Source organism: Mustela putorius, unplaced genomic scaffold (assembly GCF_011764305.1).
Source record: "Mustela putorius furo isolate JIRA1106 unplaced genomic scaffold, ASM1176430v1.1 tig00537227_pilon_pilon_pilon, whole genome shotgun sequence".
NCBI classification, from domain to species: Eukaryota; Metazoa; Chordata; class Mammalia; order Carnivora; family Mustelidae; genus Mustela; species Mustela putorius.
This window is the reverse complement of record NW_025422368.1, coordinates 7,776,300-7,831,260: the sequence shown is the minus strand read 5'-3', so window position 1 is coordinate 7,831,260 and position 54,961 is coordinate 7,776,300. Positions and strand designations below refer to the sequence as shown.

At 53.2% G+C, this 54,961-nt stretch overlaps 2 protein-coding genes across 4 annotated transcripts; both read right to left on the bottom strand.

Annotated features, from left to right (window-relative positions):
• Positions 1–5,950: 5,950 nt before the first annotated feature.
• Positions 5,951–21,806, bottom strand: ENDOU (endonuclease, poly(U) specific). The gene is made up of 10 exons (XM_004765601.3): positions 20,828–21,806; positions 15,765–15,887; positions 13,408–13,479; positions 12,819–12,953; positions 12,197–12,368; positions 11,602–11,801; positions 9,304–9,417; positions 8,586–8,692; positions 7,695–7,837; positions 5,951–7,070 (listed from the first exon to the last, which is right to left on the bottom strand). Exons 1-10 carry the CDS (start codon positions 20,880–20,882, stop codon positions 6,950–6,952), a joined length of 1,242 nt encoding a protein of 413 aa, XP_004765658.1. The 5' UTR covers positions 20,883–21,806; the 3' UTR covers positions 5,951–6,949.
• Positions 21,807–32,148: 10,342 nt separating this feature from the next.
• On the bottom strand, positions 32,149–53,692 carry RAPGEF3 (Rap guanine nucleotide exchange factor 3). 3 transcript variants are annotated; one of them, XM_045072860.1, is made up of 28 exons: positions 53,348–53,692; positions 52,661–53,008; positions 46,897–46,950; positions 46,705–46,811; positions 46,429–46,550; positions 46,105–46,273; positions 45,470–45,554; positions 45,075–45,135; positions 44,890–44,966; positions 44,566–44,712; positions 43,939–44,051; positions 43,574–43,662; positions 43,196–43,274; positions 42,837–42,987; positions 42,669–42,751; positions 41,806–41,845; positions 39,248–39,329; positions 38,801–38,947; positions 36,764–36,861; positions 36,192–36,317; positions 35,917–36,098; positions 35,570–35,660; positions 35,429–35,479; positions 34,443–34,530; positions 34,034–34,098; positions 33,585–33,639; positions 33,382–33,453; positions 32,149–32,571 (listed from the first exon to the last, which is right to left on the bottom strand). In XM_045072860.1, exons 2-28 carry the CDS (start codon positions 52,751–52,753, stop codon positions 32,453–32,455), a joined length of 2,646 nt encoding a protein of 881 aa, XP_044928795.1. In that variant the 5' UTR covers positions 52,754–53,008; positions 53,348–53,692; the 3' UTR covers positions 32,149–32,452. The 3 variants fall into 3 exon arrangements, with proteins under 3 accessions (XP_044928795.1, XP_004765662.1, XP_044928796.1); XM_004765605.3 differs by having other exon boundaries at positions 52,661–52,873; XM_045072861.1 differs by lacking the exons at positions 46,897–46,950; positions 52,661–53,008; positions 53,348–53,692 and having other exon boundaries at positions 46,105–46,250; positions 46,705–46,807.
• Between the last annotated feature and the right edge of the window lie 1,269 nt (positions 53,693–54,961).

Below are 54,961 nucleotides of genomic sequence, written 5' to 3'. Positions count from 1 at the left end.
AGGGAGTCTGCTTGGGATTCTCTCTCCCTCTGCCTTTACCCTCCTGCATGCTTTCCTTCTCTCTCTCTCTCCAAGATAAATAAATAAATCTTTTTTTAAAAATACTGATGTCTAGGTTTTGTCCCTAAAGATTCTGATTTCATTAGTGCAGCCTAGGCATCATCAGTTTTAAAACACAAAGATACAACTGTGCCTTTGAAGCTGGGAATCACTAATCCAGCTAATGGTCAATGAAAAAACACCCGGGGTCCTCTCTTACTAGGGCATATTATTAGCTCATCTTTCCAACTATAAAATTATTCGGTGTCTTTGTATTTTAACATCATAGTAGTCAAATCATTAAGTATATGAGGCATTGAAATGCCTTTTTTGGCTTTGTGTTGGAAAACTGAATTTTCAGAGTTATTTTGTGTTTTAAAATTAATAATAATTTTAAAACAGATATTTATGGATGTTCTTAACAAAAGCAACTGTATTTTTTTAAAGATTTTATTTATTTATTTGAGGGAGAATGAGTGAGAGAGCACATGAGAGAGGAGAAGGTCAGAGGGAAAAGCAGACTCCCCAGGGAGCTGGGAGGCCAATGTGGGACTCGATCGTGGAAGTCCGGGATCATGACCTGAGCTGAAGGCAGTTGCTCAACCAACTGAGCTACCCAGGTGCCTGAAACTGTATTTTTTTTTTTTTTTATGAATTCTGTCAGAGTCAGCTGAGATGAGAGAGAAGGGGGCAGCCGGCTGCTCTGGTAAGACCTCATAGATGCTTGGGTGAATCCTCCCTTCTGTTTCCCTCTTAAGTCACAAAGTTTCTTAGTGAGTTAGTTTCTTAGTGAATTCAGAATCAAAGTGAAAGGACTTAGTTGAATGGTCTTTATGGCAATTGTTACTTAATTCTGAGACTTTCGTTGTTCTAAAAAAAAAAAAAAAAAAAAAAAAAAAAAAAAACAAAAACTATGCTTCAATGATAGCCTTCACTCTTGTGAGTTAAGACACAGGCCGTTCTTTTCTGGATTACAGACCTTCCCACTTCTGTTGACACATCTTCAAATAGTTCTCACCAAGATTGATAAATTGTGCCTTTCTTTCATGTCTCCTTTATTAATTTCTTCTCTTAGTGTGAATAAACTCCAGTCATCTCATTTGCATTTGTTGTTAGTATTTCTACAGTCACTGTTCAAAATATAGTGGAAATATATATGCACGATATCACCACAAGAGTAAAATGCTGCAATTAATGATTCTGAATGATGTTAATTTTGCGTTAATGTCCCAAACAATTATTGAGATTTTTCAAGCAGCTAAATAAGGGAACATTCTGGCAGTTAATATGAATCTTAAGAAAGGGAATATGAGCTAAGTAGCTTTATTTAGCAAGAACATTTATGTACCTTGGGACTTCCTGTTACAAACTGTGTGAAGTTTGATTGCATGTAAGATAAACCCCAGTAAAAGAGTGGCTTCAACGTGAAAGAATAATATTTCTCTTTCAAGTAAAAGAAGACTGATTATAAGCAGTCCAGGGTTGGTATGATCATTCCAGGGTCAGACCCAGGCCCCTTCTACCTTGCTGTTCCCACCATCTTCAGCACCCGGCTTCCCTGGTGGCTGGATGCTCGAGCTCCCACCAATCTTGTCTTCAATCCAGGCAGCAGGAGGGGGCAGAATAGGATGTAAGTTGTCTGTAATGTACCCCCTGGCCTTTAAGAACTCCCTTTTGCCTGCCACTGGCCAGGACTTAGACACATGGCCACTCCTGGGTGCAGGGGAGGTTTTTACTCTTGGAAGTCATGGTGCTCATCCGAAAACTAAGAATTCAATGATTAAGGGAAAACAAGAGGAGAGCAGGTATTGAAGGGAAACCAGTCACTTCGACCACAGGCCTTCGTAAGTATTCTTTGGAAGTTTCCTTCTGTTCTTATGTTTACTGAGTTTTTATTATGAATGGGTGTTGGACTTTTGTCAAATGCTTTTTCTTCATTTATTTATATGATTGTGCAATTTCTTGTTTTTAGTCTGTTGATGTGCTAGATTACATTAATTGATTTTTGCATAGCAAGCCAGCTTTGCAGACCTAGCATAAGTCCCACTTGGCTGGGGTACGTGATTCTTTTTATACCTTTTTGGATGCTATTTACCAAAATTTTGTTGAGGATTTTTACATCTATATTCATGAGATCTATTGGTCTGTAGTTTTCTTTTCTTGTAATGCCTTTGTCTAGTTTCAGTATTAGCATAATGCTGACCTAATAAAATTAGTTACAAAGCATTCCCTCTTTTTCTATCCTCTGAAAGAGATTGTAGAAAATTGGTTAAATTTCTTCCTAACTATTTGGTAGAATTTACCAGGGAACCCATCTGGGACTGGTGTTTTCTCTTTTAGAAGGTTATTATATTACTTATTTTTTTAATAGATATAGGCCTAACCAGGTCATCTATTTCCTCTTGTGTCCTTCAAGGAATTCATTCATTTAGGTTACCAAGTTTATGAGCATAGAGTTGTTCACAGTATTCTTTTATTATCCCGTTAACTGTCATAGAGTCTGCAGTGCTGTTCTTCTTTCATTTTGATATAATTTGTGTCCTCTCCCGTTTTCTTAGCTAGCTTGACTAGAGGCATATCAACTTTATTTATCTTTTCAAAGAACTAGTTTTTACTTTCCTTGATTTTCTCTATTGATTTCCTATTTTCAACTTCATTCATTTCTGCTCTAATTCTTATTATTTCTTTTCTTCTACTTAGGTTTTATTTTTCTCTGCTTTTTCTAGTTTCCTAAGGTAGAAACTTAGATGATTGATTTTAGATTCTTCTTCTTTTCTAATATATGAATTCAGTGCTATAAATTTTCCTCTAAACAATGTATATCACAAATTTTGATAAGTTATATTTTAATTTTCATTTAGTTCAAAATGTATTAAAATTTGTCTTGAGGTTTTTTTCCTTGACTCATGTTATTTAGAAGTGTGTTGTTTAATGTCCATGTATTTTATGGTTTTCCAATTATCTTTTGTTACTGATGTCTAGTTTAACTCCATTGTGAGCTGAGAGCAGACATTATAGGGTTCTATTCTTTGGAATTTGTTAAGGGATATTTTGTGGCCCAGAATGTAGTCTATCTTGGTGAATGATCCATATGACTTTGAGAAAAATGTGCAATCTATCTTATTCGATGAAATAGTCTACAGATGTCAATTATATTCAGTTGATTGATGATGTGGCTGAGTTTAACTGTATCCTTACTGATTTTCTGCCTACCAGATCTATTTATGAGAAAAGGATATTGGCATCTCCAACTATGATAGTGGATTCATCTATTTCTTCTTTCTGTTTTATCAGTTTTTGCCTCATGTAGTTTCATGCTGTGTTGTTAGATGCATACACATTAAGAATTGTTACATCTTTTTGGACAGTTGACCCATTTAACTTTATGTAATGCCCTTATTCTTCCCTGATAATTTTCCTTACTTTGAAGTCTGGTCTGTCTGAAATTGAAACTATACCTGCTTTCTTTTGATTAGTGTGTTTTGATTAGATGGTGTGTTTTTCTCTGTCCACTTACTTTTCATCTTTGGGTGTCTTTATATTTAAAGTGTGTTTCTTGTAGACAACATATAGTTGGTTCTTGGTTTTGATCCACTATTACAATCTCTTTTTCATTTTTTGCATTTAGACCACAGACATTCAAAGTAACTATTGAGATAGTTGAATTAATATCTGCCATACTCATTACTGTTTTCTATTTGTTGCCCTAGGTCTTTGTTCCTATTTTTGTCTTCCATTCTTTTTCTGGCTTTTCTGTTTTTAATTGAGGATTTCATATGATTCCCTTTTTTTCTCCTTTCTTAGCAAATCCATTATACTTTTTACTTTTTTTAGCCATCGCCCTAGAGTTTGCAATATACATTTACAACATCAGTCCATGTCCACTTTCAAATAACACTCTACCACATCAAGGGTAATGTGAGTGCCTTATAATAACAAAATAATCCTAATTCCTCTCTCATCCCTTGTACCTGCTATTCATTTCACTTATACATGAGAATAAATATATATGTATATGTCCATAATAAATATTAGTATACAACTCTGTGCTTAGCACAGAGCCTGATGCAGGGTTCAATCTCATGACCCCAAGATCATGACCTGAGCTGAAATCAAGAGTTGGACACTCAACTAACTGAGCCACCCAGGGGCCCTCTTTTAACACTTTAAATATTTCATGCCATTCTCTTCTTGCTTGAATGGTTTATGAGGAGAGGTCAGATGTATTTCTTTTCTTTGCTCCTCTGTAGGTAAGATTCTCTCCACCCCCAACTCTGGTTTCTTTCACAATTATTCTTTATCTTTGATTTTCAGTAATTTGAAAATGATACATCAAAATATAGTGGGGTTTTTTGACATTTATTCTGCTTGGTGTTTTCCGAGCTTCCTGGCTCTCTGGTTTGATGTCTGACATTAATTTGGGGAAATTCTCAGTCATCATCGTTTCAAATATTTCTTCTGTTCCTTTCTCCCTTTCTTCTCCTTCTGGCATTCTCATTATGTGTATATTATACCTTTTGTAGTTGTCCCACAGTCTTTGGCTATTCTGTTTCATTGTTTTTGTGGTCTTTATTCTCTTTGATTTTTGTTTTTTGAGGATTCTAATGAGATATCCTTAAGCTCAGAGATTCTCTCCTCAAATGTGTCCAGTCTACTAATAAGCCCATCGAAGTATTCTTCATTTCTGTTACAGTGTTTTCATCCCTAGCATTTCTTTTTGGTTCTTCTTAGAATTTCCATCTCTCTGCTTATATTGCCCATCAGTTCTTACATGCTATCTACTTTACTCATTATAGCCCTTAACATATTGATAATAGTTGCTTTAATTTCCTATCTGAAAATTACAACATCCCTGCCATGTCTGTTTCTGATGTTTGCTCTAGCTCTTGAAATTATCTTACTTTACCTTTTGATATGCTTTGTAATTTTTTCTCGATTGCCAGGCATGGTAAATCGGCCTTTGGTAATGTTGGGGGTGGGGGGCGGAAGCATTCTACAGTCCTGTGATTGGGTCACAGTGTTTTAGTGAGCCTATACCTCTGGATTGGGAACTTCACAAGCATTTCTCAGGTTTGCGCCCCCTTTGTGTGGAAGAGGATGGCTAACGTGGGTGGAGTTGGGTTTTTCCCTTCCCCTGGTAAGTTAAACTCTGGTAATATTCTAGCAAGTCAGCCAACAGCTAACAAGTCTCCCCCAAGGGCAGGCTTTGTTAACAAGGACAGAGCGCTCTTGCTATTTCAAAATGGTTCCTCTTCTCCTCCCTGTGCCAGAAGCCCAGGAGGGTTTTTCTCTGGTACACACTAGGGGAACCTGGCGGAGCTCCCAGAGGTAAATCTCACAATCCTGTGGCATTCCCCTAACCCTGGCTTGCCTGGAGTTTTGAACTCAGAGTAGTCTGCACTGCCTCTCCTTCAGACAATTCATCTATTCCCTTTCACATTTTCCTATCCTGGCACTGGTTTCTGCAATGCCTTTCTGCAGGAGAGTCTCTGCTCCAGTAAGCTTATCTTTCCAAGCTTATTCCAATCTATATTTGCCTGACTTTCTAATCTTGAGGGCCCTGGTTTGCTGGAGTCATCTCTTCTACAGATCCAAGAAGAGTTGTTGATTTTTCAGTCTGTTCAGTTTTTCACTTGTTGTTAGGATGGAATAGTGACTTCCAAGCTCCTAATATGTGGAACCAGAAGTCATAAGTGCTTTCCCTCCTTCTACTCTTCACGTTACAAATCAGCCAGGAGGCTTCTCTTCCTCTCTTGGCTAGAGAGACTTGATGAGTCAGTCCTCTTGGATTTGAGATACCACATTCTCCACACCATCCTGAAGAGCCACAGAACCCAGCAACATCACTCCGGGGAAAAGAAAGGGAGGGGGACAGACAGTTGAGGGGGGTCATATACAAAGAGGAGACTGATTTCAACTTTCCTTAATGACTTTAATTGGAGACTCAAACCCTGTAAACCATAGTTCAAGCCTAGTTCTGTGGGACAGTGTCTGGTTCTCCGTAAGGCCACAGGAGGAGAAATGCATAATTGAGGTTGGAACAGGGAGCTCCCCTCTCCCTGATCTTTAAATCTGGAGTAATTCCAGCAAATTATGGCTACTGGATTAGCCTTAAAATAATTTTTAATGTCACCAAGCTCCAAGTTTCTTTCTTCCTCCTATTTGGGGAACTCTTTTACAAACTATGTGGGATCGAAATATACCTCTGTAGCCACACTAGCATCTACGAGTAGAAAGCTTCTTGATGCAGTTGTTGAGCTAGCCTGGAGAAGTTCACTCCCTCCCAAGCTCACTCACTGCATCAACCCACTCTCCTCTCCATCAAGCATCAGAGTTCTCCCAGACCCTGTCCTGAGATGCTATAACCCAAGAAAAGACCAACTACCCACTGCTTGATTTCCATGGTCAGAGTTCTTTGAGGCCCCAACATAGGGCTGAATTGCAGTTTGCAAAGCTGTGTATGATAACAGCCATTATAGTGACCTTGAATTCTTATCTGCTGTTCTTTTTAAGAACAATTGAGAACACCTTCACAGTAATGATATCAGGTTTGCCCTCTCACCAACTCCAAAAAGAAGAAAGGGGGCAAACCCCTTCCCTTTACAGTCAAAAGAAACATGAGGCCTAGAGAGGTCAAGGAATTGTCTATGGTTTTACCTCCCATCAGGGCCAAGGGCCACAGGGGGCTCCCATCTTCTCTGTCTGGACTCCCTTTCCAAAATGCTGGAGCACAAAGATTTTACTGTTCCTCTCCATTTTTCTTATTTGTACTTTTCTCTGTTAACCATAAGGGCATTTCTAGACTTGGGAATCCCTCTCAGTCTCCTCTAGCCTCCTGCAGCCCAGAGCAGATAGCCCCTGCATCCTGCAGAAACTCTCCCTGCTCTCATGCCCCATAGGGCTCCAAGCTCTATCGAGTAGAAGATACCACATAGGCCGTGGCGATGTATTTCTTGCCATTTCCATAGGTGGACTTGTCCCAGGGATAGGTCTGGATGGCCAAGGGATAGCCACCCAGGCTTAACTGGCATCTGTGGAGGAAAGATGGCCAAGTCATAGGGGCCCATCACGTCTCCCCATGCCCATCCCCTCACTAGGGAGATCAAGCCCAACCCATGCAGAGAACTGCCCCAGCTTTCTTCAGCCATTACCTCCCACTCCCCATGCACAGGCACCCCTTCAGAAGGACTCCTTTTTCCCAGAGCAGTAATCTAAAATCTCAGATTCTAGAGCTGAACCCCCAGAAATTAAATGTCTGCTTAGGGTTTCAGACATAGTAGGACCCAAAGTCCTCAAACGTTAGAAGAGATGAAGCCCAGTGGTTTCAAGCTATACTCTCTGGGGCTCCGGAGTTCCCTCTAGCAGCCTTGGGGACCGAAGAGAGAGGCCTGGAGCACCAGGGAAAGTGCATCTCTAACTGTTTGACCTATGATGGTTCTGCATAAGATTTCAGGTGGTGGTTCTGCCACTGAGGTGAAGGTTGGCAACCACCAGCCTTATCTAACAACCTCATTTCCCAAGTGAGAAAACTTGAGGTGCCAAAGGGTGGTCTGTCCAAGCCACAGAGTTGCAGAATCCAGCTCTCCTGATTGTCCTGTCTGAGGACAGCCTGTGGCTCCAGCCTGCTCCCCAGGCCTGGCTGGCCCAGTACTTACACTTTGCCTGGCCTCGCAATGAAGCACAGGGAGTAGAGCGCAAACTCAAATTCAGGGCTGCTGCCGATGAAAGCTGAGCCCACCTCCTTGTAGTAGCCGTCCCAGTTGAACTGCATGGCTAACACGTCAGGGTAAGACTCCCACTGCAGAGAGTAATAAAGGAGGCCTGGTGAATGCCATGAGTGGAGTCTGCCAGACAGGTGGTACATGGCAGCAGCCCCCAGGAGGGGCCTGCATGAGTTTTCTGGGGAGGCTGGATTCTTTACATCGACCAAGGAAACGGTCTGCCCAGCTAAAGGGTCTGAGCCCTACTTGGACCCACTGTCTGGAGCTGCCAGCATGAGTCTCCCGAAGAGGCCAGAGCCTGCTTTCCTGTGACTGACACCAGGATAGCGGGGACCATAATGCTTCCTTTGTAGCTATGACATGTGGAGGAGAAAGACAATTTATTGTCCCCCAATTATTTCCTGGCACAGGGCAGCAAAGGTTTCTTTTCTCTAAAATGTAAGGAGTTGAACTCGGGCTCGCCAGGCTGAAATTTCCAGCCAAGGCCACATTCTAAAGAAGTTCAGGTAGGAGGTCATTACATACCTTTGCGACTTGTTCCCCTCTGAAGATCTTCCCGGCCCCCAGCCTCCCATCCAGGGATAGTGCTCTCTGCCTCCTGCCTCTCCGGGTCTGGAGGCTTCACTGTTTGGAAGGGAATCTCAGGGTCCTCGCTGCCTAAACCCACTGGCCACCAGATCGGGAAGTCATCTTCACCATCCCTGCTAGGCAGCCAACGAGAGGCAGGGCGAGAGGCCTGTCTGGCTGCTGGGAGTGCAGAGTGAGGGCAGAAAGTCTGGGTACTAATAAGCTTCTCCAGCCCACGGGTCAGCACCCAGTACTCACCGGGCCGTCGTAGATGTGACTGTAATAGTCAACCAGGCCCTCCTTCTCCTGCATATAGAAGCGGATCCAGTTATGGAAGCCAGTGACCTTGCCTTTTTTGATTTCACCTATAAGGAAGAGTTCAAGGTGGGTGATCTGGGCCTCCCCTCTGACTTCTTGCACCCCTTCCCTGCCAAGGCTGTCCCCCTTCTTGAGACTTTGGCTCATAGAATGCACACCTGCTTAGCCCCTTGCCCACACTCCCCAGCATGCCACACATCCCTAACTCTCACCCAGGAAAGCCCTCCCCGCCCCCTTTCAGCTCAAGCCCTTGGGAGAATTCCTCCTGGTTAGCCTGGGTGACCAATCTCCTCTCAGCCATTTCTCCAGTAGCAAGCCAAACTTGGTGTGGGACAGTGGGGAGAAAGACCATGGGCCTCTTGGAAAGCAGAGGACCATTCAGAAGTAGCCAGCCCTGCCCCCAAACCCAGCTCCCTTCCTACATGTGACCTTTGGGAGCCCTAGTGTCTGGTCTCCTTCCCCCTTTAGATACTCCACGGGAGACTATCCCTCAAAAACAGCTCCTCAGACCCCTTCTTCTTGACTTGGGGGTGGACAGGCCCGTCCCTGCTAATAGGCTTGGCTGCAAGTTCTTCAGTGCCTGATGCCGCCCTCCTCCTGAGGGAAGCAGTCTCCCTTCGTTCCTCCAACTCTTTCTTTCCAGCCATAATGATCCCACCTGAGAAAACGTGTTCAAAGCCACTCGAGTCCTCCTCTTCATTGCCTCTTGAATAGAGCCCAAACCACATGTTCTTCAAGTCATCGACAAACTCTTGTTCGGAGCCGTAGCGGTCTGCGGGGAGGAACACAGAGGACCTAAGAGAGGGGAAGGCGGGACTAGATCCTGGGAAGCAGGGAAGAGCCACCTGCTCCAGCACATTAAGAGACACAGAGGTTCAACCAACAAAGATAGTTCTCCATTCTGTAACTACCCACAGTGCACCTGTTCTGCAGGCTGAGGAGTCAGCAGGAAATAGCAAGGACAAGATCCCTGCTTTCACAGTTTCATTCCAGCGGAAAAGACAAATAATATACAATATGATTGCGGTTAAGTGCTATGAAGAAAATAAAGCAGAGTGTCCCATGACGGCTGGAGATGGGGTTGGGATGGGGTTGGGCTCTTCTAGAAAGGAAGATCAGAAAGACCTCTCTGAGAAGGTAGCACTAATCAGAGACCTGCAGGATAAGGAGTCAGCCACACAAAACCTGGGGGAAGTGGTCTTCCATGTGGAAGGGACAACAGGAGCAAGGCTCTAAGTCAACCTGGGCTCCGTATTCAATGATCTAAGGGAAAGGCAGGGTGGCTGGAGCACAGTGAGTGTAGTGGGGAGGGGTCGGACAGGAGGTCAGAGAAGTAGGCAGCCACCAGGCCTCACAAGCTATGGCCAGAGAGTTGGGCATCAGTCAAAAAGTAACAATACAAAAATATTTCAATTTACTGTCTACATTCTATGGACCTCAACTGTTTTTAAGTGCTTTCAGTCCTCACATTGAATCTTCACATAGGGTTGATACCAATTATGCCCAGTTTAGAAACAAGGCAGTTGGGCCCCAATGGGAAGGTCGGGGCTGGAGCTCTAATTTAGGGAGCCATCAAATACCAACTGCTGCTCAGAAATGTGTGTGGAGGATACCAAAGAGACACAGACATATGCTAGCCTTTCTAGGACTTAAAACACAGTCAGAAAATGAGACAAAATGTATACACAATAACAGAGAATGGGTTCGCAGCCTGAATGGTTCATACCACTTCCCCAGTGCTAGGCTCTCCGCCCAGTGCTTCACGCGCACTAATCCACAAAGATCCCATTTCACAGATCAGGCTCTGACGGGTAAGGTCATTTGCCCAGGATTACACCACTAACAAGTGGCCCCCTCGGGCCCAAAGCTATTTTGGGCTACCCACCCCCCCAACCCTTGACCTCTGATGACACGCTGCGGAGATGCCAAAAGGCAGCGGGGAGCTGAGGCAGGTGCAGACCCAGCCTTGTGGGATGTGAGCTGCAACTTGAAGGACAATCTGGGTTTGGACAGGGAGAGACGTGATGGAACAGCCCGGCCTCAGTATGGGATCCCTGGGTCCCAGACCGGGCTCTGCTCACGACTTCGCAGGGCTCAGACAAGTCATCAGCCTGTTGTGGGGCGCCCCCACCTCCCCGCTTCTCTCTGGAAAGCTGGAGGGCTCCCCCGACTGCCAAGACTCTCGCTCGTGTTTGAGGCAGAGGACCGCCAGGGGGCGGTGCGGGATCGCGCCCTCTTCACCCGGGTGCTCGGGCGTCACCCTCTTCACCTCAAAGCAGCCGGTGACTCACACGTAAAGGAAGGCGGGCGATGGAAGGCAGCCGCTGTGGGTAGAGGGGAGACCCGGACAGAGCTGCCCATGAGGCCCAGCCCGGCTGCCTGGAGTTCAGGAGAGGAATCTGCAGGACGCGAACCGACACAGCCCCCTGCCAAGAACTCCTGCGGCTCAAACCTTTTTTGGTCTGATTCAAATGCGTCCCTATCTGGGGACTAGGCTAGCCGCGCGCTAGCCAGAACCCCTCCCGGTAGAAGCTTTTGGTGATTTTCTGTTGCTGTTTCCCCAGCAAAAATGTGGGACAAGCCAACAGGCCTTCCTGGACCTGGAGCAGGAGGAAGGAGAATCAGGGACCCGACGACGACGTGCCTGTGGGATCAGCTGAGTTGGGGGAGGTGCAGGGATGACCCCCGGGCTTGCAGAGAGCCTGAGACTGGAACAGTGAGTGCGTGGCAGGTATCCACAGGCCTCTCACAGTAAATCAGAGCAGAGGTGACTTGCGAGCCAGACAGAGATTGCTTCCACTGCTTAGGTCCAGGGTCCCTCCTAGCCCTCCCAGAGGCCTGCTGGCCACTACACAACCCTGCCCCTCTCGCTTCACCTCCCCACCATGGAGGCCCAGGGCGGCCAGGCTCTCCTGTCCTGAGCACTGCCTTGTGGGGCTTGGGGTCGCTCACTCACTCTGGTGACTGAGGAAGCCATAGAGTTCTTTCATGACCGCCGTCCTCATGACCTCTCTGAGGAAGGCGTCCTGCTCAGCCAGCTGCTGGGCACTGAAGTGCTCCCCACGGCCCGTGGCCCGCTGGTAGTTGTTGAGGAGGTTAATGAAGGCCGAGTAGGTGGGCTTGGAGAACAGCTTCTCGTTGACGTAGGTGAAGAGCCTGCGGGAGGTGGAGGGAGGTGCAAGGGAGGCCTGAACATGGGGCAGGACCACCCCCACCCGGCCCCTGCAGGGGCAGCCAGACAGGTCAGGGCAGGCATGCAAAGGTGGAGGTCAGGAGCAGAGTCAGGACCTCAGCTCCTCTGAAGGGTGTGCATGAGGCAGCTCTTTTCTCCCACTCCAGCTCTTGGAAGCTCAGCTCTCTTCTCGGCCCAGTCAGTCACAGAAACCCTCCCAACTGGATACCCACAGCCCCTCAAGATGGTGTTCTTTGTCCCTGGAGACCTATTTCCTTCTCTCCCTTCCATCCCGCCTGAGGAGAAAAGAGCTGAGGCAGGCAAAGAAGCGAAGCCAGGGGTGGGGGGACACTGTGCAGGGAGAGTGAAGGGGACTCACGGCTCTGGGCAGCGGTCCACTTGGTCTCTGGTCTCTGAGGGCGAAATGCGGTTTTGGCTGTTGAGAATGATGTCTGCCTTCTGGGCTTTGTTGACATCCGCCCTGTAGATCTTCTCAGAGATGCTCTGTAGCTCCTCCTTGGTTATAGCATCACTGCTGTAGGAGAAGCCCTCTAGGAGGAGTGGGGAGGGGGTTCTCAGCCCAAGGAAGGCCGGGGGAGGGAGCCCCCCTCCCCTGGGTGCCTTCCAGAAGCAGACAGCCAGAGAAGGAGGCTGCAGTCCATCACCCTAGTGGTTGGGTGAAGGCAGGGACCTCAGGCCCAAAGGCTCCTTAAAATAGGCACATGGCATTGCCTGCAAAATGCCCACACTGCTCCCACCTCCGGGAAGTTCTCCAATGTGGATACGCCCCAGAATCACCTGGAGGGCTTGTTAAAACAGTTTTGGGGGCCCTGCCCCCAGAGTGTCCAATCAGTGGGTCCGGGGGGAATTCCTAGAGTCTCCCCTTCTAATCTATGCCCAGAGGATACTGATACGCTGCTCCAGCGAGCGCACCTGCAGAACTATCGCTCTGGAGAGTTCCTCCATCTCTGGGGCTGTGCTAAAGGGAGCAGGAGACTGACCGTGGCCACAAAGGCTCTCGAAATCCGTGCAGCAGTTCCCAAACTCTGGGCAGCGGGCATCGCAGTGGCATGGTTGGTGCCGGTCGAAGGCCTCGTGGCAGCGGTCCCGGCAGGAGCTGGGTGCCGAGTACAGGTCTGAGAGCACAGGGAGAGGTGTGTGGGGGGCAGACCCCTAGAGGTCGCTCTGGGCCAGCCCGCCGGGTCCCCCCTTCCCCTCCCTCTCCAGCCTCGCCCTCCGCGCTCCTATTGAAGATCTCCAGGGAAGGAAAACAAACAGGCTGAATTGGTACACACCCTCCACGGTCCGGAAGCCCTTGCCTTGTGGAGAGGCCAAACTCTACTTTCTGGCCTGTTGTTTTTATAATCTTCCCACCCTAAAAATAAAATCTCTTCCACTTCCCTCCATAGGCCTCAGGCTCCCTTTCCTGCCTACACCCCAGGCTGCAGAAGCCAGCCCTCATACTGGGTTTGGGGTCCCTCTAGCTCAGGACTGTGCCTGCTGCCGCTGGGATGGCTGCCTCCTCCTTGTCACCTCTCGTGTCCCTCCGCCTTTAGCCTGCAGGCCCCCCCTTTAGAAAGGCAGACTCACGGCCAGCTGGGGCCTCCACCGGCTCTTCCTCCAGCTCCAGGATTGGCTCTGGCTCTTCGGGGCCCTCTTCTCCTGTAGGTGAGAGAAGTAGAGTCACCAGCCACCCCCAAGGGCTCCCTTCCCCTTATGTCCGATTCCCAGTTCCCCCAGCCTCCAGGACAAGCCGTGCAATGGAAGAAAATATGAAACAGGGGCTGAGGCACAATGAACAAGGAGACAAACTAAAAACGGAAGACAGTTTGATTAATATGGAAATAAATGCAGTGCTTTTAAAGTGCCCTAAATAAATAAATAAAAACGGAATACAGAAGGGGACAGATGACTGGAAACTATTCTAAAAAGTGAAAAATATTTCCCCAGGTGACAACGCTCCTTGCCACTTCAGCATTCTGGCGCTCAGTGTGTTCATCTGTACAGAGAGAAGGGGAGGCAGGAAGGGGTGCCCTCTGGATTGAACACCCTGATTCGGGTATGGCTTTTCTTCAAGATCTGTTGATAGAGGACAGGCTTGCTCCTCTCCAGATGACAAGGCCTTGCTTAGGAACATCCCTTACTATAATAACTCCCAGTCACAGTCAAGGGTGAACTCCACCCAGGCCCTCTGGGACTAAGAACTCTAAGAACTGTTTCCTGAGATACCAACTTCCCTTCTTTCTTTACAACACTTGGCAATGGCCACAGAGAAGGGGGTGGGGGAGGTGAGTTCAGAAAAGGACGTTAGTATTGCGGCCTTGTTCCCTTGGCCTGCAGGCTGGGTGGAGTGGGGGTGGGGAGGAAGAGGAAGGATACTCCTGGGGACTCTGAGCTCCTCTCCCGTACATGGTGGGAGTAATTTCCCCCAGAGAAGCAACACAGTTACAAAGTGATTGGGAATCCATTAGTGAGCTTGCTGGATGGTGTTGTGTTATCAGAAGCACAGGCCAGACTATGTGTTCAGCCAACACCCTGTGTTCTGATCACTTCCTTGGTGACAGGCTGTGTTCTAAGTCCTGACCATCCACCGGTTCTTAACTCCGCCAAAGTTATGCTGAACAGACTTTCAAGGGCTGATTTAGGGTCTCAAGCGTCATCCATATTTTTTCTTTGGGAAAAGGATTCTGAGGTGCAAATCAGAGTCTTGGAGATGGACTGGCTCCCAAGCTAAGTCTTGTCTGTGCTGCGAAATGCCAGCCCGATGGTCCAAGCTGAACAGGCTCTCCTGTGTCTGCTGAATAGGGCACAAGGCGAGGGGAAAGGGACAGGCTCTGATTCTGACACCGAGCTCTGGACCTGTGTTTCCGTCCCTGGGCTTGATCAACAGAACTCCTGCTGGTATAGATGGTGTTTTCATGTAAATGGAATGAGGGTTCCTTCTGGTTCAAGCAGCTCAGTGGGCACATGGCTGGGTCAGCAGATATCTCCTTTGGGAAAATTAGAAAAAGGTACTCCTTTCTCTCAGTAGACACATCTCTTCACCAAGCTAGGCATATGGGTTAGCACCAATGGACTCAATTTTGGTCAACTTAGCTTCTCAGCCAGGTACCCTTGTGCAGTGTACAACCTGCACAACCGTATGCCGTGGTCTTGCTAGCCATTACCTACCATGGCTCTAGCGATCATGTTTTCCAAACTGAGAGTCGGGGCACCTGGTTTGACAGTGAACTTAATGAGGCTTCATGTCCTAAAGCAGAAGACCATTTATCTGGCGGTCTAAAACACTGGAAGCATCCAAACAAGAGGATTATTCAAAATAATTTTTCAAATGACCTTTAAATTATGTTAGAGTAACAGAGAAACAATTGGCCTCTGAGAGTAGTGCGTGTCCCATTTAATCACTGGACAGGGAATGACAGATTGAAGGTGTTCCAGCCACTCGGTCCACTCATTACCAGGAGAGTGGTGTGTGTGAATCACAACAGTCACAGTGACACCACGCAGGCTCCCTGGGGGCATAGAGGTTGGAGAGTTCGACTCCCTTTTTACACTTTGGTGATGTAAAGTGTTGTATTACAGTTGGTCATAAGATACATGCTATGTTAATGTTTGTTACTATTCTGCTGCATTTGGAATTACTTGAACTTCCAAAATAGTATTGCTTATCCTGATAGTTCAGATAGATATTCCAGATAAATAATATCTATTAAGTTGCAGTTTTAGACTGGGGACAGCCTAGAATAGCTAGGACAAGCAGTTGACAAATCCTGACTTTTGCACTGCTCGTCAGTGTCCTCATTTGGGCTCCTGGAGCCCTGTCATCCATCACGGAACCCAGTTCTGCACTGCCAGACACCTGAGCCAGCACCCCTGCAGGCAGTCTTGGCGTGGGCATGGCCTGGCCCACTGTGCCTCCCAGACCCTTCCCCCACAAGGAGCCTCACCAGTACACACGTGCTCATAGTCTTCACAGCAGTCCCCATGCCGGGGACACTGGCGGTCACACTGGCAGGCAGCGTCCCGGTGAAATTTCTCATCACAGCGAGATGCACAGGAATCTAATTTTCCTACGGGCAGTAAAGGTCACAAACTCAGCTCTTTGAGGGTCATATTCTCCCTCTCAAGGTGCCCCCTGTGGTAGGGTTTGCAGACAGGGGCATGGGGCCCACCTAGCAGGGAAGATCATTGCCATCTGCTGCAGAGAAATACATGGGCAGCCTCCCACACACCGGCAAAAGCCTCATCCCCATCCCACTCCCACCCAACCTGTATTGCAGAACTCATAATATACTTGAGGATCACAGACTTGAATGCTGAGCGAGGCTAGACCTCTAAGAGAAGTCAGTAAAGAAGCAAGGAGACAGTAGGAATTGGTGGGGACTGTAACAAACTTGGAACTGATGCTTGGCCTGAAATTGATAGCCACTCCCAGCTCCAGCCCCTTCTGCTGGAGTGCAGGCTCAGTGCTGCCAGAACCTCTAGTTTTTTTAAGAGAATCCTTCCTTTTCATATGAAGTTTTCCAATTTTTTAAAAATTTCTGCAGACCAAAGAAAGAGGTCTGTGGACTGGTCGTGACCCACAGGTCATCACTCACCTGTCACATAGGTGAAGGTGGTCACTACTGTTCCAGTGATCCCACCTGCCCTCTCCCCAGGCACCCCCTTCCTCTCATCCTGCCCCTTTTATGTCTTCTGCTCCTTTGTTCTTTGCTCCCCTTCACCTGGTCTCCCCTGCACCCTGTTTCTCCCAGGTCCCATCTTTCGGTTTCTTCTAGTCTTTGGAAAGGTTTGAATTAGTTTATGCTCATGTGGGGAACAAGTATACGTGAGAATTGGATTCTGGAACAGGATCTGCTGTGTAACCACAGACCACATCCCTTACTCCAGCCACATGGCCTGCAGAAGCAAATTTTTGGTCACAAGGGGCATAGACAAAAAATTTTGAAAGAAATGGTACAAGCCCACTACCACTCTTAAAAACACAACTCCCGCCATGCCCACCCCAGCAAAGACAGAGTCGGAAGGTTTCTTTGGTGACAGCTGGCTTCGGGGGCCCTTTCCTTCCATTCTGAGACTTAAGGGTAATTACAGGGACTTTGTTTCCACTTGAGGTTCCTGAGGTTTGGGTTTCGTGAATGCTGGGTTTAGGGGCCCGGCTGTGGGCGAGGAAGGATGTCAAGATCAGGGTCAGAGTCGCCATTAGCTTCGGAATTTGTATGAATGTGGAAACCGAAACCTAATTTGCACCAGAGTTACAGTGCATTAGGTTCGAATTAAAAGCTACGGTCAGGATTTGGGCTGGAGTTAAATTTATCGATGAAGTAAAAGTTCTGCATTGCTGTTTGGCCGAGGAATAAGGGGACAGGTTTAAGGCCACTCCAGGGTTGAAGAGTGTGTCAAGACTAGGAGAAGAGAAATTACCCCACTTTTGCCTTAGATTAGATTTGGAGTTTGGTTCTAGTGGTGACTCCACACAGGTACCATATCTCCATTTAAGCCTGGATTGGGGGGTGCCTGGATGGCTCAGTGGGTTAAGGCCTCTGCTTTCCGCTCAGGTCATGATCCCAGGGTCCTGGGATAGAGCCTCACATCGGGCTCTCTGCTCAGCGAGGAGCCTGCTTCTCTCTCTCTCTGCCTGCCTCTCTGCCTACTTGTGATCTCTCTCTGTCAAATAAATAAATAAAGTCTTAAAAAAAAAAAAAAAAAAAGCCTGTATTGGGTGGGAGGTGAATATGAAGGTTGTGGGTTTAGTTACTACTTTGGATTCTGGGATTAGGGTTTATATGGTGTTCATGAGGTTGGCAGAGCAAAGAACTTGACCTGGACTCTGGGGCCAAAACTTCATGGGGTTGGAATTCTGGTTTGGCTGCTTTCGAGCTATAAGCTCTTGGGCAAGTTATTTGACCTTCTGTGCCTCGGTTTCCTTATCTGTGAAAGTGTCATGACAATGGAGTCCGTCTCATAGAATATTTATAAGCATTAAATGAGTTGATATTTGTGAAGCACTTAGTACAGTACATTATCCTTACTAGCAACATGGGCTGCTTAGATAAATAAACAGCGATAATATTCCACACCCAGCTCCAATGTGGCAAGTGCTCAGACTGGCTAGAGCAGTCTTCCCTGTGGACGCACTTCATCCGGCTGACTCCCTCCCTGGCTTCCAGCAGGGCCAGCCCTTAGACCAGGGTGTCGGTGCATTTATGTCGCTGACAGTTTCTTAGCTGACGTCATTGCTGTGAGCCTGTATTCTCTACATCAAAGAGGTGTCAGGTCAAGGTTAACCACGTCCTGAGGCAGCCTCAAGTTGGATCCAGGGCCTCCCATGTGGCAGGCCTTTGATCCAGTGGGTTGTCCTTGAAAACAACCAGGCCCAAGGCCACTTGTCCTTTCAGGCTCAATGGAACTCTTTCTGAATCTTAAATGTTGCTCCCTTGGAACCTAAATGCAAAAACCTTAAGGAGAAATTTTTAGGCAGGAGGAAGGCTCAGTCAGCTGCCTGCCCAGTCAGCCTGGCAGAACACCCAGAATCCAAAGGGAGAAAATTCAGACAAATCAAGGCAACATTCACAATGGGCCCGATCAGCAGAGTCCCAGGAAAGAATTCACTTCATTCCAGCAGCTGGCACAGACTGAGAAGGGCTCCACGTGACTAGTCAGCTCTCTGGAGCTCAGGAGAATACCCCCCACGGCCCTGGCTGAGTGGACCTTGTCATCTCTGTTCAAGAACTTTGTCCCCAGTGAGAACTCCCTTCCCCATAAACTTGGTCTGCTTTGAGATGACCTTGGGATTTGAAGGTGGGGAGGAGAGGTAGCAGGGACTTCTTTTCCTCGTAGGTACCTCGCTGGGCTGTCCTGGGGACACTCAATGAACCGAGTCACTCTGAATCCTCACTCCAGTGTCCCCACCCTATGCCTGTGGGCCACACAGGGCCCTGTGCGAGCCTCGCTCCCTGGCCAGGCACTGAGTCACTGCTTCAGCAGCCATCTGCCCCTTGCCCTTCTGCCTCATCTCTCTGAGCCACGGCCTTCTTCACATTGGCCTTGTCTGTCTCAGACCCAGGCTTTTCCTCCATTCCCCTGCAAGGGCTTAGGGCCTCCCCTGTCTCATGAGATGCTAAATTTCTCTGCAGTCTCCAAAACTTCAATATGCCAGAAGGTCCACTCGCTACCCACGCTGCCTGCCCAGAGAGTCTGGTCCCAAACCTGGGTGTCGCTATTACACCAGCACTTAGCTGCTCTGAGGGTCGGGACATCATCCTCCATCCGTGCCTGTCCAGGAGCCCCAAACGCGGTTTCCCTGGAGACCTAGCCAACCAAGAAGATTCGTTTCCAGGACCAGCTTCCTGCCCCAGTTCTCCCGAAACAACCAGGCTCCTAAGGCTGATGGTGACTCCTCCATATGATTCATTGTCTTGCATCTAAGTTCTGAGATGTAGGAACTAGGAAGGACAAGAGCCAAGCCCCTTCCTGCCCACCTTAGGAAAGAAGGCAGCAAGGATAGACTCCCACCTCCCCGTCCACCCCACATCCAGATCAGATTGCCCTCCTCCCCCAGGAGCAAGGGCTCCACTTGCATTTCTTTTTCTTTTCTTTTTTTTTTTTTTTTTTTTAGGATTTTATTTATTTATTTGACAGAGAACACAAGTAGGCAGAGAGGCAGACAGAGAGAGAGAGAGAGAAGCAGGCTCTGCACTGAGCAGAGAGCCCGATGCGGGGCTCAATCCCAGGACCCTGGGATCATGACCTGGGCTGAAGGTAGAGGCTTTAACCCGCTGAGCCACCCAGGCGCCCCTCCACTTGCGTTTCTAAAGCCACTGTTGCCTCTGTTCTCGAGGATGGCTGCCCAGGGACCAATGTCTAAAGTTGCTCTCCTCTCCTGAGACTGGGATGGGCTAACCGAGCGGCCACTGGCTCACACTAAGCTAGAAGTTCCATGCCCTCCCCATTGGCTGTCCACCACCCAGGGCCCCCGACAGAGCTGATTCCCAGCTGCTCTGCCACGGGTGCCGGAGTAGAGGTCCCCCATCCCTCCCAGTGCAGGGAATTCCGTTTGGGAATCCCATCATGGGTCTCCATATATAACCTGACTGGAAACGAGGGTTTCTGCCAGGAATAGGCATATACATACGCATAACCCAAACCTCAGCTGGTTGAGCTCTCACTCCACGTAAGGTGCTTTTTATACAGTATCTTAATTCATCCTTATGACAGTCCGATTTAAGAACCACCTGGCTTGGGTGGGGTGGGCATCAAGCTCTGATTCTTTCTCCTCTGGGCAGAGGAGGGTTCTCCCCACACCTCTCAGCTCAGGCCCCTCCCTTGGCCGCCGTTCCTCCGCACCCATTAACCAACTGCCAGTGAACACATCAGCACCAGCACTCTGCCCAGCTACCAAGGAAAGCATTGCTGTCCTTCTGCTGGTCCCATTCCCTGCACCGCTAGTAACTACAGGCCAGTTCCGTGCTCTAGTTCTTCAGTCACTGGGTCAGAGGCCCATTCCACTGACCATTTGTATAGCCTAGAGAGCACATGGCCCACCTTTGGACCAGGGCCTTTTCCAGTTTCCCGCTGAGCCTGCCCATCTCCTGAGATTTTACCCAGAGCAGGGTCCTACCCCAAACAACCTCACCCACCCACAGGCAGTGGAGAGAGTTTCCAAGGGCAGCCAGGCCACTCAAACCCAGCAAGCTTTACATCACACAGCAGTCCCACAGACAAATCTTGGTGAGATCAAAAGTCAGACTGGAGCAAGGGATGTCTGGGTCTGGTCTTCCAAGGACTTATGAAGGGGGTTCCATGACATTAGTCCCTCAGCCATGCTCCTCAGTCCCCTCCACCCCAAAGACAACTCCTATACTCTGACAGGGATGGATTCTAAGGTGCTCCATGGCTCTAGGACAGAGCTGAAGTTTCCTTCTCCCACTCTGCTCATACCTCTACCAAGTTCCCCAACTCTCTGCTTCTTTACACAGGACTATTACACCCCCACCAGATAATGACTTACCAGCCCAGGCCAGGCTGAAGAGTATGGCCACTATCAGGGGCACACAGGCCCTCATGATGCCCAGTTGGAAGCCAAAAGGGGATGGGCTGTTGGACTTTCACTAGAGTCAAGGTGATTGTCACAGCTCTCAAATGAGCCTTATTGCCCAGGCTGATCCTTTTAAAGACATCAGAACTTGTGGATCTGGTACCTCCAGATCCTTCCAGGAAGAAACAGGGGAGGGAGGGACCCTAGATGGATAAGAGGTGGAGAGGGGGTGGGGCCCAACAGCTGTTTGAAGCCAGAGGGAAGGTGACTAAGCAGGCAGGTAATTCCAGATGTTTAGAACAGGTAATACTAGCTGTGGCCAGAAAATAGGTCATGTAAGCAGACACAGCAAGATGGGCCTAGTTTGGGGGAAGGGAGGGTGCGGTTCTCCATCCCAAGTGGGAGACTAATGGCCTGGTCTGTGGCTGATGCCCTCCAAACACCCACCTACTGGCAAGCCACTGTCCTGGCCTTCCAAGGAGCTATAGGCTGGCTTCATCTTTGAGTTCCTGATGCTAATATGAGAAACCTAGTGAGATGACTGTTCCAAATTTGACCGGCAGTGAAGCTCAAGCATTAGGGTCAGTCCAAGGAGAGATACAGGAGGTGTGGGTCAGAAATAAGGGCTGCTCTTATTAGCGTCAAACCACACATAGCCCAAGGACCCCAGAAATAATATGCAAATAGTATCTAATTCTGACTGAGTCAGCACCTCAACTTCTCACAGTTCAGTTTCTCACAGGTTCCAGCTTTACGAGGTCAGCGGTGGGCTAGAGGTTCAGAGACAGCCAGAGGCCCCATCCTTCCTCTCCTGGGGGCCCAGGAGTCCACTCCTTTCATCCCCCTACTTACACTCGTCTTCCCGTGGGCCCTCCCCAGGGAGGTGAGGCTTCTCCAAGTCCTTCCTCCCCAAGTCCCAGGAGCGGCAATGGGGGACTGCCAAGTTCCCCCTCCTATTAAAGGCAAAATCTGTTAAGTAAATTGTTCTTTCCAGAAAGAGTGCTGCATGGAGATTCTGCCCTCTCAATAAAAGAAAAGCCTCATATAAGAAGGCAAAACTGATGAACCATTCAGACTATTCTATAGTGACTTTTCTCCAGGGGTGAAGTAAGGGGACACATCCTTCTCTGCCAGCATGCTTGAAATATGGGATGCTTCCTCCCTCTGACCTCAGTTTCCCCATCTCTGGAATGACAGGGTTGAACCTGATGAGCCCTGCCAAGTTCATTTCGGGGCTTCCCTCCCACACCCAGGGTGGGCTGCCGCGGTGGAGTGGGGGAGAATCCTCCCCCTACTCTCAGTGCGGAGATGAGACCCCACGTGGCGCTCCGGGGTGCACAGGGCAGCCTGTGACAAGCTGCCTTACAAGAGACTCACAGCAGAAGCCCAGCTGACACATCAGCCTGGCCCTTTCATGGAGCAGGGAGGGTGGTTGAGGGAGTAGAAGCAGAAAGTCTGCCTGGACTGCTCCAGTGGTCAAGTCCAAGTAGAGAGCGGGCTGCGACCACGGCCAGTGGGCTGGCGACACAAACCTGGATTTCAGACTCTGGTTAGTTTAGGGAATAAAGGAGATGCTCACTGGATGGGCCAGGAGAATAACCCCTTAGAATTTGGGGTGGACGGTGCCTTCCAGGGGCCCGGCTGGAGGCACCCCACTGAGACTGACGGTGTGGAGTCCGTCCGGGCCCCGGGCGGCCCTACCATCCAGCTGAGCAGCCTGTCGGAAGGAACTTCCAGGCAAGAGCACCTCCTCCCTCCAACAGGGGAATTTTAGGGCAGGAGCAAGGCTGGGAGCTTAGGGATGGTTGACACTGACCCCATAGAGCCAGAGGGCCCATCTGAGGACCCAGGTCTGAAACAAGAACCATAATGCCAGCTTTAAGGACAATAGCCAACACTGACTGAGCACGTGCCGTAGAGTACTATGCCAGAACCTCCTACGCACTCCCTCCTTCCCTCTTGTACAACCCTTCAGAGTATTATTGTTATCCTCATTCACAGGGGAGGAAACTGAGGCACAGAAATGTTGGCAGGTACCCCCAGGAGCACATCGGTAAGTTATGCGGCAGGACTTCCAACCAGACACCGTCCTAATGAGCACTGATGCCACATTGTCCCACAGAATGCATCAACACCACTTAACCACGTCTGGGTTACAAAGCACCGTGGTCTGCACTCAGATTACGTGGAATGAAAGGGACCTCAGCAGCCATGTGGCTCCACTCCTCCTATGAAGTTGCAAGCCTGGCACGATCCTAAAAGTCTGTCCTGCCTCCACTCGGATGCCTCTGTGCCTCTCAGGGCAACCCCGGGACTGTATAAGCCAAAGCATGCTGACGTGGAGGAAAGTAGATAGGACAGTTGGGAACAGTCCAGCAAGCCAGTGTCTGAACACACCTCTGTACACTCCTGCAAAGATGCCTCATAGATAGATTTGATTCGTCTATGTGTATGTAGAGATGCGCGTATCAGATTACATATGTTACATATGCGTATATAGAGATAAATGCAGGGAAGGGTGTTCCAGGCGGCTGGCTGACCTGGCTGGCTTTCCAAGTTCTCCCCCAGTTAGGTTCTCATGTGGGCTTTCCACCTCCATTAAAAGCCCTTCCCAGGGGGCCAGCCAGCAAGTGAGAGTCATAGGAGGTGGGGTCCTGGAGACATGGGCCTGGAGGGGATGGCGACAGGTGAATGGTGGATGGTAGTCCCATGGCCAGAACACGCACAGAGATGCCTTATCAGGACGTGAGGACAGGTGCAGAGGGTGAAGGCAGGTGAGCAAGGATCCCAGAGGCAGTCAGGTCAGGGGTCAGCAGTGTAGGGAATGGGGATTCCATGAGCAAATATTTGCTGAGCACTCACTAGGGTGCCTGTGCTGTGCTGTTCCCAGGCCAGCAGGATTCAGCCTGGCCTGAGCCAGGCTGGAAAACGGGCTCTTAGAACCTATTGGTTTCCCATGGGACAGAGCACAGAGAAGCCTCAGCATTAGATGGCTGTTGGAAGTAGATCCCACATATCTCTGGGCTACCGGGGTGGTGAGGGGTCATCAGGACCCAGAGGCTATGGCCCAGGGGACATACACCAAGGTCAACCTTGTCCTCTATGAAACCAAGGCTCAGTCACTTTAGCACAAGACCAGAACTGGATGGGTCCTGCAGTTAGCCCAGCTCAGGGAACGCCTATAATCCCCTCCCAAGCAGGCACCTGGCTCCTGAAGATGCTAGACCTCCAGGCTCCATCCCACTGTGGCTCGGGAAGTGCCCCAGGATAGAGACCCGGACAGTCACCCATATCTGGTCACTTGTGACCCAGCTCAGTCTGAAGTCCCCTCTCGCTGAACATGTTCTAGAATAGCTCCACATGGGGTTTGCTTTCACACTGACTTGTAGGTTGTGTCCCACCGTTGGGTTTCCAGGCCTTTCTTTTTAAGTTTGTGGGCAGCCCTGATACTCAGCGTCACACTCACCACCCTCCAAGTCCCGTGGATGCATGAGTCAGATAGACGTGTGCCACCGAGGGCACTCACCAGAGTCCCGGGCTGTGCTTCTGGTTCTGCTGGCCAAACCACAGGCCAGTCCTCTGCCTGCATTGCCTTCACCTGGGCTTTCCACCTCCTACTCTCCTCCAGGCCCAGGGCAAACCCACCCTCCCGCGAACCAACCCTCTGCCCTCCAACCGGAGGAATCGCTCCTGCCTGTGGACTCAGTTCTTGATATTTGTCCTGGGCGCCATTGACATATCCCGGCCCCTTGGGTGATGTGGCCAGCATGGCATCCGTTAACCCTCACACTGCCATTTAACTTTTCATCCATACAGGCTGCTTCTTCACCTCTGCTTCCTGGGTCCCCTCTACTTTCTCGTATTTTCATTGAAGGTTGTTAAATAACCACCAACACGGACAAGGAGCCAAGAATGAATGAAGGAGCAAACTGAGCCTTTCAGCCCCACTTGTTACGAAGTCTTGATGGAAGATGGTGAGCCAGAGAGAGCAGACAGGGCCCTCTTTGAGATCTGGAAGCTTCTGTGGGGGCCTTATGGGCAGTGGGTGGAAATGGGGTCTAGGGACTCATTGTGTACTTATGTTTTCATAGCAAACACACCGTTTGTGGCAATATTGCAGGTTTGCTTGGAACTCATAGAAATCTAATGCCCCTCCTCCCAAGCACTCCCTTGGCATCACCATGGCTAGGGGCAGCCAACACAGGGATCAGACAGGACCTAGGACTCCAGCAGCTTCTGAATCAGATGTAACAGATAACTCAACCTTATCCCACTTTTTAGGTTCCCAAAGTTACCACCTGCCTACACTTTTCCCCCCTTTGGCTGCTGTGCTAATGTTTGTTTTACGCTACCCAATGATGTTTATAAAATAAAGATTCTGTCTCGTGTCCTCAAACCCCAGTAGTTTTAGGGGAGGCTCTGGAGGCACAGCTGGGAAAAAAGAGAAGCAGATAAGACAGGCAGACCAAGATAAGGAGGTTCGGAGAGACAGCGAGGGAGTGAGCCAGGGCAAGGTCAGGAGGGAGGGCGGGGAGCCGCCGCCGAGCAGGAGCCTGGCACTGGCACCAGGCACCCCACCAGCCTCTTGCCCCAGGTGTGTCGGCACAGCTGTGGCCGCTCTGGCCTCCCAAAGACAATAGTGGAACTGGCAGGAGCGGTTCCTACCCAGGGTGTGAAGATCTACCATCTTTCAAAACTGTCAAAATTAGTGTCTAAGGTAGTTGGCTTATGGCCAATTTCCCTCTTTCTCAGCCTTTATTCATTCGCCTGACTTTGCTAAGCAGAATGGATGCGAGGACGAGAAGTTTAGCCTCCAAAGGGGGAGGGAGACAATGGACAAAGCATAGGGAGAGCTGGGATTGGGGGAGCAGAACCCAATGCTGAGACTATTGAGTTCGAATCCCAATTCTACCACTCCCCAGCTATACAACCCCGGGCAGGTTTTCTGATCTCTCTGGGCCTTGGTTTCCCCCATCACTGTAAAATAGAGCAAGTAAAAGTACCTGACGAGGCTCTTGTGAAAATTGAATGAGTTAATACTTGTGAAGCTCTTAGAATAGTTCCCGGCACATAACAAGAACAGAATAGTGTGTGTTTAAAAAAAAAAAAAAAACAGGGCCAGCCAAGACAATCTTGAGAAAGAAGATCAAAGCTGGAGGTACCACACTCCCAGGCAGTGATCTCTTTGACATCAGCCATAGGAACATTTTTCCAGACCTTGGCAAGGATTCAAAAGCAAAATTACACTGTTGGGACTACACCAAAATAAAAAGATTTTTCAGAGCAAAGGAAACCATTGGAGAAGACATGTGCAAGTGATATGTCTGATAAAGGGTTAACATCCAAACTATATAAAGAACTTCTACAACTCAATACTGTAAAAAAAAAAAAAAAAAAATCCAACTGAAAAAATGGGCAGAGCCCGAATAGACATATTTCCAAAGAAGACATAAAAATGGCCAACTAGCACATGAAAAGACGCTTAGCTAACATTCCTCATCATCAAGAAAGTGCATACTGAAATCACAATGACATATCACCTCACACTTGTCAGAATGTCTGAACTCAAAATGACCAGAAATAAGTGTTGGTGAAGATCGTGGAGAAAAAGGAACCTTCGTACACTGTTGGTAGGAATGCAATCTGGGGCAGTTGCTATGGAAAACAATGTGGAGTGTTTTCAGAATTTTTAAAATAAAATTACCACGTGCTCTAGTAGCTCCACTACTGGAGGTACCTACCCAAAGAAAACAAAAACTAACCCAAAAAGATATATGCACCCTTATGCTTATTGGAGCATTGTTTTTAATAGTCAACATATGGAAGCGACCTAAGTGTCCATTGAGAGATGAATGCATAAAGAAAGAAGCAGCGCTAATATATATACACAGTACTCACATATATACATATATAAACATACACATATGTTTGTAGTGGACTATTACTCAGCCATAAAAGAAAAAAGAATGAAATCCTGCCATGTGCAACAACATGGATAGATCTAGAGGCTCTAATGTTAAGTGAAATAAGTCAGAGAAAGACAAATACCATATGATTTCACTCATGGGTGGAATTTAAGAAACAAAGCAAAGGAACAAACAAAAGAAAAAGAGACAAACAAAAAAACCCAGACTCTTAAATACAGAGAACAAACCGATGGTTACCAGAGGGGAGGTGGGTGTGGGGCTAAGGGGAGAGTGGGGGATGGGGACTCAAGAGCACATTTGCCATCATGAGCACTGAGTAATGTATAGAACTGCTGAATCATACTGTGCACTTGAAACTAATATAACCCTCTATGTTAATTATACTTCAATTAAAAATAAAAAGGCAGGGCCACAAAAGACCTAATTTGGATAGGATGGTTAAGGAAGCCTCTGTGAAAAAATGACATTTAAGACAAACACAAAGCATGAGAAAGTGGCAGTTTCTCTAAACTCTTCATAATGTGATTCCTTTTTATAATTGCAAAACCAAATCTGTATTTTAAGAATATAATGTGCTTCTGAGTATGTTCAAGCATTTCAGTTTTGAGTATTTCCCAGTTTGGGGGGATGACTCTCAGTCACACTGTCTGGCTCACTGGGTTTGGTTGCCAAAGGGGACCACTTATTTTCGGGGGGTGGGGCCACCACCTAGAGGCTCCTCAGTGAGGAACAAAATTCCCCTAATGCATTGCTTCGAGCTTTTCCTTTCCTTTTTCTCCCTTAAAGTGGCCATTAGGAGGATGAGGATCTTGGCCAATGAGACCACTAGCATCTTCCCAAGGTACGTACTTACATAACAGGACTGCGTAGAGACAACCAGAATTCAGGGAGGCTGCAGGCTGTAATATTTAGGGGCAGGGGACTCTCTGGAAATCCTTCTAATAAAATGGCTTACAGCTGGCACTCCCTCCCTCAGGCAGTCCTGGCTGGAGGCCACCCCTGGGAAGATGCTCCGAGGGTCTGCAGCTTTATGACCGAGAGAGGTCGGGGACCCTTCCTCTCTTTGGTTGACTTGAGCAGCTTAAGCCAAAACACTGAGAGTGGGAGAACACCCCAAACCCTTGAGGAAGAGGCTTGCCCAAGGTCGAGGCCATGTGGCCGCTGAGGCCCAGGCTCCTGGGGGCTCGACCCACTGCCTCTCACGGAGGACGGCCCTGACCCACACCTGCACCCCTCCCACTCGGCTTGATGGGGCGCTTTTCTGGGAGGCCGAGTAAGCTAAAAATGCCTTGCCATCATGACCCCAGCAAAAGTCACCCTCTTTCCACCCCCTGCTGGCTACAGTCCCCCTCAGTGCCAGGAAAGCCTGCATTCTCCTCCCCTCGGCAACCCAGAGAAGGCTCTGTCTGCCCACGACTCACACCCCAGCAAGAAAACCGAGGCCCTGAGTTCTCCCCAAGGGCCAAAAATGTGTCAGGCAGAGTCAGACGAGGCCGTAAGCATAGGGCTCTTCACCCAGGGTCCACGTGGGTCAAAGGCTGAACAACTGAACGAACAACTGAAATTCCACACTTTCCAAATGAAAGTGGATCTGGGCTCTGAGCCCAGACTTCCTCTTCCTCCGGGGGTCACTGGGTCCATGCCTCTTCCCCAGTGTGCCACCTACCACCAGCGACAGCAGTCCTTCTGGCCCCGGCAAGGCCACCTGCTCCAGGAAGGCCCTCGGCATGACCAAGAAGATACTCTCAAAGCACAGCTTCTCAGAGGATCAGCTTTCATCACTGGGAGGAACGGATAGTCACTCATCACCGGGGCTGCAAGCCCCTTTGTCCTCAGGTGCCCTGTCCAGCAGGGCTTGGGGCTTGGAGAGTTCAGAATCTCAGAGAGGGGTGCCTGGAATGGGTGGAGCGAAGGTACAGGGCACCTGGACAGGTGGGTCCAGCCCCCCAGCCCTGGCCGCTGTGTGTGAAGCCTAGCACTCCTGTATGCGGCAGGGTACCAGGATACATTTTGGAAATGCATTTATGCTCTGGCCTATCCGTCCATGGAAGGGAAGGGGGAGCCGACTGCCCGGTCAGAGTCTGCCCAACCGCCGGCCACGCTAGCTGTCTGATACTCTCAGGATCCTCGGGGGCTTGTACCCCTGCTGAGGGGAGAGCAGTCCCAACACCGGGAGGCAGAGCGATGCCTAAATGCTTAGGGGCGAGCAGTAAGACCCTGTGGGGATCCACTCCTCCCTGGGCTTGCGCTCTGCGGCATCTGCTCCCTCTGACAGCCTGGCTCCGGATCTGTCTGCGAGGCAGGCGAGGCGAGGCGAGGCGAGGCGAGGCGAGGCGGGGAGGTCTGCTCCAGGAAGGCCAGGACCGCCTGTCCCATTCACAGAGCCCCTGCTACATAAGATTTTGAGAATGAAGCTGTGGGGGTGTGCAGGGAACATACATGCCTGGACCTATTTCTCTAAGAGAAGAAAATGCCTGGGTTCAGGCACCTGGGGCGCCGGGGGCACGAGGAGAGGGCAGGGGTGAGCAAGGGTCCACAGCACGGGGCCAGCGGATACACACCCCAGTCCTCACCAGTCCACCTGCTTATTAGCCAGCTACGCCACCTCAGGCAAATCATTCTGGGCCTCAGTTTGACTATAAAATGGGGGCGGGGGTAAAAATATGTGTGCTACTCTCCATATAAAAATAATAGAGGCTGAAGTATGCTGGAAAGGATGGAAACTATTCACATCTAAGCCTATCAGCATGATAAGTACTATGAATAACAGCAATATTAAAAAGACTAATCTTTGCAGCTTGGGAAGCCTGGCGGCCAGAGGCCAAGGGCTGGTGGGGGAGGCTGGCTCCCAGGGAGGAGAGAGCTGAGGCAGCCAGAGGGTCAGACAGTCGGGTTCCCAGGCTTGCCCTCCCTTCTCACCAGATCCTGCTCAGTCTGCTGGAGACGCATGACCCTCCCTGGTGTCTACCCCACAATTAGCGTCCTGGCCTTCCCAGAGAAGCTAAGGACAAGGGGTATAGGAGGAGGGAGAGGTGAGTATGTGTGTGTATCTGAGAGGAGGAATCACCTGCTCCGTTCTGTTCTCCCTTGTGCGTGGGGCACAGGTGCCCGTGCACACTCACACACATTCACGCACACACACACATACTTTCTTCCCTGCGTTCCCTCCTTTTAGGTAAGAGACTTATTTAAGGCCTCATCTTACACTTTCTTCTCCCAGCAGTGCCATGAGTTCCTTCTCCTGTCACAGCTGTCCTGAAGCTGGGACACTATCTGGGAGTCCCCTACAGGCATCCTGGGCTGCTGGGACATGGCACGGGAAGATGCCTCCCACTCAACCCATGCCTCGGCAGTCAGGCAGACAGAAGGTGACATGGCCCTCAGAGCAAGAAGCCACCATGACCCAGAACCTTTCCCTCCTCTGTGGTGACCCAGCCCAGTCAGTAGCATCTACAGTGCCCAACCTGCCCGTCCTGGGCACTGTTTTCCTGGCCAGGCCTCTCCCAGTAGGCTCAAAAGGTATACCCCAGAGACTGAGGCAGCTGGGAAGTTGTAGGGCGGTCCAAGGCACAAGGAAGGTGTGTGTGCTGCCAAAGTTTCTTCAGGACATAGGTGTGACCACAGAGAAGGAAAATGGAAATGCTGACGGAGGATACCAGTCCTGACCATGCTTGGCTTCCATTTTATTGTTGGAAGGCATGTCTCACTCTGGAGTCTGAAACGATGGTGAAGGGCTATGGCCAGCGGGCTTGTCTGCTCTTGGCCAAAACCTCATCAGACAATGGGTTTCAGACGGAAGAGAACCCCTGGGAGTCCTGACTCACCAAGGCTTGGGCCTCATGTCATGATTGCTCAGCTCTGGAAGCTTCCGTGCCCCGTGGTCCTGCATCTCCACCCATAGGCAAGGGAACTGGCTTGGTTACCCTGTCATCTGCTCTACTCAGGCTCTCCCTGGAGGAGTGGGTTCTGCCCAGCTTCACTCAAGGCTGGGTTTGGGTGCTCTCTACCCACCCCTACAGGCCGAGGACACCAGACTGCCAAGGCTGTCTCCGTGGCTCTGGAGGCCGAGCTATGGTTCAACTTGTCACTAATGGGTATGAGATCATCATACCCATTTTACAGATAGAGAAATGGAGGCAAGGAACTGTTCATTAACTTGCTGGGATTCTCTCAGAAACCTGAGGTGTAATCCCAGCTGTGCTGCTTCCTGCAAAAGGCTCTAATTCCCTCTGGGAACAGTTTGCATGTGTGTCCCTGACCACTGGGATAAGAGGTCTGGCAAAGCAGGGGTTAGAGGAGGTGGACTTGAGGCAGTACGGGGTCACACCAGCTGCCTCCTCAGCCTCCAGGAAGGGGCCCACTTCCTCCAGAAGCCCTCAGGCCCTGCCGCTCAATGCCTACTCTGAGGTCATTCCCCAAGACCAAGAGGTCTCCCTCTCTCTAGACCAGACAGTGCACCTCCCCCTACCAGGTTCAGGGCCATAGGAAGCTGAGAGAGGAGGGAAGCTCTGTCTGGGACTTGTCAGAGCTGCTCCCTGGGTGGGACAGGAGTGCTGAAGGGGCAGGGGAGGGAGGACTGAATGTGGGCAGAGCTGGCTGGGACATTCTCAAGAAACTGGACTTCCTGGGAGCCTGCTAGGCCTCAGAAAGGGATGGCTCCCCTCAGAGGCCTCCGCCTCAGTGCTCGTTCTCTCACCGGCCACAAAGTGGCCATTTCTTAGAGGCCTTGGGTTTGTGGAGAGGACCACCCACCCGGCTGAGGCGTGCTGCAGGCAGAGGGACAGCAAGTGCAGCCAGGAGGGGAGGGTGGAAGGAGCCAGTGGCGGCTGGTCTGTAATGGAGCTCTCAGGCCACAGTGGAGAACCGAGGGTCACCCCTGCTGGCCACTGACGGGGGCTCCAGGCCCCAGCAGCTGCTGCGGCCAGGGGCCGGCATCATCGGTCTTGGCGCTCCGCCTGGTTCCCAGAGACCCCTACAGCAGTGGGAACGCTTGTCAGCCTCCCTGGGTCCACTCCAGAGACAACACCTCCTCCCCAGCTCTTGGGGTTGGGAGGGTTTCGGCCTTCACCGACACACCCCACAGGGCTGGCCTGGGAACACAGCATCCCCAGTCATTTCTGTTAACGGTAAGGCTCCTCAGGGGCCACCCCTCCCTTACAAACAGGCCCTGCCACACCCGACTGTTTATCTCCTGTTCCTGAGCTCTGGGAAGACCAGCAGGGGCCCTCCTCCCTCACCCCTCCCCGGGCCACACCGGCCCTGCCCCCGCCTGCACACCCGCCACACAGATGGGACCTGCTCCCTCTGTCCACCATGAAAACAAAGCGCCTGGAGATGGCCTGAGGACAAAGCCACAGACGCACAGAATCTGGGAAAAACGTGGTGTGGAGAGCTTTCTATTGAACCGAGTTCCAGCGCCTGCTCCGCTCTCCTGCCCGCTCCAGGGCCTCTCTGCCCCCCATTCCTTAGCCTTGGGCCCCGGCTCATTCCACTCCGAGGTCCTCCTTGGCCGTCTGTCATCACAGGGGACAGCCGCCTCCATGCCGCCCACTCCAGGGCCGTGAGTCCACTCGGGAGAGCCCTGCCCAGCTGCCGCCGGCCTGTGGGCCTCCTGGCCCCGGGCGGGCCCTGGCTTTCCTGACGGGAAGTGCCTGCTCCAGCCCCAGCTGCCTCACGGCTCCAGCTCCCGGGAGAGGCGGGACAGTTCCCGCTGGTTGTCGATGACCTTCAGCTGCTGGACATAAGCCCAGGGGCTGGCCGGACTGCGGGTGCTCAGGGACTGCTCGGAGCCTGCCAGAGAGGTAGGAGGGAGAGTGGTCAGGGGAGGACAGCCACAGCTTTGTAGGGCCCATGACTGCCCACCCCACCCCTACCCACCACCCCCGCAAAAGGGAGCAGATGAGCCTTGCCACCCTCCGCCCCCCACCCTGCCAGTTCCCACAGCCCAGCTAGTGGCCAGTCTGCCCTCCAGTCTGGAGCAGAGATCGTGTGGGGAAGGGCTCAGACTCCGAAACACAGGTCCCCATGATTTCATACTGCATAACGCCCCTTTCACTGAATTCAAAAGCAATGGCAACTGAAGAATTCTGTGGTCATCATAAATATATGAAGCATTTTAAAAGCTCTAGGTGTATGTGTGTCTGTCCATATAAATTTAGCTGTGTCACTGTATTATGGCGGCCCCCAAGGACGGAGGAGTACGCAGGGAGAGGGAGCTATCGTCAGTGTGCTCACGCTTGGCATGGGTCCAGCAGTGTTCGTTGTATGATCCCAATAGATACATACGTAAAATAAAGGGCCAACAATGACAGCTCTGGATAAACCGTGGACTCTGATTAATCCCACTTCACACGACTGAAGGCCAATTAAAAAAAATCAGGTCTGGGGTAAGCGGACCCCTGGTCTGGGGCCCAGCTCTATCACTCTACCCCAGCCTTCTACAGGTGACTTCAGGGCTCAAGCCTGTTTGCGTGTCGTTAAGTTGGGAGAAGGTTCCAGCTTTCTCAGAGCGGTGGGGTGAAGAGTTCACAGCATCCTACACGCCAGCTGAGAAACGCCAGCCGAGGCTGCCCTGGCAGCACCCAGCCTTGCCCCACTTACACGTGGACATCCTCGCCACCTGGCTGTCCTCATGGAGGTGGGATACGCGGCTTCTGAGTGGCGACAGTGGCACTGGGCGGGGCGAGAAGCAGGAGTCAGGGAGACAGGGCCCAACCAGAGCCTGGAGGGGCAGAGGTGGGGGTGGGGGTGGGGGGTAGGAATGTGGATTCCAGAGGGGTGGGGGCAGGGGACCAGCCCCTCACCGTTGCTGTGGCTTCGGCAGTGTTGCAACATCCGCACGGCTCTGGCCATCATTCTCTGTAGGCAAAGGACACAAGACCAGGCCTGAGGGGCAGGACCCTGGCATGGCCTGTGGGGCAGCTGCAAACCAAGACCCCTTTGAGTGGGGGTGTTCCTAGGGACTAGATGGGGCTGTATCTGCTCTGCCCTGACCCTAACCCTAACTGTCAGGTGACCAGGCAGTGGGAGAAAGAACAGAGATCAGGGAGGGCTTCGGGCTCTGTTTGCTGGGTGAGGTCATTAAGGCTGTCTTCCCCAGCACGCAAGGGAGTGAATAGGTTAAAAGACTCTGTATCTTTGTACTATTAATAACGGCTTTAGGTCAGCTCTCACCCCCCCCCACTCCCTTCCAAGGACACAGCCATATCTCAAACCCACTCTAGGGGCAGATGCCCACTCTCCTTGAACTCACCATCTTTTCAAAGTTGATGAGATTCTCTACCAGTGTGTGGTTTCCTTCATGGATGAAGGTCATGTCTGCAGAGAGATGGGTTTTGCTTCAAGATCCCCAAAGTCTTCCCCCCTCCTACAGCCCAGGAAAGGTGACAGGCCAATCATGGGAGCCTTGGGCCTGTCCCAGCCCCACACTGCCCTCTTCCTCTGACCCCTCGGAGCAATTTCCTTGTCTCTCTCAGGCCTCGTATCAGAGGCCATCTGATGTCACCAGCACTTGTCTCAACACTGCTTCTAGCCTGAGAACTCCTGATTTATCTGTGTCCCCCGAGGCGAGCACCCCAAGGGTCAGGTGGACATACAGACAGACGCAGACAGACGCGGTAACGGATGGGTGGAGGTGAGAAGGTAAGCACTGGTCCAATTACCTTTGAGAAGAAGAGGCATGAAGGGGATGATGGGAGGGGAGAGCTTGGTGAGGGCCAAGCGATAGACTCGGTGGTTCCACGAAGGGTCCTGAGAGGGGAGAAGCCTCTGTGAGGGAGGGACCTGACCCCCACGCACCATGACACAAGCAAACACCACCAGCTCGGAGCTCAGCTTCCTCTGGGCCCCAGGTCTCCCCGAGGCGGGCTCCGCAGCAGGCAGGAGGGAACCTGAAGCACCGCCGGTCATCTGTGTGTGAGGCTTCAGGGTCTTGGCCCCCCAAACACGCTTCCGGGGCCCAGGGGTTTCATGGAAAACCCTCTCTCTCTCTCTCTGTCTCTGTCCCTCCTCTTGTTTTGTCTCTGTCTGACCCTCTCTAGTGGGTAAATTCCTCTGAATCTCTTGAGACCGCAAGGTACATTTTTTTCTCGAGAGCTCATAGCCAGGCTGATAAAAACCCTTTGTGCAAGCTCTCTTGAACACTCCCAAGACCTCTTAACCGTCAACAATTCCTGGCAGGGGGGTGGGAAGGGCAGCCAGCTCCTCAGCTCTTCCCTTGTCTCTGGCCTCCTCTAGCATCTCCTGAGGAGCCACTGACAGATTCTGGCCCACCATGGGTCTGGTGCCAGGACCTGCTTCCTGGGCCTGGGGCAGGTCAGCAGGAGACCCCGTGTTCCCCGGATGTTCCCCTGGCGCTTCGGAGCCCGAGGCCAGACACCAAATGTGTCCTGTCCTGGTCCTCACACAGGACCTCACGGCCACAGCCAAGGTTCTCCCACCCCTGCCACACGGGATACAATATGCTCTGTGCCCCCCTCTTTCTGCTAACACTTCATGCCGCAGCTAGCTCCCCAAACACACAGCCCAGAAGGAACCCGACTCTGGCCCAGGGCTGGGAACTCTGGAAGTGGCCAGGGAAAGGTAGAGGGACTGCTGGGAAGCCCAGAATCAGGGTTTCTGGAAAGAGGAGCCAAGGCCCAGCACTCACCAGCAACCTCTCGAGGGCCGAGTACAGCTTCCGGACTTTGTGCGGCAGCCGCTGTAGAGGAGAGGCAGATGGAGCTCTCACTGCTCCTAGCCCCAACCCACACTCCAAGGCTGGGCACGGGGTCCTCCAGATCACACCTACCTCCCAGGTGTGGGCCAGGCGGCTGATGGCCGAGTTGCTGAGGCCAAACATGACGGCAAAGAAGGAATTGAGATTCTTTTGCTCCTTGAGGCTATGGGTAGAAGATCCAGAGAATCTCAGGGGAAACAGCCACGCCCACAGAGTTCCTACCCAGACAACAGCAGGCCTAGGGCCCAGGATCAGGCCCGGCCTCTGCCTCTGTGGGGCCTGGGGCCAAACGGGGTGGGGAGGCAAAGACTCTAGGAGACCCAGGGAAGCAAGGAAATGGCAGATTAGGCAATTGGGGACAGAGACGCCTCAGGACTCAGCCACACACACACACCCCCTTCCAGCCCACAGACACTCACTGGGCGGCCAGCTTGATGAACTTCCTGAGCAGCTGGGCCCGCAGGCCCGGCACAGGGCAGAGACACAGCTCCGTGGCCACCCAATACTGGAGCTCATTGAAGCGGCGCATGAAACGCTCCAGGTTGGCCGTGGTGACGTCCCGCAGGTGCTGGGGGCCCAGCACGTAGTGGATCAGCTCTACCTGGGGAGGAGAGAGCAGGAGAGATGAGCCCACACAAGGTGGGGCGCCCCTGCCAGCCGGCTACACGCCTCCCCTCAGCTCTGCTCCATGCACCTGGTGGATACTGTTGAAGAGGCTCCAGTCGTGGTCTGTCAGCTGGCCTGCCAGGTCCTTGGCACTCACCAGGTCCAGCCCTTCCGCAGAGCCCATAGTAGGCCCCAGCTGCTCGGGGTGTGGGGTCTGTGGGTGCAAGAGAGCTCAGGAGGGGAATCCAGGGGACAGATGCGGGGTAGGAGGAGAGAGTTTGAGGCAGAGACTCCGTGCCTATGGCCAAAGGGATGTCGGGGAGGTGATGGGTGCTACCAGGAGTAGGCCTCTGAAGGATAAAGCTTCCCAAGGAGTCGTCTATCCTCCTGCCAGCTCCCCAATGCTGAGACCCCCCTAAGGAGGGCTCCTATCTCCTGGGGAATCTCCAGTGGGAGGAGGTCTTCTTTCTCCTTGAGAGCTCTCAACCAGCAGTCTCCCTTCCCCAGCTTCTGGAACCTTCCATCAGCTGAGGCCCACTCCTTCCATTTCATCCTTAAGACCCAGCAGCAGTCAAAGCCAGGGCTTCGTCTCCCCTCTTTGTGACCCTCCCCTGCCACTCCCAAAACCCAGCTCCTCCCTGGCCCCCTGCCTGTTCCTACCAGCTCGTGCACTTCCTGTGGGTTGACAACAAAGAGCCGCTCATTGAGCCCCAGGGATGTGGCCACACCACGGGCCTCTGGCTGCAGGCCAATGGCATCTGCAAAGAAAGCAGAGGCTGGGCTGGGGGTTGGGGAAGTCGTGGACAAAAAGGGAGGCCAGGGAGCCACCAAAGGCAGGGTCAGGGCCCCAGTCGGGAGGCTGGGAGGACCCTTCTCCCAGTGGCCGGGCTAGAGTCCTGGGCAGGTGCTCTTGCCCACAACATCCACACTGCCCAGGTTGTGGACAGGTCAGCACACCAAGGAAGACAAGAAAGGATTGTCAGTGACACAGGCAATATTCAGGCAACACTGAAGTCTCCGAGAGTTTCCTCTGTTGTCACATGGAGACAGCAAGACCAACCCTGACAACTCACAGGTCCAACAAGTTAATTTATGTAAGCAGTGGCAATAACTAGATGAGGCAGGTAGTGGCCTTTGAAAAGTGGAAAGTGCCTCACACGGGCCTTACTTAGTGTTGATTTTCGTCAGCAACTACTAAACGAGCCCGTGTTCTTAGTCATGTGGGAATCCCCACTCTCTAGGCCGGTAGCCCCCAAAGTAAGACCATCATGTGTCCAAAAAATATCAATTCTTCTCCTTATATTTATTTTTCTCATCTGTTTTGCAATTTTACTTTGTGGGTAGCTTCAGAATTATATAGTGTTAGTATGGGAGTATATGTATAGGACTTCTGAACAAATACACAGATAACAGTGGGTTTGTAGTAAAAATAGCATTTACTGACATGGGAGGGGATCTAAACGATCTGAAGGAAGGTCAGTGCTCTGAACAGTCCCTGTCACATAGTAGGGTCTCTGGTTCCGGGGCAGCTGCAACTCTCTGAGTCGCCACCAGGGGGAGGTGCTTCCCAGAGCAGAACACAGGTGCTCGGGACTTGATCCCGAAGCCCCACTTCCTGAAGGGGGAGAAGGGTTTGCTTTTCTGGCCTCTGCTCCTTGCCATTATTCCCTGGATGCCCCTAATTCTTGTCTACTCTAGGCTCCAACTGTCAGGCCCGGGCTGTGTCCTTCACAGAGACTGAAGAGAGGTTTCTGATGGCCCAAGGTCCCTGAAGGGATGTCTAAGTAATTTTCATGCTTCCATGTTCCAAGCACTAACTTTGTGCCAGCCCCGGGCTAAGTGTTTTCTTAATGTGACCTCGTTTAATGGCCACAGCCGTCCCGTGTGATGGGTACAGTTTTAGAGCTCATGGGACAGGTGAGGAATCAGAGGCTCAGAGAGGTTAAGCATTCTGTTCAGATCAGGATCACACAGTTCGTCGGTAGTGGGTCCTGGGGTCCCAACCCAGGCCCAGGGGTTTTGTGGATGCTCTTAACCACCAAGCTTCTCTGTCTCACCTGCCACGCTGCCTCCAGCTCCTAACACATTGCTGCCCGTAGCTGCCTCTCAAGTATGTGCGCCAACTGACAAAATGAATGAAGAATATCTAAATTCAAAAGCCAGACACTCTCATTGACTCGGGGAAATTGCCTCATCCCCTTGAGCTTCAGTTTCCTTGAAAGAAAATAGGATGAAAGTACCTATCTCATAAAGTGGTTATTAAAATTCCATGAATATATGAGGACGATAATAATAAAATTAATGTACGAAGTGCTGGGCCAGCCACCGTTCTAAACCCTAAAATAGATAGGCTCATTCAGTCCTCACAGTTCCTCTGTGAAGTCGGCACTCCTATCAGCCCCATTTTACAGATGCTGAAAAGAGCACAGAAAGATCAAGAAGAACCCTGCCCAAGGACACACAGACAGGGAGCTAAAGGGCTGGACTCAACTGCAGACAGCCGGCCACAAGCTCATGCTCTCAAGCATGACACACAAAGCACTTTGGAGACACAATAAACCGCCCTTAAATGCTAACCATCACTAACAATGATGAAGGCGATCAAAATGATGATCTTAATTCAAGGGCGGGAATCTGGGCATGCACGGACGGAGGGGCCCCTCCCTCAGGGCCATCCCACCCAGAGACACAACTCACCACCTGCAGAGTTGACCTTCACCAGCACCTGCCCCTTGGTCCAGCCATCCTCCTGGGCCAATGCTGCCATCACCTCTCTCACGGAGGCCGTCACAGGCAGCTTCAGGGTCAGCACAGAGTGGTCCGGTCGGCAAATGTCATAGGGGACTAGAAAGGAAGACCGGGCTGAGGTGGAGGAAGAGGCTTCTTGGTCCCCCCAGCCAGAAGTGAGCGTGCGCAGATGCAGCAGTGGGAGGGTCCCAAAGAGGCAGGATGGGTGGTGAGGGGAAGCCTGGGTGGATATGCTGCCGGGGCGGGGGGGGGCGGGGGTTGTCCTGACTTGGGGGGGCACACCCTGTCTAGCAGCCTGGAACAGAGATCCTGAGGAGTACAGTGTACCCTCCTCAGCCAGGCATACTAAGGTCAAGGATGACGGCAGCAGGGTGCAGGCTGGCAGGGACCACCAACCTTTGTCCCCAGCTCGAATGGCACAGTTCCTGCTGGGGAGGGGCTGGTCCTGGCCGGGGAGCCAAACAGGCATGTTCCTGGTCTGAGAGGGAGAGAAAGTAAGCCCTGGGGCACAGGGGGCACAGGGGAGAACAGGTAGAGCAGAGGCTTCTGTCCCCGGGAGCGTGAGACCTGCACAGGGCACACACCAGCGGCAGGCTCTGCTTGCTGCGTGGACCTGAGCTGGGTAAGCATGAGGCACCAAGACTCCCCGAGGAGAGACAAGTCAGTGCTCCTGTGCCTGCGTGTCACTCCTTTTGCCAAATGGGCCCTGAGTGGTCCTAATATGAGCACAACTCAGCCCTTGGCCCTGGTTTTCTCTTCCTCTTGCTCCTCTGGCTACTGTTTGCTAGCTGGCTGTTTGCTGCGTGCCAGGCTAAGGACAGGATTATTCTAAGTATCTAAATAGTCACAATAGCCCTTTAACAAAAATATTCATATTATTCCCATTTTATATGTGATAGAAATGAGGCTCAGAGAGATTAGTAACGGGCCCAAGGCCACACAGCTGCTTAGTAGCAGGCCAGAATCCTAACCTGCTCCTCCCCACACGCTACCGCCCCATCAGGCCCCACAGCCCTTCTTCATGCGGTCCCAGCACAGGGCAAGGAGTGGAGGCCTCCACCACACAGTGCCTTCACCCACCCGACTGTTCCTCTCACTCCTGTACCGACTCTTCCCCTCCCAGCTCTGAATGGGGCCAATCCTCCGAGCTCAGACCCTGACCCACGGGTCTTCTCTATATTTCATGTCTCAGAGCTCTCCCCAGAGTTCCACACAGTCTCACACCACCTGCATGGGGAGGTTGCAGCCTCTAGCATCACCCTCTCTTCCAAGCACCTCCTGGATCCTTCCATATCTGTGCTCCATCCCCCCAGACGCTCTCATCCTGCCTCCCAACCTTTCTCCAGCCCCTGACGACCCCCCCAGTCTGGTTTCCCTAAAGCTTATCATCTTGTTCTGGGGGTTCCTCTGAGCCCCTCCTCCCAGCCCAGGCCAACCCTCAGATCCACCTGCTCAGTTGCCTCCCTCTTCAGTGGCCGGACTATTCTCCTCCATCAGCCCTTGGGTGCCTCCTACCCCTCCCCCCACAGCCCCCAACACCCCCCACCCATCTACCTGACCAGAGCCAGATCAAGCTTCCTAATGTAGCTTCAAGGCCATCACTGTCTGCTGGATAAATCAGCAGCTCTTTAGCTGACCTACTCAAAACACACACTTGACCTTGTCAACCCATGGTTCCCACACCTCCAAGGCATGACACTGTTCAGAGGACAAGGACCAAACCCCTCAGCATGGCCTCCTCTGGTGGCTCCCTCTCACACTCTCTCCTGCAGGGTCCCGAACAGGTGGATTTCCCTCCCGATCGAACCGGACTGTGGGCCCCTTCTGCCTTGACCCTCCTGCCCTGTAGCTCTCAGCTCCTGTGGTCACACTCCCTGATTCTGACCCCGAGTCAGCCTGCCTCTTCTCCATCTTCAGAGACTCCTGCCTTTGCCGTTAGGCATCACGACACTGTCCAGCTGCTCCGTCCCTCGCCTGTCTGTGATGTGAGCCCCACATGGCCGGGGGTGTCTCTCCCCCACTTCTGCAGCAACAGCACCTAGCAGAGGGCCTGTGAGGGCAATTCCACACTAGTTCCTGAGCACCCGCCATGAGCCAGAGTGCCTGGGAGCCCTGGGGAAGCAGAGGTCTGGGCCCCTCACTCTCGAAGCCAGCACTCCAGCTTGGACAGGCACTAACAGATGATAAAGAAGTACCCCACATGGTGCTAAGGCTTTGAGGGGAATCACAGAAGACACCTTGGCAGGGGAGAGGGTGCGGTGCTCTAGATAAGGAGATGGGGGAGCCTCTCTGAGAACCCAACACTTTCGCTGAGATCATAAAGATAAGGATCTAGGTGGGCCAAGAGCCAGAGATAGAAATTTCCAGGCCCTGAGGTAGAAACAAACTTTGCCTATAGAAGAGAAGGAGCCTGTGAGAGTCTGGGGGCACGGGGCACACAGGCCACTGGGCACAGAGAGCCTGGTGTTTATTTTCCCAGGGCAACACTCCCTATAACCAACCCCATCCTACCTTTCCAGCCCTTTCTCCTACTATTCCCCAAGAAATCTCGGCTCCAGCCACACGTCCTCATCCCCCTTTGCTCCCTGTGGTCCCCTGCCGGGGATGGCACTGGCCACCTCTGACTCCCAAGAACCCTCACGCTTCAATGGCTGCCTTCAGGCACCATCCCGCCATCCCCAGAACTGCTAACTGGTTCTATGAACGCGGACTACCTCCCAAATGCAACAGAAACCCCTTGGGGTGAGGTAGGGGTGGAGGGGTGACCCTAGACCTCTGTGTCTCCCCAGGCCTAGTGGGGAGTTCCTGTTCTGTGAACACCTATCCCAGCCCCAGGGGTGTGCCTGTGCATGGGGATCCTTTGCAGGCTGAGCCCCTGGGGTGGGGCTGAAGGAGGGGCAGAGGGAAGAAGCTGGGGCCAGACAGAGGTGAGAGGAGCTGGTCCATGCAGACACCTTCATCTGAGGAGATGCATTCCCACAGCCATTTTCCAACCTGCGGAGCAAGTGAGAAGGGCATTGAGATGAGGCGAGGGACGGAGCAACCGCAACGGGCCCCTGTGGGCGAGACAGGAGGGTAGGGGCAAGGAGTGGGGGAAGGGGGCCTGGCCCTGGATTCCCTCTGCCCTAAGCAGAGGCTCAGAGCTTTGCAGACTTGCTAAGTTTCAGCCAGAGGGGGCAAAGCCAGGGCTCAAAACTCAGCCCCCCCCTGCTGGGATTTTCGCAGGCCAGCATCAGAAGGAAAGAGAGTTCCAGGAAGCGCCATGCCCCAGGGGTCAGTCTGGGACCAGGACCTCACCTGGTCCTACGGGAATGTCTGGGAAGGCCAAGAGAAGCTTTAGGAAATGCATCGGATGGGGCCGGCAGGACCGGGCACTGAGGATGCTCTGGGGTAAGTACGTGCAGAATGGAGGAAGTGGGAATGGCAGGTGCGCTCAGGAGAAGGGGCGAGGGAGAAGGCACAGGCAGGGCATAAGGGTGAACAGCCAGCGACTGGTAAGAAGGGCTGACTGTAATAAGGAGTCAAACGAGCAGTCCCAGCCGGCTCTCCCAGGGCTCACGGCACCTGCAGGTGCTGCTGAGCTAAGGCATGGGAACACGCCATCCTCAGTAGATGGGCGCTGTCCCGGTGTTAGGGACGAGAGCCTGAAACCCTGAGAGGGGGACCATGCCTAGAACAGCAGAGCCACAGGCAGTGCAGCCTGGATGGCAAGCAGCGTGTTTGTGTCAGTGTCCAGCATCAGCGTGGGGTTCTCCATCCCCCATGCACCACCCGCCACACATGTGGAAAGTTAACTTAGAGCCTGAGCATCCATCACCTGTGGTGTCGCCGCCTCTCCGGCCACTGCTCCCGCAGCAGGAGGCAAAGCCGCGTGTCTCTGCTCACCAGGTCTGAGAGTTTCTGGGAAGAGCCAAGATGCATTGGCTCAGAGGTAGTCTCACCTCCCCCTGGCTGCCCAGTCTGGCCCTGCCTCACCCCCAGGTACCTGGAGAAAGCTGGTGGCCACCGGGTCCGCGTGGAGCATGGGGCCATAGAGGGCCATCCACTGGCTGACCAGTCGCAGGATCTGCTGCCTCTTGTTACAGATGTAGGTGCTGTTCTCCTGCTCGCTGCCCCCTGAGGGCTCCGCGTGGAAGGTGGGTGCCAGTCAAGGGAACCACAACGGCCGGCCAGGCCACCCACCACAGCTCAGGCAAAGGACCGGCAAGGACGCCCGGGGCCTGCGGACAAGCCGGCCTCGGCACCAGCCTGGTCCTTCGGAGAGCTCAGCTCAGCCCTGCGGGGAGAGACCCCTTCTCCCTGTTCTGCACAACCTCCTTATCCCCCCTGGAGCTGGAAGGATATTGGTGAAGAAGGGCAGCACAGAGCTGGGCACTGGGCATGAAGACGCTGTAGGTCAGGAGGAAGTCACTGAGGAAGGTCTCTGTAGGGCAGGAACAGGGGAACAAGAGGAACCTCAGAGATCAAGTCTGCCGAGCACAGATATAGACAGAACGAGGGTTCCCTTCTCCTAGTCCCACAGCGGGCAGTGTCCCAGGGCCCAGCCCCTGTCACGGCACTCCCCACCCAAGCCAAGAGCACAGGAACAAGGACTTCCTGCCAACCGGCCAAATGGGCCAACTCAGCACTCACTAACATCACACTCAGGGTGCCTGGCCCTCTCCCAGACTACGATGACCATCTGATGAGTCACACAGTAGATGGGGCATCTCTTGCCCCTACCTGTTGGGTCATGAGTGCTGGAATCAGGTCGCATGGCCTCCAACAGTAGTTCTAGGATCTTCTCTGGGGTGCCAGACATCACAGTATACCTAGCAGAAACAGCCAATCCATAGCACTTCCCACATTTGGACAGACATCAAGAATCATATCGCCCTTCCCTATCCACCAGCTCGGCCCCACCTTGGGGTTTAAGGGAAAGCTGGCTCTGGGGGTGCATCTGATCCCCAGATGCCCCGCCCCTTCCACCCCGGGGAGGCCAGCGAGCAGGGGTAAGACATGGGGGAAGGGAGTAAAGCCTGGAAAATGGAAGGAGAGAAGGTGGGCAAGAGAGAAGGTGTGCAGAAGGAGTGTGGCAGGTGTGTTACCGGTTCCTGCCTGGGGTTGGAGGGCGAGAAGGACCAGCTCCCTGAGAGGCTCTCTCCAGGACCAACACCACTTTGCCATGTTCTTCTAGCCTCATGGTCTTCGCCTCCACATCCTGGAGAACAAGCCACACCCAGTGCTCAGTACACACGGCAGGTCCTTTCCCCTGTTCCAGGACATCTCCCTGGGCCCCACAAGGTCATTCAGCCCTTCTCCCACCCCATTCAATGCCCATGGCCTTGGATCTTCCCTACTCCCAGTCCTGCCCATCATGCAGCCTGAGCCACCTCTTCCACACTTCCCTCCCCCACCTCCTTCTGTGGCTCCCACTCTCCATTACGCTGCCTCCCCTCATGCCCTAGTCTCCCACCCCTCTGTGCCCTGCCACCCCTCTGTAGCCACCCACCACCACGGTCTCCCACACTGAGCTGGGGTTCTCCGGTTTCACTGAGCCTCCTCAGCGTGCTATGGACCTCTCCCATGCACCAGCCATCACCTCTAAGCTTCTCCAGCTCCTACCTCTCCATGCTCCTTATAGGCCTTCTCTGGTCCCTGCCCCTTACCCCCTACCACTTCTCCAGAGGAGGTCCTTGCCATGTCCCCTGCCCTGACACCCCCAGTAACGGCACCTTGATGATACGGTTGAAGTCCTGCTTGTCCACGCGGAGAAAATGACAGTTGTCTTCTCTCAGGATGATGGTGGCTGCCCGGGGTGCATCATTGACCAGTGCCAGCTGTCCAAAGTCATCTCCCTCGTGCAGTGTGGTCACCAGCCCCTGCAGCCAGCACCACCCCCCCAACCCTTGTCAGAGCAGATCCATGGTGGGAGAACCCCTGGGCAGGAGGAGACCTGGGAGATTGGCAATCTTGGGTCCATTCAAGGTCTTACCTCGAGGGCTAGGGCCAGGGAAGTGGATACCACCAAGGAGGCTGGAGAGAGAGGGAGAACTCACCTTGCCATGGGTCACCACATTGACCGATCCTTTCCAGATAATGTACCACGAGGTGCCCTTGTCTCCCTGGCTGAACACTGAGAGAAGAACCCATTAGACACACCTGGAGTCACCCTCCTCTTCTCTATGGCCTCTGCCACGTCCAGACCCCTGGTGCCCAGTGTCCTGCACCCCTTCTGACTTACACACAGTCCCCGCTTTGCTGTGTGGTTCAAAGAGAAGAACTGCTGCTAATTCCCGCTTTACCTGTGAGGCAGGGAGAGGAGGGTCAGTGGGGCGAGTCCGGGGTAAGAAGGGCCAGGTTAGCGGGAAGGTTAGGTTCAAGGACACAAGCGCCTGGGGGCAGAGATAGGGCTAGCTCAGGTGCCCGGGATTCAGCAGGAGACAACGCAAGGGAAGGAAACAAGCCAGGAGGGGCAGAGGGATTTTTGGACAAGGATGTTGGGAGCCAGAAATTTGATGGACATTTCCAAGCCAGTGGACGAAGGGGAGGGAAGCACCTGCTGGCCCAGCTGTAGGGGCCACAGGGGTTTGCAGGGAGAGGAGGTCCTGGGGGAAGGGTGGAGGCAGGCAGACTGACCGAGTTTGAGAGGTGGGCCACAGCCTTGATGTGCAGGAGCTCCTCAAAGATGAGGTCCAGCTCCTCGTCTGTGCGCTGACCCGGGCTGCAGGCACAGGATGGTAGAGAAGCAAACAATGGACTGCGGGCCTCAGGGTATGGGAGCCGCTCAGCCCACCACGCTCGGGCCCGGGGCCAGCTGGCCGCAGCGGTGGTGGTGACCGGACCAGGCTGGCCACTACTGCATGTGCACCACGTGCTGTACAAGGGGCAAGTGCTTCGCACGTGTCAATCCCACCTGCCCTCGGGACGACCCTGTGATGTGGGCGCAGCGCTCCTCCTTTGACAGAAGAGGAAGCCGGCATGGAGCCGTCCAAGGCTACCCAGAAAGTCGCTGGCAGAAATGGAACCTGAACCAGGACCTGCCTGCCCACCCCCGCCCAGCCACCACCGCCCCTGAGCGCACCTGCTCCTTATAGACCCCATGCCTCCCACCCCAGCTACAAAGGAAGAAACAGGTTCAGAGGTGGAGAAGGGGGGGCTCCAGGTCACACAGTAAGAGGAAAGGGAGCCTCTCAGAGATGAAATGGAGAGACTAGAGAGTCTTAGAGCCATGCGAGGCCAGGGGGGTGCAGGCGGCAGGGCACCCGACTCACGGCTTGCGGAGTGCCACAGTGAGCAGGGCGTCAGGCCCCCGCTGGGACAGCAGGGCTACGGCCTCCACCAGCTCCTCCTCCAGCTCCCGGACACCTGCGGTCTCTGGCTCCGGCCCGGGGAAACGGTAGAATTGGGTATCTCGGTCCTGGAAGGTCCAGTCGTGTTTCACTGCAGGGCAGAGGCCCAGGTGTGAGGGAGGCAACAAACTGAGGCCGTGTGGGTACGAGGCCCGTACAGTAAGGCCCGCTGAGGCTCTGCCCCCAGATGCCTGCCCCCCCAGGACTGCCCGGCCCGGGGGCCCCCCACCCTGGGTTCAGGCTCACCATGGTAAAGGGCACCTTCATCCAGCAGCACCTGGCAGATTCCCACAGCTTGGCTCCGGGATTGGACCCCAAGGCCCAGGGCCAAAATGCCATCCACCAGCTCCCGGCCGGAGCAGCATTGCCTATGAGAGGTAAGAGGACAGGAAGAGGAAGAATGAAAAGGCAGGAGGGAACTAGGCTGGCAACAGGGTGAGCCCCAGAGGCCTGAAACAGAGCAACAGGGAGAGACACGAGGGGGGGTGGTGCGGCAAGGAGGCAGCCCAGGCCTCCACTCACCGATAGAGCCGAAGGTGGTACTTCCGGTCTCGGATAAGGGTCGGGCAGGTGGCGAGGAGATGTCGATGCAGCTGCTTCCCAGCCCTGAGCACCCGCTCCGCGGACGCCTAGGACGGGGAGGGCCACAGCTGGCTTAGGCCCTGAAGCCCTGGCTTGCTGTCCCCTCCCAGCTCCACCCCCTGCGGCTGGTACCTGCTCCAGGCTCACACTGAAATCCAGGGACTCCTCACTGTCGGTGAGTGGCGTCTAAGGGCAGGGGGGAAGGTCTGCACGTCAATGCCAGCTCGTGGACCTCAGCCCTCCCCATTTCTCTCGCACCCCTTGCACCGTCCCCAGCTCCAAACACATGCACCTTAGCTACTCAGCCACCCCCGTCCACCAGGCATCCACCTCTCCCCACCCTACAACCAGACCCTTGTCTTCCTTCTCGACACGAGCACTGCACCCCAAGAGATGTGATCCCTGTTCTGCTTAAGCAGGGCCCAGGTGTGCCCAGGCTCCCAGGTGAACCACACCCGTGTAGGGGACATTGCTGAGAGAGAGTGTGAGGATGGGAGGGAAGAAAGGCCCATGACAGGTCAGGAAGTGAGCATCTTTGCTCCTAGCCTGGGGTCACACAAGCCTAATCCCGGGTCAGGGTTCGTCCCCAGCCTCGAGACCTGGGGACTCCTGGGTCCAAATCCCTGCTCCTCCATGTACTAGCAGTGTGACCCTAAATATATGGCTTAACTTCTCCCTGCCTCAGTTTCCTTGTCTATAAAACCTATGAAACACTCATAATAGCAATACAGAGGCTCTGGGCAGGGTTCTGTGAGTTAGTGTGGGTTGAATGTTTGAAGCCCAGCTTCGCACAGGGCTGTACGTACATGTTGGCTATTATTACTCATCTGTGAAGCAGAGGGCGGGCTGCTTGCTGGGAAGGCCCTGTGCTCTCTGAGATGCGGCTGCTAGCCCATAACCCTGCAAGAGGGAGGAAGCCTTGGCAGCGCCTCACCAGCTCTGGAAGATGGGATTTATGTAGAAACACTGGTTAACAAGGCTTCCATGCCCTTGGTATCACCTGAGCCATCATCCAGGAACCCAGGGCCCATAGGTCCCGGGATGTGGGCTACAACAGCCCCTTACAGCCCTTCTTTCTCTGTCAAAGGGAAAACTGGAATTTGTAGACATCTCTGGACAGGATTCCTGACCCTCCATGGGCCCTCCCAAAGGCAGAGTACTTTACAGTTTACAAAGCACGTCTTGCTTCATGATTTCTTCTGATCCTACACAGAAGAGGACCAGACAGAAAGTAGGCGGAGCAGGGATGATCTGTCCTCTCTGACTTAGGAAGTCGGGGTGAAGAGCCGGTGTAACTCTGTCACTCAAGTATCTGACTACTTAGCCAGACAGCCGTGCATAAGCTCCAAAGTGCTTACATTTTTGGTCTCACCCCACCCACCGCACCTGCCTGGCTCCTTCCCCTTCCCCTCTTCCCCCTTCTCACCAGCTCTGTCTCCTGCCTTCCCAGATGCCCTCAGGACCCTGAAAAGGACCTGGCTGGGGAGCTGGGGAGCAAGCAGGCCCAGGGCCAGAACCCCCCGGCCTGGTCTTGGCATCTTCCCACTGTGTGCCATGCAGAGGCCCGAGGTCTGGCATGCACAGGCGCCTGGCCTGGGGCTGGGCGGAAGTCGCTAGGTGTCCCTAGGGTATCCCTGCCCGGGTCATGGGGCCCAGCCTGGTGCCAGACACAGAGCCTTGGAGACTTAGCAACAGGAAATGAGGAGGAGGAGGAGGAGGAGGAGTCGGGGAAGGAGGAAGGGCAGGAATGCTACCAAGCCACCCCCCTGTGTCGGAACAAACAGTGCCGAGTGCTAATGACTTGTTGTTGTTCAAGTCAAAATGCCCAGGTGGCCCTGTCCCTGCCCCAGCTCTCCTCTGTGCCCTCGATCCAGGCTCCAGCCTGTGCTCCCTTCCTGGTATTATTCTGACCCTGGAGGGCACATTAGTAAGGGACGTGCCTGCTCCTGTGGGGCCAGGCAGGGCACACCCCAGATCCCAGATCCCCAGGCCTTGTTGAAGCCATTTCCGGCCCAGCCCCAGGGAATAAGCACCAGGGTCAGGGGAAGGGGGCTCTGGCCCATCAGAGCTGAGGAAGGTTCCTGAAGACCTCCCTCTCAGTCTGCCAAGGACAACAAGAGCCCAGAGAGATGAGGTGATGGACCCAGAGTTTCATAGCTGCTCAGAAATTCAAGAGCTTACTGAACAGCCCATGCTGAGCCTGGAAGGAGGTGTCTGTCTCCTGCCTCGCAGCTGGGGAGGAGGAGGCTCAGAGGTGACACAACCTGACTTGAGAGTTGGTGAAGAGGGGCTCCGGGATTCACGCTAGCCTGTCTGGTTCCAAAGCACAGGTCCTCAGCCCCTCCACACCACCTCCACACCACCATCTCCCAGGCACCTCCACGGCCTGGGGAACGGATAAATTCGGCCCTCAGGAATGTTCCATGGGCAAGTAAGTTTAGAAAACCTTGTGTTAAACGAAGTTGCCTGGGTTTGTTATCATAGTCCCTCTTGGTCCCTATCCTGTGCCTGTGCTCTGGACGGGGTGGGGTAGCGGCGGTACTATTCAGGAAATACGATTAAGTCTAGGGGCTCCCAATTTAGACGCCCAGGTCGAATCTCGGTTCCCTAGTACCAGCCAGTTGTGTGACCTTGGCTGCTTACTAAACTCTGTGGGCTTCGGGTTCCTCATCTGTAAGTCGAGTTTGTGATAGTAGTACCCATCTTATAAGGGAATTATGAGGGTCAAATGAGTTAATAACATAAAACACTCGAAGTGATGCTTGGCTTGTGGTAACTGCTTAGTAAATGTTAAGTAACTTGATTAAACCATTATTTTACGATGAGTGCCTATTACCCGGACACAATGCAAAACATATTGTGTACCTTGGCCGACCCTGTCCCTGATATGATAACCCTGAGTGTCACCATAGGGGTTCTCAGTTGGAAAGAAGTGGCTGATCTGGGTAGGGGTGAAGGCCCTTGCCCACGGCATACCCTCCTGCCCAGACAGGAGGGACTTCGGGTAGAAGAGGAGCTTCTGGGCACCAGCACAAGCCAGCTCCACCCTCCCTCCCTGTCACTTGGTGTCAGTGCCACACTGGAGAGGCCTGCGCTGAGCCAGAGAGCTCGTGGAGACCTGTCAGACCAGTTCCCTTAGGCCATGGCTAAGGTCTCAGGCCAAGCCTATGTGTGTTGGGACAGGGAGAGGATGCAAGGGGAGGGGTGATGCTTCGGGGGTCAGTGTTATCATCTGTAGCCGAAGAAAGCACGCCATGAACTCGGCCGTCGTAGCCAGACCACCCGGGACAGAAGCCTCACTTTGCCTCTTAGCAGAGACGAAAGTCCGAGCCTCCTGGATTTGTCACTTAGCCACCCCGTGCCTCTGTTTTCTCATCTATAAAATGAGATGATGACATTAGTATCTGTCTCGCAGGGCTATTGTCAGATTATTTGATATGATAAGGGAAAGCTCTTATAATAGTGCCTGGGACCCGGACACCTGGGTGGCTCAGTCGGTGAAGCATCTATCTTCGGCTCAGGTCATGATCCCAAAGATCCTGGAATCAAGCCCCACATCGGGCTCCTGCTCAGCAGGGAGATGGCTTCTCCCTCTGCCTCTCCCCCTGGCTTGTGCTTCCTCTCTCTCTCAAACAAATAAATAAGATTTTTTTTTAATTTTTTTTTTTTAAATAAGATCTTTAAAAAAAAAAATAGTGCCCGGGATCTAAGTATTAAACAACTATTAGCTACTACCATTGTTTGGACAGGTTGGATGAAAGCATGTTTTCGGAGTTAGAGAACAGAGCCACCTCCCCCAAAACAACCACTCAAAAGGAAGCATCCCAGGCTTCTCTGAGCTTGTGAGACCCACCAGATGTATCCTGACCTTGCCCCTGCCTCTAGATAAATTGATCCTTCTCTGGCTCCCAGACATCGGACAAGATCTCCTCTCCCTCTCCAGGGTTCCAAAGAAGATGTCCTTCCATCCCATTCCAGGGTCGCTTTTGCTATGGTTGGTAAGTCTGTTCTCTATCTAACCTCAGGCCGTCCTGCTGTAACTTGCTTTCATTTTCTCTTGTCCTGATTTTGTCACAACACAAAGTGCTCTCTTCAGGCCTCAGGAGGTTGATGGGTTTCCCCCCTGGTTTTCTAAGAGGCTGTCACAGCCTGAATGACTGCCAGCACTGTCCTCCTAGCCTCCACTCCTTTAAAACATCCACCCTTTACCCGCGGTGCGCAGCCCCTGGTTCCCTCAGGTGAGCCCCTCCTAGGCCAAATGCATCATCCATAGGTGAGAGGTGTGGCTTCTTAAACACAGCGGCAGTGGGCTGAGACCACCATCCCCCCCATTGCCCAGAGGCAGTCATCAGGAGAGGGTGTAGCCCTTGCCCCTAGCCCTAAAAATCTAAGTTCCCTTTAATCACTCATTCCCACCTACCCCACACACACCGGGCAGTGAGGGGTGGGGGCTGTGTTTCAGTGACTTTCATCCCATTTCTACTCCAGCAACCCTCACACCACCCTTCTGGTCTCCCCACACACCCCAGTTCTTCAATTCTGGGGGCTGGGAGAGTCAGGAGACAGCCTGTGACCTCTTCCATTTCCCCTGCCCTCCCATTCCCCCTCCCGAGTCTTTGAGTCCCCAGGGATCCTCCAGTGACCTCACTGTCCCCGGCACCTGCCCTTTCCCCCACTCCCCATCTTGCCTCTACTAGCTGGGAAGGGGACAGGAAATGCACAAGTAATTATAGCCTGAGAAGGAAGGAGGGAGGGTTCTAGCCCTCAGGCTCCAAGCCTTAGCTACCGCCAGAGACCTGGAGGGGTGGGGAGGCGGCTTAGCCCAGAAGGGGCCGCTCCCCTCTGGAGCCCCAGCTTGACCCGGACCCAGGCCCAAGAGACAACTGATCAGGAAGACCCAGGGAGGGAGGGAGGGTTGGGGGAGAGCTAGGGACTGGCACCTAGATTATCCTCTCAATTCCGATTTGGGGGAGGAGGTCCCATCACCTTGGCAGAGCTCATTTTGTCTCACTCAGCCTCATATTTTGATAAGGAGGAAAAGAGGTAGAAGGTGGTAGTCATCCTACTCAAAGGGACTTGCTGATAAAAGACATAGGTGACAAGCTCTCCCGATTCTGTCACCTGCTCCTGCTTTCCCCCTACCCCTTCGCCCAGGTTACCCTCCTGGCACCCCACACCCCCCACCAAAGCTGTCCTGTGGCCCACACAATAGACACACGCGAAATCTCAGGGGAAGGAACTCTGGGGACTCTGGGTGGTCGGAGAGAGCTGGAGAGAGCTTCTCTGCTGATCTGAATCCCGACGCCCACCCTGCGCCCCACAGCTCTGCCCACTCCTGCCCTCTCCTTCATTCTCACAGCTCCAGGAGACTCTTTGGCAAAGGCAGACTCCGGCTCCCGTCTCCAAACTTCACCAAAGCCTCCCTTGAGACCCCCAGAGACAGATGCCAGGCAATGTTCACATGACCACTTCACCCCAAGATCCAGCAGAATTGGCGCAGTTCGGCGGCTTGCCATAGGAGAATGTTGCCGCGGTGAGAGAGCCAGAAGAGCAACGAAGCTTACCTAACCCTGCACCTTGACCTGCCCCCATCTCCCACGCGCCTCCTACCACCACCTGAAGAACACACGAGCTGCCTAACTCGGGATGCACAGAAGTGACAGGTCGATGACAAATCCCCTTCCCCCACGCCAGCAGGGGCAGGGGTGAGTACCACTCGCACGCAGACACGCATGGGGCGGCTGTGTACGCCACCCACAAGCACAGCAGCCCAGCTGCTCTCTGCACTGTGCAGCCCAGCAGCGGCCCCTCCACCCCCAGTGGCGTACTCTTTCTCGAAGTCCAGGCCCTCCGGTCCCACCGCCTGGCCCTAGCTCGGCAGCTGATAGGCACTCACCCAGCGGAGCCCCTGGATGCGGCTGGGACGCTGGTGCTCCAGCAGCAGCTGGTAAGAACAGCTTCGGGGCCGGTGCACCCTCTTCAGCACCATGTTGAACAGGGTCCCCTCCGGCACCACGTCCGGGAGGCCTCCCACCTGTGCCGCTCCTAGAGAGGGGGTGTCGTCCACAGCCAGGCCCACCTGCCAGCGGCTCTCACCTGGCCAGCCCACCTGTGACGCAGGGAGGAAGGCAGAGAGCCATGGGGCTGGGGCTGGGACCGGGGCAGCTGGACCAGGGCGCAATTGCCCCAGGCAGAACCACTTCCTTTGAGTCCTCTGGACTGGTCAGGCGGAGGTGCTGCAACCCTGCCAGGAGCCGGGGGAGGGACAGGAAGACCTTCACTGGGGCCTGCCGGTCTGGCGCGCTTCGGGGTCTCCAGCTGGCGGCCGGAGATCAGGCCTTTCTTCCCTGTCTCCTTTGGACTTCTGCCCCACCCCGCAGCCCATAGCCCTGAAGGGATCTCCGCCACCTCCCAGCATGAGGCTACGGACTCACTGGATCCCCCAGAAACACAGCTCTAGCTCAAACCCTTCTCCCCTTTTCCTTCACCCCTGGCCAGCCCTCTCTCTCCTGCCCAAACACCCCACGCACCCTGTCAGCTTCCTCTTCTGTTCCTCCCCACCCTGACCCCCCACCTTACCCACCTTCATGTTCCTGCTCAAGCTCGCACAGCCCTGCGGGCTCTAGCGAAAGGTTGGGGCGGGGGGAGACCCTCAGCGAGACCCCGATTGCTCCTAGAAGGGTGTGGGCTGGAAGCCCCAGGAGAAGTGACCAGGGTAATTCCTAGCTGGACCCGCCGCCAGGGCAACGGGCGGGGTGGAGAAGCTCCTTTTAGGTGCGTAGAGGGCAGGGGGCGTGGGGGGGAGCCCCCCCCCTGCAGCAAGGAGTCCCAAACTTCCACCTCCGTCCCAGACAAATGAGCCAGCTGGCACCGGGCACTGAAGCGAGGCTGCAGCTGGCACTGGTCCGGGCGGGAGCTGTCACACCCCCCTGCGCTCCCCGCCCCCTTCCCCTCCCTGGGACCGCCTGAGAGGGCGGAGAGGAGGCGCCGGGCCGGACGGTGGGGGAGGGTGTAGGGAAGGGGGCGGGCATGGGCCGGGGGTGGAGTCGGGACTCGGGGGTAGTAGGGCGGGGGCCAGCTTGAGACCCGAGAAACCCCAGGGGGCAGGAGCGGCCCCGGCTTGTGTGCCAGGGCCGCCGCGGCCACGGTGTCGGGGTACGGGTTGTGAGTGGCGGCACCGGCCGCCACGTGGCCAGGAGGAGAAATGCAAACAAGGAAACCGGGGTGAAGGGGGAGGGGGGTGAGTCATTGCGGCCCCACCCGGGAGGGAAATCCGGGCTGGGGCCGCTTCCCGGCCGGGGGCGTCCTGCCTCCTGTTTCGGTTCAGGGTCTCGAACAGCTCGGGGGAGGGACTGGGCTGCTTTCCCGTGGGGAATCCCGCTGCCGAGCCTCCCCTCCCCAAGACACACACACGCACACACACGCACGGACGCGGGTGGGGAAATTGAGGCCGGAGAAGAAGAGCTGCTCTCCAGGAGGGATGGAGGCCGGAGTTGTGGCGGAGCTGTGGAAAAGAGGGGGTTTTCGAGAACCACGCCCGCAGCCCGCTCCCCGCTCCCCGGCTGCCGGGCGGCTGGAGGCTGAGCCTCGGGATTCCAGAGTCCTCTGCAGGCTCTGGACCAAAGGCCCGTCGCCTTCCTGGGCTTCAGTGTCCACCACCGCGCAGATGGCCCAGAGCCGCCCTCTTCGCCCCACTCCAGCTTCGGAGAAGGAGGGGAGACAGTGGCCCCTCACCGCGACACCCGAAGCGCCCAGTAATTGGTCAGGACACGGATGAGGGTTTTGAAGGGAGTCGCACACCCCGCCCCCAGCCTCCTAGGACTCGGGTTTTTGGCCCAGTCGCTGTCCCTTGCATTTTGCTGCTGTGCCTGCCTGAATTGGGGACTAGCCATACCTCCTGTTTGAAGCCCTGAGCCCTCATCTCCCACCCGCGATTATTTTTCGAAGACAGTTTAAAATGGTGATTAAAATCTCAATTTTAATATGTATTTTAAAATCCACCCAGGAACTTATGAAAATGAAAGTTTTATCCTCCCCGCTCCCCCCAATTCAGATTCCGTTCTATTGGCATGAAGTGGAAAATCTGTATTTTGAGCAAATATCCCAAGGTTGTCTGCTGGGTTCACATTTTCAGAAATGATGGTGTTTTTCAGGGGAGAGGGGGAGCCTGAGAATAAATTTTGCTCCACACCGAAAC

Bases quoted from the DNA above. Each gene is read 5' to 3' on its own strand.
- ENDOU (XM_004765601.3), bottom strand. From the start codon at position 20,882: ATGAGGGCCTGTGTGCCCCTGATAGTGGCCATACTCTTCAGCCTGGCC. The intron at 13,480-15,764 runs GTGAGGCTCCTT...TCTCACCTACAG, and splicing joins CTATGAGCACGTGTGTACTG to GAGAAGAGGGCCCCGAAGAG. The intron at 12,954-13,407 runs GTGAGTCTGCCT...CTGTGCTCTCAG, and splicing joins GGTGGAGGCCCCAGCTGGCC to ACCTGTACTCGGCACCCAGC.
- RAPGEF3 (XM_004765605.3), bottom strand. The intron at 45,555-46,104 runs GTGAGTCGGGTG...CTGTGCCTGCAG, and splicing joins ACTGTGGCACTCCGCAAGCC to CCCGGGTCAGCGCACAGACG. The intron at 42,988-43,195 runs ATATCCTTCCAG...ACTGGCACCCAC, and splicing joins TGTGCTGCCCTTCTTCACCA to CTTCCACGCGGAGCCCTCAG.